At 40.5% G+C, this 71,900-nt stretch overlaps 3 protein-coding genes and 1 long non-coding RNA gene across 8 annotated transcripts; 2 read left to right on the forward strand and 2 right to left on the reverse strand.

The window, feature by feature from the left end:
• The first annotated feature begins 4,549 nt into the window (after window positions 1-4,549).
• rufy3 (RUN and FYVE domain containing 3) lies at window positions 4,550-22,968 on the forward strand. Of its 4 annotated transcripts, none has more exons than XM_034117789.1 (18): window positions 4,843-5,098; window positions 9,734-9,907; window positions 11,544-11,661; window positions 12,440-12,541; window positions 13,128-13,251; window positions 14,099-14,163; window positions 14,834-14,899; window positions 14,977-15,046; window positions 15,132-15,221; window positions 16,141-16,224; window positions 16,715-16,882; window positions 18,511-18,608; window positions 19,619-19,738; window positions 20,690-20,816; window positions 20,904-20,983; window positions 21,074-21,104; window positions 21,345-21,422; window positions 22,277-22,968. In XM_034117789.1, exons 1-18 carry the CDS (start codon window positions 4,843-4,845, stop codon window positions 22,418-22,420), a joined length of 1,995 nt encoding a protein of 664 aa, XP_033973680.1. In that variant the 3' UTR covers window positions 22,421-22,968. The 4 variants fall into 4 exon arrangements, with proteins under 4 accessions (XP_033973682.1, XP_033973680.1, XP_033973681.1 ...); XM_034117790.1 differs by lacking the exon at window positions 4,843-5,098 and adding an exon at window positions 7,315-7,924; XM_034117791.1 differs by lacking the exons at window positions 19,619-19,738; window positions 20,690-20,816; window positions 20,904-20,983; ... (1 more) ...; window positions 21,345-21,422; window positions 22,277-22,968 and adding an exon at window positions 18,773-19,477 and having other exon boundaries at window positions 4,550-5,098.
• A 2,749-nt stretch (window positions 22,969-25,717) lies between these two features.
• Window positions 25,718-32,189, reverse strand: LOC117472536 (G-rich sequence factor 1-like). 2 transcript variants are annotated; one of them, XM_034117794.1, is made up of 10 exons: window positions 31,793-32,189; window positions 31,419-31,563; window positions 29,264-29,419; window positions 28,852-28,986; window positions 27,858-27,996; window positions 27,093-27,226; window positions 26,742-26,812; window positions 26,503-26,638; window positions 26,044-26,089; window positions 25,718-25,846 (listed from the first exon to the last, which is right to left on the reverse strand). In XM_034117794.1, exons 1-10 carry the CDS (start codon window positions 32,000-32,002, stop codon window positions 25,843-25,845), a joined length of 1,176 nt encoding a protein of 391 aa, XP_033973685.1. In that variant the 5' UTR covers window positions 32,003-32,189; the 3' UTR covers window positions 25,718-25,842. The 2 variants fall into 2 exon arrangements, with proteins under 2 accessions (XP_033973685.1, XP_033973684.1); XM_034117793.1 differs by having other exon boundaries at window positions 26,742-26,833.
• A 5,512-nt stretch (window positions 32,190-37,701) lies between these two features.
• Window positions 37,702-40,754, forward strand: LOC117472538. Its single transcript, XR_004554940.1, has 4 exons — window positions 37,702-37,773; window positions 37,864-37,894; window positions 38,135-38,212; window positions 39,067-40,754. It is a non-coding gene; the product is annotated as an uncharacterized LOC117472538 (long non-coding RNA).
• Window positions 40,755-41,383: 629 nt separating this feature from the next.
• grsf1 (G-rich RNA sequence binding factor 1) lies at window positions 41,384-46,504 on the reverse strand. Its single transcript, XM_034118726.1, has 10 exons — window positions 46,050-46,504; window positions 45,676-45,820; window positions 45,195-45,350; window positions 44,783-44,917; window positions 43,493-43,631; window positions 42,728-42,861; window positions 42,410-42,480; window positions 42,171-42,306; window positions 41,711-41,756; window positions 41,384-41,512 (listed from the first exon to the last, which is right to left on the reverse strand). Exons 1-10 carry the CDS (start codon window positions 46,257-46,259, stop codon window positions 41,509-41,511), a joined length of 1,176 nt encoding a protein of 391 aa, XP_033974617.1. The 5' UTR covers window positions 46,260-46,504; the 3' UTR covers window positions 41,384-41,508.
• Window positions 46,505-71,900: the final 25,396 nt, after the last annotated feature.

The raw sequence follows: 71,900 nt of genomic DNA on the forward strand, positions 1-71,900 counted from the left end.
TGTTTTATGTTTTTATCCATAACACAAAATATTGTTAAGGCTAACATCAGTGCCACATGTGAGAAAGGTTTTTGTGTTAAGTGATTGTCCCTCATAAGTGAGTGTATAATGCAAAACAGCTGCACTTTAACAACCCGAAGCATGTCAGCATTTCCCTGTTTTCCACCATGTATGTTATAAGTGTTATTCCTGGAAAAAAAGTTAAGAGAGACGGAAGGACAGAAAAACAGGGCATTTACAGTTTGCTAGCTTAACCTTAAATTACGTTTTATAACATAAGGTATTGGACTTGAATTTCCCTTTATGGAGGATTTGAGAAGCTTGTCGACCCCTTTGTAGTTTGAAATGTGAAAATGTGATACTGCGGTTCTGATCCCTGTTGTCTTTTCACAGGGTTTTATTTTGAGCCAGTCATTTCTTTGATGTAATATTGTTCTCTGAAATTCCTCAAGACACATCATTACATAAATATTGGCAAAATTGCAGCTGAGTCGTCTCCTTTTTTCATCAAAATGTTCCACATCGGCAATAGGTTGTGTCTTTTATTTTATTTAAATTAAGTTTTTGTTTGTTTTTTCTTTTTCAAGGACCAACCTATATTTTACATGTTCTTTTTATCAAAAATTGAAATAGAAAGAGCCCTTTAGTATAGTCTGCAGTTTTATTGGTGCCATCAAAAATGTGTTTTTTTTTCTACCACACTTATTTATTTGTGTATTATTTACTTCTTTATGGATCTAATGTTAACTGAGGACAATAGCTCACCAGTGATGATTTGATGGCTATAATGTTTTGAGTGTTTTCTGTCTGTTTTGAAGAAGCTGTTGATCCACCCCTGCATTGAACATTTACACTAATGTAAACTAAATTCCAATGTTGAATACTGTTTACTGACCCATATGAATGAATTATTCATCAAAAAATGAACTCGGGGAATTTAAAATGTTAAAGCAACAACTTTTGAAGGAACATTGGAGAGATTCTTTGAAAGATAACCATCAATAAACTGTGGAACAAATGTACATGAGTCCAGAAGTTACACAAAGAAAATGGAGATGGATTATGCAAAGACTGGATATAAACATGAATATGACAAGACAAGTGCTGGATTAATGTTCAAACAACGCCTATGAAAACTGAAATCAGAGTTTCAGAAAAGAATAGGGTCTAGAACTCCCTCAAAAAGCATTGTGTAATTGTTTTCGAGGGAATTATAACCAAGTCATGAAAGTACTACTTTCCTGATCAGTTATAAATGTATACATTGTTGAGACAAGAGCGGCATGTTGTGTGTACAGTACATGTGTACATTAGCTATAAGGCATATGTTCTCATACAGATGTGAGGTTTCAGTGTACAGTAAGTAAACATGGCAGAGGCCTGTGAGCAGAGGCTCAGAGGCTGCTGTGACCTGAAACACTGAGGGGGCCAACATTTGACTTATACACTTTAAAAAAGAAATGTGTGGAGAACTTTTTTACAGGCCCAATAGCCACTTTCACATCAAGTACTTTGCGGTACTTAATTCCCGGTACTTAGTCCCCCCGAACTCTTTAGTCCCTGGAACTGTCCTAGTACTGCAGATCGCGTTCACACCGGAATAAGTCCCTGAGGGAGGATTACGCAAATGAAGCCGCTGGCGTCACTTCTTCTTCTGCTGCTTTGGGTTTACTGGCAGGCCGCAAACAACTTCACGGCGTATACTGCCACCCGAAGTCCCCCGGAGTCCCCCGGGGTGGGGGACTGGCTTCAGTAGAAGCTGCTGGGTAGCGTCTTCCGAGTAAATCGCCAGAAGCGCCGACACCTCCTCATCACTCCACCGCTCCCACGTTTTATTTTGTGTTGCCATAAATTAGTCTCTCTCCGTTAGCGCTGGGCTAATGCTAATGCTAATAATGCTAATGTGAGCAAATAAAATGGCGGCTTCACAAAACGTTTTGGAGTTTTACGGGGCATGGTTTGCAATTCGCCCAGCCAATCAGAATTGTGTACCTTTTCCTCCCCAGGAAAGTACCACCTCTCTAATGGCGCATTTCCACTGCAGGGCCTCGCACGGCTTAGTACGGTATAGTTAGGCCTTGGTAGGCCAGGCTCACTTTATGCTGCGTTTCCATTACAGATTAGTAGCTGGGGCAGTAACTATAGCAACGCAGTGTAGGCGGAGCCGTGACGTCATCTTCAATGCGAACCACAGAAAACCAACATCAGCCGTTAGCTGTTAGCACTCATATCTGTTCAGAAACTAGACAAAAGTTAAACAAGTACAAACCACAGACTGTCTGTGTCATGGCGAATACAGTCGCTGGTTTATTTATGTCTGTATAGGCCGTTGTTGTGAGTGTGGACGGTCGGAGCATATACTGCGTTAGCTTAGCCGATCTCCATTCAGAAAACACGCATTTTAAAAGGTTTTTCGCCTGCAATCTTGCTCTGAGGCGGTACCTGCTGTGAGGATGATGATGAGTGTGTTGGTTCCGGCGGCAGCGACTCTGTTCTTACTCTTTTAAAAAACCTGAACATCGATTGTTGTGACATCGTTAGTGAGTGCGGTATATTTGTTGTGTGTGTCCAGTGTAGTCCACTGTCCTCCTTCATCTGCGAGCGCCCGCAAGACGTTCTACGATGTGTTTGCTCCCGCGCTTCCACTATGAGTTCGGTCCAATTCACATTTACGTTGCCTGATTACGCTAATTCATGTTGCTTTTAATTGTATCATTTTTTTTAAAGGGAAACACATGTTTGCTCTTATTTTATTATTGAATTGTTAGTTTTGATAATCAAAAATCAAAATGTTGGAAACTATAATTTTCTCCCAGTCATTTTTGATCAATGAATGGGTGGGCCCAGTGACAGAGTGGGTGGGCCTAGGCCCAGTAGGCCCACCCATAACGCCGATGTGAACGCGATCTACTAGATAGTTCTGGAATTAAAGATTTCCGGGGAACTAAGTTCCGGGAACTATTCCTGGGAAAAGTATTTGGTGTGAAATCGCATATTGTTTCAGGGATAATAATTGTTTATTTAATATTATTTTCAAGTTATGCAAAATAAGCTGCTCATTCATTTTTAAAACATAAGTAAACCGGATTTTATTTTAGTCAGCTGCATTAAATGGATTTCACTTTTATTGTATATAACTGAGTGCTGAGTTCAGTACTTGGAGGCAAATATTGCTTGTTTAACTTAACTTTATTTATTTGATAGCTTAACTTAATAATGACTATTTTTTGCATATTTAGATTATTATTACACAAATAAATGAACTAACTAATAATGTATGATGAATTAGTTTAATTTAACGTATGCAGCAGCATGTAATCCCCACCTTCGTTACAACAAGAGATAAGCACACTATTGAATTCTTATTAGGGCCATTTTGCATAATAAGTACTTTTGTACTGACTTAGAAATGGATCAACAAAGTTATTACAATTCATTCTAATGAAACAAATTTGACTACAATCCATAAAAGAATTGCAGAGACATTTCAGTCAAAACCACAAATCTTAACCTCAATTTGGTGCTAATTGAAAAGAATAACACAAAGTGTAGTACTGCAACCAACAATTATTTTAATTATCAATTAATCTGCAGTTGATTTCCGTCAAAAAGAGGATTAAATAGAGCCTGAAAACAGAGGCATGCAGACCTAACTGAGTCAGTGTTGTAGTTTTCATGTTACTGTTAACCTGTAACAAAAGACAGTGAGACATGATGTGCAGATCTGAACTGCTGGTTTCTGTCCCTTATGGTGCACATTGCTCTTACAGATTATGTAATATGGGCTGTGTTTTGGGTAAATGTGTCTCTGTTGTCTAGACTAGAGTGTGACATTGATTTACTGGGCTTAAATTAAAAGTCTGTCTCATATCATTCTGGTTAACACCGGAGACACTGTGGGGCTATTTCCTACCATTCGAGATAATCTGACAACATCTTAAATGTGATATTCTTGATGACTAAATAAAGTAAGTTATGCATAAAAACTGGAAAAACATTTCCAAAGTCGTAACAGAAAACCAACATGTTTGGCCTTTTATTTGAAATTGGTCTAAAATGTTACAAATGTCTGACCTGGCAGATGCAGCTGGTCCAAAAAAATGTATATTGAGAAAGAAAGCACATGTGTTACAGTCTCTTTTAACTCCTGCCCATATAGGACTACAGTCTATGCTCCTGCCACCTGAGTCATATTTGTAATGTATCTCCTTCTAGTGTCCATTTGGGGTATTACATGAGACAGGAGCGTCTGGTCACAATATATTACCCTGTTTATGTCATTTTAAAACCAAATGTATACATCTGACATCGTTGCTATTATAAATACGCACTCATTCATGACAAAAAGTACCTTGTATCATACAAATTGTTTTCGTTAAGGTAATGTCTGTGTCCTTTTAACACAGAAAACAAGAACTTCATCAGAGAGTCTCAGAAATAGAAGAGGCACAAGAGCTCCGGCCGGTGTCGCAATGAATCGTGGGAGCTTCCAGGCCTTCAGTCATGGGTCTACCGCTAGTGACGTATCTCCCCTTATATGAACAATCTCTGGTCATGTGAACGAATTGCTGGAATGCTGACACAGCGCGCAAACTCTCGCGAAATTAGCAACAGATTTGAACAAAATGCTAACGCAAAGCTATTTCCGGGTCAGGTGGAGGTTGTGAAGGACAGGACGAAAGGCGTTGTGATTCCTAGGGAAAAGGAGTAAACTAACCGGCCTATCGATTGTTTTGCTTTGCTAAACACGGAGGTGCATGGCCACTAATCGCTGCTAGCAGGCTGACCACTGACCGACAGCACACTCCCTGGTCACATGAAGGGGATCTAACCGGAGAGAGGATGGCTGAGCGGGATGTGTCTCCGGGACATCCACCTCTGCAGTCATTTTCAGAGGAAAGTTCTGGGAGACAAAATTCCTCAGATGAGAACGGACACGTTGAAAGTCCAGATGAGACCCTCTCTCCGACTTCGGTGATATACTTCAAAGAGGCGTTGAACTCCTCTAACTTGATATTTGGAAAGGCTGAGTCGCTGTCACCCTCCCCGCTTCGAAAGTATGACTTCAGGATTGAGAGAATCGAGTCAAAGCGCAGAAGTAAGTGTTTACGAACTTTAAAATAGTCCAGCTAGTTAACAGTAGCCTCCGCAATGTACTAGCAATAACAACTGTACCTGCTGTTAGCTTTGCTAGCTTGTGAGGGTTGTTAGCTAACTTTTGACTGTCCCTAAACAAACTACTTACTACCTCCGTTCCGTTTGATTTATAAAACTGATAACAGCTTGTGTTAGGGAGATGATACATAATACAAACTGTCTTGTTAGTTATATTTCATCCTCAAATGTGTTTGCGAAAGGACAGCTTAGTGGTGTATCAATTAGTAAACATAGCTGCTGTAAACTTCATCCGGTTGCATGTGATCCTCTGTGGAACGTCCTGTGCGTCAAAGTCTGTTTTGTCTGACTTGGTTAATTGCTTCTCAACGCCACTGGCTGATATGGTTTACATTTAACGGTGGATTGGTCACACATTAGCTAGCTGTCTGTGATAAATCTCCCACAATTCACCTCAACCAACAACATATTATGCCAGGAACAGAAAACACATCATGATAGACTAACGTCATTTCGTTTAATGTTGCATCATCATAACATTATTGTCTATAGGTGAGACACTCATTTGTAAGGAGGGAAATTATGTGAGCATCCTGTCTGTTTGTGTTGATGACTGTCAGCGTTGTACCATCATATTGCTAAGGCTTCACCATTCAAGAGGATTAGTCGACTAATTGGTTGTTTTAGACTTAGTCGACTGAGATTTTCTTTACTCAATTAGTCATTTTAATGCTGATTGACTAACCTCAAAGGGTTTTATGTGCACATATGTTGTAAACATTATATATAAGTTGGTGATTTTGCATTATTCTTTTAGTTGAAACTCAGTTTTGCACATTTATCAATTAAATTAAATGATAGATTGAATAATAAACTATTACCACTAGTAAAAATGTAGTTGGTCAACTAAGTTTCTCTTAAGTCAAGACTGCCCTAAATATTGCAAAATGAAATACTGCAATATGGATACAACTGGGACTGCTTCTTCTACAGTAAGTCGACTCTAAGAAACAAGAAACAAATCTAAGTCTTTTATTTTTGCCTATTCCTTTGCTGTTTTCTAATGTTGTCCTTTTGGCATTATGTATTGTACTTGGAGTGAGTTTGGTACTTTACTAAGTAATTGGCCAACATACAAAATATATTATTTTATTTTCTGAAAGATCAATTGTTCAGAATAGACAACTTCTTCCTAAACCAGCCAATAACAAAGGAATCCTATACGAGACAATGGAATACGCACCTGCCATTTGCCAAATAAAGTGTTAGGTGAATGCTGTGTAAATTCCAGGTAACTTGTCAGCAAGGATGTGCATGTAAAACATTTTTTTGTTTAAACACAAATGAAAGTACCATTTATTATTGCTTATTTATTCTGTCCAATGACCATTGACGCAGTGGTGTTCCAATTCTAAAGTATTCTGCATAGATTTAAATAGTGGCACACAAAAACATTGAGTGTCCATTTAAAAATGTCAATGACCTGCCATCGTGCCAAGTAAGAAAACAAATCTGATCCTGCTGTTCAGATATTATAAGCCATAAAAATACCTTTTTATACAATAATTTTTAAACATTTATATAATAAGCGGTTTACAACTTTTCCTGGTTCTTTAGGCTGTTCGGCACTCAGAGGTGCTTTGATTTCTTAATTAGTCTGACTAGTAACTGTAAAGAAAAACAGTGACTCCCAAAATGAACATCCCAACAGAATGTTGTAATGTTTTGTTGTCTTGAAATGTGTCATCCGTTTATTTTTCCCATCCTCTCTATAACACAAACATCATCCCCTTAATTTTAACTTTTCATCAATACTTAGCCTTTTAATTAGACCAACCTGCACCTGGCATGTGGAAACTACAGAAATACAAGCCTTTATTTCTGACTTTCTAAGACAGACATCACATGATGAAAAATGTTTCCGTATGATTGGCCTTATATTTGCTCACTGCTTTGGCTGTCCTGCTGCAGCCTGTTCAATAATCATAAGATCAAATAACCTGCCTCTAACCCAGCTCAGGGGACACTGTTGAGTCCTCAATGCTGCATCATTAGACATGGACTACTCTAGGGACCCCCCCCCCCCTTTTTTTTTTACGCATGCACCATCTGCTCACGTGACAATGTGCTGCTGTACCCAGCACTGCTGTCAGCCATCTTGGTCGACACCCACCCAGTGTATTCACTGCGGTGCACAGGCAGTCCAATCACAGTGAACCGGTGCTAGGCTGACCGGAGGAGGGTTGTGATTTTCGACACTGTGCTCTCTTGCATTTTAAATCCCCCAGTCTGTACAAAAGGGCTAACAAGAGGTGGAGGAGGAGGTGGAGGAGGAGAGGGAAGGGCAGCCTCTCTCAACACAGCCGCGTATTCCACTCAGTTGTAAGCAGGAGGGGAGGAGGATGCAGGCATAAAGAGGAGGAAAAGAAAGCAGCACCCTTTCAGACACCTGCTGAGAGCTGCTAGAGGCCTTCCTTGTCTTTGGCCTTTTTCTGCTCCTTGCTTTGATGCTTTCGTCATCCTCTCTCATTTCCTCTTGCCTCTGACCTGTTATTTGCTGGGACTTGTTTTTCGAACAAAAGCACCTTTTTTCCCCCTCGGTGGTGTTGGTTTTGCATCAGCTGAGTCATCATGTCTGATCTGACGCCTCAGAGCGAAACCCCCACTCCCAACAACGACAAGATCACCCAGGCCGCCCGAGAGACCATTTATCTGTGCAACTTTCGCGTGTCTGTGGACGGCGAGTGGCTCTGCCTTCGAGAGCTCAACGACATCTCTCTGACGCCAGATCCAGAGCCGGCCCATGAAGGTAATGTGACAGATTAGCTCACGGTCCTGAGGAGGGCTGCAGGGCACAGTGGGATCTCTGTTTTGGGCGTGGTGGTTGCACAAGGTCCCCAGACGCAACACGTTCAATCCAGTGAACTGTGCTTATGTGTCCCGTTTGAGCTGTGTCACCATGGATTTCAGGGTTTGATGAGAGAGTCTGAGAGCAACACAGCAGGATGACGCCGCCTGTAAATAAGACAGGGCCGGGCGACAAAACAACCAGGAAGTGCCACTTGTTTTGACGTTTGATTAAATTAGATTGCAGCAAATCAAATAGACAGCGATGATGGGTAATATTTGGTGTCTGCTTTCGTTAATCTTACTATAACATACATCAGGAATAGGTTTGCGCCTTGGTGATGTTTTTTACCCTCACTGATACTTAGCAAAACAGGATGCAACTGAATCCAGATATAAACAAGCTGTTATTTTCATTATCGATTAGTCTCTATATCATTATCTTTATTAATCCATTCGTCTATAAAATGGAAGAAAACTGTGAATAATGTCCATCCCAGTTTCTCGCACTCCAAGGTGGTATCTCTTAATGTTAGTCTTGAACCCAAATAATTTAAGTTCAATGTGATATAAAACACGGAAGAAAAGAAATCTCCATATTGGAAAGCTAGAATGTTTTTGCATAAAATCACTGAATATAGAATAGTTGGCGATAACTTTTCTCTTTATCGTCTTATTGCTGCAGCTCTGTTTTGCGTAATTTATGTGGACGTTTTTGCTATGGTTTCATGGTTTAATTGGATTGGAGCAGAGTATGTGCTGCACAGCAAAGGCTTCCTCTTCCTCCTCTCTGGCCACACCTTCTCTCAGCACAGAGCAGGCAGGTCACTGTTTTCCAGAGGAAGGAGGCAGCTCACACTGTTTCTCCAGCTGGTTAGCAAGTCTGACACTGCAGCACTTCAAACTTCTCTACTGTCATGACATGTCAGAGGAAATGTCATAGACAACAGATAGATTTGTTCTGTCCGGCCACTGTAAAACCAAATGTATCAGCACCACTCTCTTATGTTAAAGTCTGATCAATGCGTTTATCAGGGATGCTTGATATTTAATTTTCCATGTGTATCTGAAAATCTAGAACTGCAGAGTCATTTCATTCAAGCTGATCATTTTTATTTATTGCAATATTTCCATGTCTAGTCAATGAGTAAAAGCTTTTCAAATGTAATCTGAGCTATTCAAATGATACTCGTGGTTCATATTTACACCATTTTTGCAATAACATACCAACTTTTATGTGTCCTGAATAACATGGCCCAAATAATGGCAATTCACCACGACAGATGTTTCACGATAAAGTCCCACATAGTCCTATCCTTAGTTTATTATCCGTCATTTTGTCTTGGAAGTCAATACTTTCATGCTATATAACTTAAGTCCAAGCAAATGCAAACTACAGATCAAATATCTGGATGTTTCATTAAATGTAAACAAATGCTAAGGGAGAGCACAACCCTGTATAACTCTTTTACTAAAAGCCTTTTAGTCTCTGGTTATTGTTAGCGCCATTCTCTTTTTCAAAGCTATTCATCGTTTAATGTTTATATTAATAATTGTATTAAGGGTAATGCATCAGGTCAGTTTTAAGTTTCAATCTTTTCCAACTTTCCAGGAAAAGGTCTTTTGTTTTGTCACCATCATGTACTGCCCTATTCACACTACAACACTTCCTGGAAAACATTGGATCTTACTAAATGTACCTCCTGCTGTCTGACCACAGTCTGTGTCATGACTTATGACCTCCTTCTCCCTATTTGTTCTTCTCTGTTAGATCCCAAGGATCCCATTGCGATTGAAAGGCTTAACCTGATGAACATGGCCAAACTGAGCATCAAGGGCCTGATCGAGTCTGCTCTGAACCTCGGACGCACGCTGGACTCCGACTATGCGCCTCTTCAGCAGTTCTTTGTGGTCATGGAGCACTGTCTGAAACATGGCTTGAAAAGTATGTACAGCACACTTCAAACATTGTATGAAAGCAAGAGTCTATAACACACAGAAACACTTTTTCCTCATGTATTAGTTAACATAAAAGCAAGCGTACTGCAATGATTTTTTTTGGAGTCATTTCAATACTTTTGATTGATTATATAGAAGCCATTATTATCGTTGCACAGTTCAATGTGCAACACAGCATTTACTGATGTTTGAAAACAGTGTTATATGGGATGTCAAATGTCAAGAGCTAATGTTGATAAATGTTTGGTAAAAGTGTTACCAAAAAAATATTTTAAAAGTGATATCGATAGTACAGGATTCATATTACTTTTAAAATATTTTGTTGGTTAATACTCCATCTTAATTGTTTTCAACAAAACATTTTAAGAGCTCCAAAACAACTACAATGTGAATAGAAACAGAGCTGAAGTGGACCAGAAAGAGAAAGGTGTCTTCTTTCTAATGAGTTGACATTAGATATACCCAAAAATATTTTGTTTAAAAAAAGACTATATGTGAAAACACCCTTAACGTCTCTTAGTCTGTAAACAAGGTTCTTGAGGAGCATTACAAAGTCTTAAATTAATTAATTAAATTCAAGATAAGGCCTTATTGGTGTTAGAACTCATCTCTGAAAAGTCTAAAAACTGCTAAGACATGGTAGGATTTTTATGAATTGTTTTTACTGATGTTACATTGTAAAATCTCTAAGTAATTGGTAACATAATACTTCTTAAAACCTTTTCTCCTTTTAACCTTAAACATTTTGAAAAAGTGGAAAACATTTGCTTAAGATTGCTCTTAAATATATTTTAAGGTGGCATTCCTCTTAAGCACTGGGGGCCCTCCCAACGGTTTTTTTCGAGACTGTGTCTCAGGGCATCTATATATATCTATATATATAAACATCTATATTGATTTCTGACTTTTCTACATCCAACTCACAGGTTTATCATTACTTTGAGAACAAAGATTATTAATTTAACCCTTTTAGAAGGGAAGATATGGTCATTTGTTCAGGGAATGTCATTTTTGAGCCTGAGACCTGAAAAACAAGCTCAGGGTTGAACAGGTTAAAAAAACGATTTAATTTAATTAAGCTGTATGGAAATGTAAGTTACTGTGTGCCCTCTGTGGTTACTGTATACAATATGTTACATACAAAATGTCTCTTAGTTCACTACCAGAATACATAGAAATATACAATCTGTGTAGTTGTAAAGAAATATTAACAATCTACTTACCTTAATACCTCCTGCATGTATACCCAGCTCCATAGACATAGAGTTTAAGTCTCTTGAAATAACTTTTATCTTCCATATTGTTCGATTTCCCTAAATCAATATTCATTAAAATACTCTTTACTGAACATCTTTTTTCCATCCAATCTACATCTGTATTATCATCATATGAAAATTACTTTATTTAGCAAATATCTATTCAAACCAACCAAATGAGGGATATATAAGTGGTAAGAACGACATTTTTGCTAATTGAATGCTCTGTATTGGGTACATTTGAGTTATCTTTGTCCACTTCAGTTCAAAGATTATTCCAAGTTAGTTTCTGTTGCTGAGTATGATGACTCAGTGACCCAAATTCATCAAAAACAAAGGCTTAACAATCACTGTCTCCCTCCTCAGCCAAGAAGACCTTCCTGGGGCAGAACAAGTCGTTCTGGGGGGCGTTGGAGCTGGTGGAGAAGTTGACCCCCGAGGCAGGAGAAATCACTGCCAGTGTAAAAGACCTGCCTGGCCTCAAGTGAGTTCATTACATCAATTACCTAAAGAGGGCAGACTGATTTGTCATAACTTAAGCTCAGAGTCCTGTTGTGAACCCTGAAATGTTGAGTGCACCAAAGTTTAATGTCTGAAATGTATAGTACGGGATTTGGGGGTTATTGTCGATGCTGAGTCCATTTCTGACATTTTCGGGATATAAAATGGCAGCTATAGCCAGAAAAAAACATAATTGTACTCTCTGTGGGCTGATTCTGATACATTTTGGGTTGATTTAGAAGATTTAGGGGGCTCTGGATCATTTCGATTGGACAGATTGCTTATTTATTTGAAAAATAATGTGTCCACAGTAGAGGCAATCACTTTCAGTTGGTGCTGTAACCAATGGTCGCCAACACTATTCATGGTAGTACAAATATGGCCACGTTCTGGTAAAACTGCAATTGTTTGTCCTGAACATTTCAGAAATGGATTCAGCATCCTCAATAACCCCCAAAACCACACCAAAATTATCCAAATGGGCCAAGCCAGTTTTTTTTACTATTGTCAACATAGGCTACAATGCTAATTAACGCTAATTGTGCTAATTGCCCAACATATTCAAGTTAACATCAGGCAGTTTCTATGTTTCTACTAAACATTTCCGGGTTCACTAAGCTGGCAACTAGACTAATAGACTTTGTTGAAATTATCATGGCGCTTTTTTTCAAAAAACGAACCCTGGTGCCCATTTGAAGCTGCTTGGACAGTTGTTTATTGAAGAGTTTTTTTTAATTGAAGTCTCCTGTGTTTGGTTACAGGACTCCTCTAGGACGAGGGCGTGCCTGGTTGCGATTGGCCTTGATGCAGAAGAAACTCTCTGACTACATGAAGACCATCATCAACAGAAAGGACCTGCTCAGGTGAGGCCCACTGGCACCTGGAATAGCTGTTTAGAAGTAAGGACAAGAAATAAAATAGTTTTCTGTTTTAATCACCTAATGAAAGCAATTTGCACATACCTTCCCTGTTTGTAGTAAATATCAGAGAAGTCTTTGTCTCCCTGCTACTGGTCCAAGCACCAAAAACACTGGATCCTACATTCCCCATAATGCAGCATGAGTAGAGTGGTGTATTGACGTATCTTTGTAGGCCGACCCAGAATGTAGCATCCCAAGGGTTCCCCGACAAAAAGCAATGGGATTTTTCAAGTCAAGGGAACCCGGAAGTGCTAAAATGCTGACTCATTTCCCGGTTTAAGGACTCAGGCCTGCACCACTCTATAGAGTCTTTCATTAGACCCTCAAAAGTGGTACGGGGATGATGCCTTTTTTCTCGGCCTGGAAGATAGCATCGCATTGCTTCCCTCTACATAATTCACAATATTTTCCCATTGGATTTTGAAGTATAGCAGAAAATAAGCTCTGTAACAACCAAACAAATGTAAAACTGCTGGAACATTAAGCAGTTTTCTTGTCAGTGACACTGTTTCTCACTACTACTTTATAGTGAATTTTATGAAGCGAATGCCTTGATGATGGAGGAGGAAGGAGCTGTCATCGCTGGGCTGCTCGTTGGACTAAATGTCATTGATGCTAATCTGTGTATGAAGGGAGAGGACCTGGACTCTCAGGTAACGCCTCCATGTCCACCAATATTCAGAGCTGCTATAACACAGGGACATTTTGACTAGTGGTTACATGAAGGCAGGGACCTAACGTCTAATGTATCTCTCAGATAACAGAAAATACTGCATCGTGTTTGTGTAGGCTAAAAATACTCTGAATAAACATGTCGGCAGCAGTGAGCAAGAACACTTTAGTTTAATCCCTTGCCTTTCACATTTTTGTTATAACTTTGTAGGGTATTTATGTAGGCATTGAATTAACAGTTTTTCTAAGTGTAGATTTCGCCTCAATTCACCAAATGTTAGGATAACATAATGCTTCATTTGCATGTTTAAACATACGAAACAGAACAGTTAAAAATAACTGTAACTTCAATATGTTTTTTACCCTGAAAACATTTGAATTCTTTAAAAGAAAAAATCTCCAAAATGTATTTAAAGGGCTCTGAATCACTTTGTCTCTTCATTTGTCACCATAATAAACCTGCATTCATCCAATGTCAAGACTTCTATTCCAGAAATCATCAAGTAAATGTCTTTAATCTTCATCAGCTGGCAATTTGGGAATAAAGACAGAGTTATTGGGAGGATAGGCAGCTTGCCATCACTTTCCTAAACAAGTGTTACTCCAAGTAGGACAAAGTGAAACCTCTCCACTAACAAAGTTCTTGTTAACTGACTCCTGAAATATTTAGATAACCTGAATGCATCTAAACCAGGACAAAACTGTATGTGGACATGCATCAAAGTGCACACATTAGTAAAGCTCTTCCAGAAGCACTCGTGTTATTAGAGCTGCAGTGTGCTTTCAGTTGTCATTGATCCTCTCCTTCTTACTGAATTACTTCTGCAGGTCGGGGTGATTGATTTTTCAATGTACCTCAAAGATGGAGGACACAGTAGTAAGAGTGCAGAAGGGTGAGTTCTCTTTTCTTACTTCAAAATCAATTCAGCTATCAAAATATGTAGTTGTTTAATTTCTGTAGTATCTATCTATCTATCTAAAGCATTTATTGATTCATATGCCAATTATTTTCCCGATTTTATTATTTGGTCTACAAAATATCCTAAGCGCTTTTCAAATGTCTTAATGTTGTCATTTAATCTTTTACTTTGTCTCACTACATTTTAGGGCTGCTCGATTATGGCAAAAATCATAATCTCGATTATTTGGGTCAATAATTGATATCACGATTATTAAAAACGATTATCCATTTACTTTGAAAACATCCATTTATTGAAAAAAAATGTTTGAACAGTATGTTTTTAACAGTTGATTACCCTGAACTTTAAGTATAATTCAACTGAAAAACCAATAAAAAAAAAAATAATAAAAAAAATAAAAATAAAAATAATCGTTTTATTTCGATTATGTTGTTTTCATAATCGTTGCAAGCCAAAATCGTAATTGCAATTAAAATACGATTAATTGATCAGCCCTACTACATTTGTCTATTTACTTAAATGTTAGGACAGGGAATATCTGAACTTCTTACAACTTAAAAAGCATTTTTTCTTGAACATTTAAAAACACGTTTTTGCATGGTTCAATGAAAACTGACTAAAACAATAATTCCTGCTTCTTCAGTGACGGTCAGATCACAGCGATTCTCGACCAGAAGAATTATGTGGAGGAGCTGAACAGACATTTAAGGTTTGTCAGAGCCCCTCTTCACCTTCTCCAGCAGCGTGTTGAGCTCCAGACTGACGTGATGTTTCCTCTGTTTACAGCGCATCAGTAAATAACCTCCAGGCCAAGGTGGACGCTCTGGAGAAGTCTAACACGAAGCTAACAGAAGAGGTGAGAGTCGTTCACAGCTGAGCTAAAACACAGCGGTTGGTTTGTTGTTGTTTACAGAACGGTTACTTGACTTTTGTCTCTTCAGCTCGCCGTGGCAAATAACAGGATCATCACTTTACAAGAAGACGTGGAGAAAGTGAAGGAGGAGAGCTCATATCAGCTGGAGTCCAGGAAGGTGAGCACATCACACATTTCATTGTTTGGAAAATGGAGACAAAACACTACAGTATGATCATTTTATCCATACTCAATAATGTACACCTCAAATGCAATCCAGAAAAATATGTTTGTAGTAGGGTGACCAGAGACCAGAGGTTTACAATGCGATGATTATTTTAAATGTTAGAATAAAGTAAAACAATACAATAAACAAATAACAGTAGAACTTAAGAGACATTTTAAGGGATAATGTGCCCACTCATTACACAGCCACATACTGAATAAACCAACGATTTGACTCACAATATTCATTTTAAATGATTTTATTGATTGTGAGTATTAACAACCTCTGAATTATTAGAACAGTTAGAATCAAGTATTCAACCAAGCCATGTTTATAGATATACAGTTACTTTTACACAATAAATGATGTGCAGTATGTTTATCAGTTATATAATATGTAGTTTCCAATCCTATGGTATTAAGGTCATTCTTGTTTTCCTAATAAATCTCATGATCCTTCTTTTTAAATGTCATAATTAGTGACAAAGAAATGTAACCCAGATTACTAAAAACGAATTAGGGTTCAAGGATTCCTCTTTTAATACGTTAAAAATATATCTCAATTTTAGCATATATTTAAATACACTTTTATTAGGATTGTATCCATTACTAATTGAGACAAACGAGTGTATATTATTGATTATTACAAGCCCTCTGTATTAAAGAAATATACATGATCTATCCAATATTTGTCACACTGTGGTAGTTGATATAGGAAGTATTTGTTTTTACCATATTGCTCAGCCGCTGTTTTGAATGGTGGTGATTGGTAGCTAAGTTAAATCACTTGTTCTCAAAGGTATCTCAGGGTCGCCTTTAACTGTACATATTTCTGCAATATACATTCACAAAAAATCCTTTGTTTTTTTCAGGCATCAAGAAGCGACTCGGCCCCAGACGGACAGGTGCTGGGTGAAACACGCAAGCAGCTCAAAGAGGAAACTTTGCTTCGATTGGTGCGTTCAGGCTCTTCACAAAGCTTCTCTGTTCATGTTTGGGTGTCTATATTGTTATGACATACTGAGAGAATCTATCAAATGAATAGATATGGATATAAAATATACACTTATGTGCAATTTCGCTTTATTTCTTTAAAATGTATTTACCATTTTTGAATACCTTTCACTTACGTTTTAAAATTCAGCTTTTTACTATTTTCAGTTCACTTACTTGTTTTTGCTTATTTGTTTATATTTCTAAATAACATGTTTACTTTTCTATTTAATATTATAGTCTACTTTTTTTCTTTTTGCCTTTTAACCGCTATCTACCTTTGCTGCTGTAGTGCAGTAAATGTCCCCGCTGCAGGACAAATAAAGGATGTCTCATTCTGATATGCTAAAACACGGCATGTTAACTTAACCTAGATAGGTAGAATCCCTACGCAGAGGAAATATCAGCTTCCTTTTGTGAAGTGTGTGTCTGAAGTTGGATGTGTGTGTGCAGGATGTGGAGAAGGAGCTGGAGGTGCAGATCGGGATGAAGCAGGAGATGGAGCTGTCCATGAAGATGCTTGAGAAAGACGTGTGTGAGAAGCAGGACGCGCTGATGGAGCTGAGACAGCAGCTGGAGGACCTCCGGGTCATCAACCAGCAGCTGAGCCACAAGTCTCAGGTCAGTCTGCTCCCATCCTTACATTTCACATCAACGGAGAAAAGGAAGGGATACTGAGCCGTTTATTGTTGTCTGCTTTACAGGGAAAAACCCCAAAATGTAATTTATCTTATTGTTTTAGAGTTATAGTCTAGTATCTAGTTGCCAGCTCATAGGGTCATATTATGAACCCGGAAATGTTGAGTACACCAAAGTTTTATGATATAAATGTGTAGTAGAGGTAGGGTTGGGAACCGAAACTCTGTTCCAGATGAGAACCGATAAGAAAATGCCGGTTACCGGGTATCCATACAAAATACACAATTTCGGTTCTGCTTAACGGTTCCTAAACGCGGTAGACCCTGTATTCCACCGGGTCCGTCTGCGCCGCGGTGACCCGGTGGAATACAGCCAGGGTAAGGGCGGACTGGCCATCTGTGTGTTCTGGAGAATCACAGAACGGCCGGTCGTCAGCGGGCCGTTGACGGCCGGCTCGGTACGCTGACGGCCGGCACCGCCCTTCATTTTTTTAAACGGCATCATGTAAGTTGCGGCGACAGAGGTCCACAGTTGCCCCGCAGTGAGGCTCCCCCCGCCCTCCCGTAGACAGTTCACGAGCTCAGTCACTTCATAACACCAAAGATGGATCGCGGTAAACGCTCTAAAGTGAGGCTCCACTACACTAAAAAAGAAAAAGACAAGGCACAGTGTAATGCCTGTTAATAGCTTGCCACAGGCATAGCTCAGTTAAAATAAAGCACAGCTATTGTGCAATACATTTGTATTGCATGTATATTTTTATTTGTAAAAATGTCAGTTAAAGCTTAAAAGAATAAAGATATTTTGTTTTATCTAAACGTTTGACCTCTTTCTTTTACAATTTTGGAATCGAAACGGGGAATCGATAAGAACTGGAATCGATAAGCAGAACCGGAATCGGAATCGATACATTTCAAACGATACCCATCCCTAAGTAGGGGTCCTCAGCACATAAAAAACTGCAGAATGCTAACTTTCATTTAACTAGCATAAGTCGAGTTAATTGGCATCAATGGCATTTGATGTAAACAATATATATATATATTTTTTTTTTTTAAATGCTTGGCCGATTTGGACAATTTTTGTAATGGTTTTGGGGGTTATTGAGAATGCTGAGTCAATTTCTAACATTTGTATTTTACACACTATCTTGTCTTTTTATTTTTGCTGTAATTTCATTGTTTACAGTGTTGGTTTTTAATCTGTAAAGCCCACTGAAACAAACGTGTTTTGTGATATTGGGCTATACAAATAAACGTTGATTTGATTTGATAAAGCACTACCCCCACCCAGGTCACAAACTGTTCTCTCCTGCCTTCCGGTCAGAGATACAGGAGTTTTAAAACACGGACGAACAGAAAAACAGTTTTCACCCCTGGCCACCATGCTGTTAAACCAGCAGTCATAAGTGCAATATTATTTAAATTACCCAACTCGTATGTTTTTATATCATGTATTACCTTGTATGATTGTCTCTGTGTTTTTATTGTTTGTCTGTTTTTGTTTCTGCACTGACAGGGTAGCACTACAAAATATCATTGTATATTTTTTGTATAACGACAATAAAGGCTTTTTATTCTAATAAATTGCCGTTTCCTCCTCTTCCTCAGAGTGCAGACGCCGGCTCTAAACAGAAGAGTGAAGCCATCTCTCGCCTGGAGGAGAAGATAAACCAGATGTCAGGCACTGTCAAACAGATGGAGACCAGGTGAGGACAGCTCCTCCAAAGACTGCCTTTTGAATTATTACTACAGTACATTGTTTTTTCTTCACGGAATCACTTATGAAAACATCTTATTGTCCTTTTTTGTCATTCTCCTCCCTCCACTTTCATTAATTTGTTCATTCTCATTATTTATTTGAATCATTTAGTGAGAAGCATTTGGTGAAGCAGGCTAGGAACCTGAACTCAGCAGCGGGGAAGCTGCTGCAGCAGTAGCTCCCCGCTTTCATAAAACTGAATACAAACATACAACCCCTGCCTAATATAGAAATAACCAAACTAGGATGTTATCTCTTTTCTGTACCATGCTCCTTTGTTGTTGAAAATCAAACCATTTTCCCACAAGCTCCTGCAGTGGCTCTCCAGCATCCGCTTCGAGTAGTGTGGACTGAATGGATCTATTTAGCGTCCCTAAATCCTTGTGTTCAGATGTTATCCACATCAGAGTTATACTTCTGTTTGGTAGGCATTTCTTCAAAATACCGCATTGATGCTTTTTTGGCAAAAGACGAGTAGATGGCAGGGTGGTTGGAAGTTCACTGGGAACAGTTTTTAAAGATTTCAAGGATTGAGTGAACAGTTCCTGGTTATTTAGGAGGTAATGGACTTTCAGTAATGTTACTCCAAAGAATAAGAAAATGCCCGACCCACAGAGAATGAAATGATGTTGATGCGCTGGTGTCACATGCTGTCAATTGGTGATCCAAATTCAAGTGTAAAAGGGCCAGGACAAGGGTAGGATGAAAAAAATATGAAAATGGCAAAATTAATGTATTAATTTTGAATTGTATGTGAGCATAACATTGGTGTAAACTGTAGTAATCATTAGGCTAATAAAACAATAAACAAACACAGCCTGCTTCATCTTCTTTGGCTAAGGTTCTTTCAGTCTTCACTTCTTTGTGTTTTTTCATTTATTTCTGTTCCAACCATGTTTCTTTTCGTCAAGTTTTTATTTTACCATAAGTTTGTGTAACACCCCCTCCCCTAACCAGATACAAACAGGCTGAGAGAGAGAGGGCTCTGGCTGTAGAGGCCAACCGGCTCTTCAAACAGGACTTTGGGGACAAAATCGAGAGTCTGCAGGTAGAGGTGGAGCTGCTGAGGAAGCACAGGTACTCTACTCTGTCTTTTTCAGTTATTTATCCTATTTAGATTATATTATGTTTTCTTTTATCTAGATGTATTTTTTCAAAAACACATTTTTTTTAAATTGTATTATTTTATAAAAACTATTGTTTCTATGTTTTATTATAGTTTTTCAATATTTGCTGTTAATTGTCCAATTTTAATTTCTCTTACCTTGTTGTTGTTGTATAAACACCATAGTACATTTTATGCAAAGGTAGAAAAAGTACTCAGATCTTGTATTTAAGTAAAAGTACAATACTCTGTTACAAGTAAAAGTCCTGCATTCAAAATGTTACTCAAGTAAAAGTACAAAAGTATTACCTTCAAAATGTACTTAAAGTACCAAAAGTTAAAGTACTCATCAGTACGTATTGTGCAGATAGGCCCATTTCAGAATCATTTATATATTGTGTTTTGATTATAAGTATTAATGCATTAAAGTGTTATCAAAAAAGCTGGTAAAGGTGCAGCTAGTTGTAATGACTTTGTATACTGCAGGGTAGCTTGTGAATTTACTCCAGGTGGAACTAAAGTCTGATTTAACACTTGATTATATTTCAGATCATTCATCCACATCTGTAAAGTAACTTAAGGTTCAAAGTCAAAGTACCGGTACACAATTTACCTCTGAATTGTAGTGGAGTATAAAGTAACAAAAACTGTAAATACAAGTATCTGAGAATTATACTTAATTACAGTACTTTAGTAAGTTACTTTACACCACTGATTTTATGCAGGGTGAAAAGACTTCTGGGAAATGAACTCAATTCTAATCTATAGTAATGGTAATGTGGGGGTAAATATTAAAATATGTGTTTTTTCTATATAAGGTGACTTTAAAAATGCTGCAAGTGGCCTTAATTTCGTTTTTAGACTCAGATCATTGTTTTCCTGCTCTTCTGTCCTTGTTTATACGTTACACTTGCTGGTTTCAGGGGTTATCTGGAGGTGGAGCTGAGGAAAGAGCGGGAGCGGCGGAGCGAGCATCACCATGGCGACGCTGCGTCCGCACAGCCTGCTGCTCCTCGGAGGGAAAGGAGACTCCCAGAGAACATACCAAAGGTAACGCTCTGATCTCAGATAATTAAAAGTGTTGTTTGACTGTCTCCACTTTGTTATTTATATAATACCTGTGTATTGTCCGAACAGCGTCCCTCAGAAGCTCTGTCAGCCAAAAGGGAGAGCGAGCAGTCAGGAGCAGAGGACAAGAGCAGTCTGAGCTCCAGCCTGTAGGTCCTGTTAACAACTACAGCTTTAGGAAAAACATAAATCATTGAGGAAATGTTATTTTTATTTATTATTTTACCTCCTTTTTTAAGGTCCTCAAGGTCACACCATGAGGATGAGCAGGTAAGGTCTAACATGCACTACGTAACATATTTGATTATCTTACTGTAGTTTATTATCCGTTTATACCTTTTTGATAAGGAAAAAATCATTCCAAGTATTTAAATTAAGTAGTTTGTTACCATACAGATGCACACAAGAACTGTAGTAACAGTCAATCAGCGATTCAATACATAAGAAAACGGCTATAATTAACCATATGAATAATAATAATCAGTCTTATTTTCAACCGATTTCCTGCAGGAAGAGTCCTTAGGGGAGATCAGTCCGCCGTGCATCTGTACGATGTGTGAACAGGAGGACTCCCTTCTGAAGACAAAGGTACGAGAACGGAATATTATTCCTACCTTCGTGTCCCACAATACATTTCACAATATGAAGTGCTGCTATAAATCAAAAGCCCACAGCCTCTGTCTTTACCCTAACATTACTGGAACTGACAACCAATGATACAATTAAATGCAAGGTTTACACAAATGGGATTTGAAGACCAATTATTCTTCATACCAAATTTTAACTTGGTCATGGCACTCCTCCATTATGAACTTTTAATTCAAATTAGCATCAATTCAATTTCACTTTATCAACTAATTTGTATTATATTTACCATATTAGCCTGTGTGGATAATGCATTTGTGTATGTGGCTAATCTCACATAAAGTTTGGTCACATTTTTAAACTGAGCATCTGCAGATTATTTCCTGGATGCCTGTATTGATTTGATTTTATACCATTGACATGTTTGGTGAACCACTCGAGCTCTGAGTGAGACGTACAGTAAATTGATTTCTTAAGATTTAAAAATATTGACATTAAATAGACAGAAAGTTTGGCCGCATTATGAAACTTTCTCAACAGCAGACATGAAAACAGAATTACAAAAGAGCTGTTACTGCTCTGAAGTAAAACATACCTTGTTTTAAATCTTCAGTTGGATCAATGCGGTGCTGCATTTTTGAATACTTAAAAAGTAGTCACTTGCCCAAAAATATCATTAATTATAATTTGAGAAAAATGGTTTGTTTCAACTTTTTGAAATCAGGATATAAATGGAACAGCCAAAGTGCTATAAGAACTATTGAGGTGTGAAATAAATAATACTTTGTGGGGTTCAATCTGCCAGCGTCCTTCACTTCCTGTCCCAGTGTGTTATAACCCTGTTCTCTTGTGTGCAGAAGCAGTGTAAGAACTGCGGCGGGGTTTTCTGTGAGAGCTGTGTGTCCAACGAGCTGCCGTTACCTTCCTCCATCCTCCCAGAGACTGTGTGTACCTCCTGCTTCTCTCTGTTGCTCCAACAATACGCTTCAACACCAACCTGAAACAACTCCGCATTTTACTACAGGACACCATGATCGGACACATGGAAACCGAGGCATTCAATACAAAGCTGGCACTGCAAAAATGCACTTTTTGACTTTGTGTCCTGAGACGTTATGAAAAATCTGATGGCGATCCGAAGGAGGTCTGAACTCTAATGTCCAAACATGTGCCAATTAGAGCTGTTTTTTTGGAGGCAGGTTTTTATTCTTTCAGATACTGTTGTTATCTGTTATTCTTCCTCCGGGAAAACCTGCACTCAAAAAGCTGTCAAATGGCACCTGGATTGAAATGTATAGAAAAAGTCAACTTGAATCATCTCATCTCGTGCATGAAAACTGACTCTGCACAATGTCCACTAAGTGGATGGTTGATTAAGAAGGTCAACTGTTATATTTATATTAAAAGTAATTAGGTTTTAAAATACAAGACTTTTTTGTTGTTTTAGTCACAACTGTTCTCCACCGCTCTAAATCATATAGAGTGGCGAAGTCCCTCCCCTTCCGGTGGACCTCCATGGGACCTTATTTCGGAAAAATTATGTATTGAAGTCAATTGAGAGAGAAAGATTATCTTTCGATCCCGTTTGAATTGTGCCACGAATTACACATATGATGTTTGTCAATTTAAAAGATAATTTTGCAAGTCAAAAAAAAAAAAATGTGTCGTAAAACTGTGAAGTAAGACATTTGTTTGTGTGAAACGCTCAATGAACTACATCTCTGGTCAACAACACACGTCACCAAGATGGCCGTCACTACTGTCTTGTCAACAAAACGATTGACTATCCTCACTATCACCACAATGAAACACGTCCTGAAGAATGTCATGCAAAGCTGCCTGCCTGCCTTCCTTTGATTCTCTCTGAACTGCCTGGTCGTTTTAATGTTTAATGTCTAGCATGAAGTAGAGAAGATCGCCGATGCTAACGTTAGCGTTAGCATTTCTCCCCCGGGCTTAAATGGTGTATTATAGAATGATCACACCGGTGACAGTACTATTCAAAGGGTTCACGAAATATGACTACTACTCTTACTGTTTAACATTTTGGGTTACTTAATGTTACTTCATGTTAAGGCTAATAAAAATGACAAGGCTGTAATGCTAACTAACGTGCTAGCTACGAGCTAGGTAGCTAACTTGATCAAGCCACTCCTGGTCCTTTCATCAGACGGGAAGCAAAAGAACGAGCAAGACCCATTGCTGGTATAATAACAACCTGGTACTAAGCACACAGGCATCTTGTTAAAGTTATCTTATCTTAGCCAGCGCCATATAGATAGATTATATCTATATTGCGCTGATCTTAGGTATCTGAATGGTGGAGGAAAACAATTGTGACATCACTTACGCGACTCTGGGATTTGTAGTCTTTCTAGTTGCGTATTTTTCAGTCTTATATTTCAACAGTTTTACGACAAACTGTGACTTTTTTGACATGGAAATTATTTTTTAAGATTGACAAACATCATATGTGTAATTCATGGCACAATTCAAACGGGATCGAAAGATAAGTTTTCTCTCCCCATTGACTTCAATGCATAATTTTTCCGAAATAAGGTCCCATTACCCGGAAGTAAGTGGGCGTGACTTTGCCACTCTATACAGATCAGTAAAAAATCCAGTGGATTAGATGAAGCATGAAGTTTCACACTTTTGACCAAATACTTTATGAAACATTGTATTTAAAATGTGTCAATATTTGGAGAAAGCTTTATTATCCACTCTAAAATTGAATTTAAAGAAATTCTAATAATACATGTGTCAAGTCTAATGAGTAATTTTAAGACTAGAAAAAATACAAATATTTAAGATGTAGGCTACTGTATCACAATGGCAAATTGCTAGTCTGTGCCGTGTTTCTTATCACAATATCATTATGTGATGGAGACTTCACACTGTGCTGTTCAGACTGTAGAGTGGAGTATGCCGTTTGACATTTTGGGCAGTGTGCTGATTCTGTCTTGCAATGAGTTAATGACAAAATCGTTACAACTACATTCAATATGAAGCTACAGTCAGCAGCAGGTTAGCTTAGCTTAGCACAAAGACTAGAATTGGTATATATATATTTTGTTTTATAGTACGAAAACAGATAAAGTGTAAAAATGATGGTATGGGGGGACTCTTTTTCCTGGGCACAGTAAATTCCTTTAGTGTTGAATGTGTTTTAGTGACTTTTAGAATTACTGGAAGGCAAACCTTTGGACTGAGTCAGATAGTCTTTATGCTCGGCTAAGCTAACATGCTAGTGGCTGTAGCTTCTTCAGGCATAATCGTATTTCCCATGATGCCACACTAAGTTTACAAAGCTGAATATTCTTGGTAAAATATTTATTTACTATTGTGTTCAGTATTAGTTAGGAGTGGCATTAACACATTTTCTTAAAGACCCTGTTCGGCAGTTGAGGTTATTGTTTTCTGGATAATTTACCTTTCTTTTCTGGACATCTAAACATATTACGGCACTTTTAAAAGCATGGCTCTGGCTGTACTGAATAGGGCTTATAGCTGCAACAGCTTTTTTATGTTTTGATTTATCTGAAGAAAAATTAGAAGCTCAGTAAAACAGCTTATTGTTCTTGTTGAAGCTCTTTAACACATGAGATGGAAATGCGTGTTAGATGATCAACAATAAACTTTTATTAAATGTTACTGTTTGAATGGATTATCCAGTCATTTTTATTTTAATCCTTAGGTTTTCCAAGACATTTTCAGTGTGCATGGTGTTCTTTATTGCTTTGAGCTATTTTGTATAGATTTATTTTTAGAATAGATAAAAAGCTCTTAGGTTAAAGTGGATGACTGTTAACAATAAGTTATCTTTGGTTCACAGACACAACTTTGACAAGATGTATCTGCAATTAGTTTTACCATTCAAATCAACCTTTTTATTTCTGATCGAAACACAAATCACTTTAGATGCTAGTTTTTGTAAAGCATAAGCACTTTCTGTAAATTGATTACATAATTGGATGTTATCTCAAAGGTGAATCAACTAGCGCGTGGTGCCTAATATGCCAAGAATCATGCTGCTATTTTCATTGCTTAATACAATGGTGGTGGTCAAATGTGAAATAGGTTATACTATAAGGGGAGGTCCATTTACTTAAATTTGGTTAATTGCTTCATAAGTTTAGCAGATATTGAAACATCAGATTTAGAGTAAAAGTGTCCACAATTTTGCTAATTGTATTGACAAGAATAATTAAATGGTTTGGTTTCACTACACCTTCAAAGCAGATTAGCATGCATCATTATGGAGGAGTTGAAGAAAAACTCAGCTGAATCTCACACGGTTCCAGTTACAAACTTATTTTTATTTTGACACGGAATGTTTCTTGTTTGAAGTCCAAGTAGGGTTGAACATAAATACAATAGTCCTGTGTACTGTATGTGTGTTTTTTGGCATCTGGGACGGCATTCACCTGCAGGAGACGGTACAATATGTCAAACCACATCCAGAGTTGAAAAGTATAGCAGAGATTAAGTAAGGTAAAAGAAGTGAATTCACATTTAAATATTAGAATATCTAATAATAACCTGTCTTTTAGAAATGAAGAAATGCAGCAGATTTTTTAAGTTGGAATTTTAAACTTTGTGGACCTAATTCAGTGTTTCTCACCTTAAATCTTCTGAAGAGTTCAGGAATAACTCCACGTATCTTTGTCCTAAAAATCAAAGAAGGTTCAAATGTTCAGTTAAACCCGCAGTGACACAAACACAACAGTGATTATTATATCATTTTTTTATAATGTAACATAATGTTGTAGCAGACCAGTAAAACTGGGGATTATAGTAAAGATGACATCCAATCACATTTAAGATGCTTCAACCATAACATACATAGAAGATGTTGTTGACTGTTTACTTTATCTAAAATGATAACGTACATTAAAAAATATACGGAACTGTTAAGAATACGAAGGCGTTGTACGAGGATAAATAATAAGTTATGGACATTATTTCCATCATGGTGATGCAGTGACATCTAAAAAAAAAAACTTGCTATAACATCCTGACAAATGAAAGTAAATAACAAACACCATATCTACACCAGCACCAGCTGTCCCTCCGTTCTCACCTATGTAATCTCTGTCTCTGGACATGGCGCTCAAGGCGTCCTGGTGGGTGCTGAAGTAAACTTCGGCCCCTCCATTCGGCCGCCCGTCAGGACCGCGCTTAATGGTGATTTGAGACACAACTAGAGGACTGAAGAACTGCGGGAGAAAAACATACTCAAAAATATCAAATCACATGAGGATTGACCTTTAATAAAACAAGACAACCATCTTCAACTTCTCCGAGTTATTTAGTTTTTACCTTAACAATGTCTTCTGTGGACACCTTGTAAGGAAGTCCTCTCATGTGGATGTGGTGGCCATGAGGGGATCCTGATGGAGCATATGGGGATCCTGATATATATATACATACAGATTAAATCATTTACCACAAAAAATCATTTACCACAAAAAAAGCCAACATACATTTATTATCTTTAATAAGTCACCACTTAAAACAGCTAAAGAGATAATCACTGTTTTAAAAGAAAACATGTATTACCACAGTTTAGGTTGTGTGAATTGTGTTAGTGTAATAGAAAAATACATTGTAAATAAGCTGCTGATTAAGTCCATCTAGTGTTTAAGCTGCCGTGCCGTAAAAGGCCCTCACCTTGTTTGTCCAATGAGTCAGAGGCCTTCTTCCTGTTTGAGGACTGAGTGCCGGTCTGAGGAGAAACTGAACTACTGTTCCCGTCCCAACTGGAGTAGATCTGGTCAGTACTGCTGGGAAACACCTCGATGTATCTGCAAATCAAACAACAGGGGGTGAGCATATCCCTTGTGCCTCACTAGGTTGATTGCCTTTTAGCATTGTGCCGGTGTTAATTAAACATTCTGGCCGAGGTGTGTTTCCCCTCCCTCCCTTTTTCCCTGTATTTTGGATGTTCAATGTCAGATTCCTGTAATAAGTATGTCTCCGTTGAGAACCACAGTTTTTGATCCCTTGTCCATTAAAACATGAAATCCTTCATTTTATTATTACATGGTTTTTCAATCTAAAGCGGTACCTCTCAAATTGTAGTTTCTTACCATTTTCTGCCAGAAACAGTTCTCATGTTTGGGGCAACAGTGTCTTTATTAAACAAACTTGCATTAAAAAGGCTCTAAATTCTGAAAATAAATAAATATTTGGTATTTAGTAGTTAAGAAATGTAACTCAGTGAAGGTGGAAAAATATCATTAATATTAACTATTTCCATGGCAGTTTCTTTAATTACCCTATCCAACACATTGTTGTCCTGAGAGGTACTATTCTTTTTAAACGTTGAGGTTTAACTAGGGTTAAAGGAGTTTTCTGGTATTTGCACAGTAACACCAGCAGCTGTCAGTTGGAAGTGAACAGATTACGGGTGGTGCGAGCGCAGCAGCATCCTACCTTTGTCCAATGAGCTCTCTGTCTTTCTGCAGAGCTTCCTCAACTGCTTCTTTAGAGGAAAATTGCACAAAGGCCTCTCCAGAGTTTTTCCCGCTGTGGTTTTGGATGAAGGTGATCCCACTCCCCACTATTTCCAAACCTGAGGGATGCAAAGACACTGAATGAAATGTTTGGCATTTAAGAAAAATACCTTTTTTCAAATATTGATAATGTTTTCCTTTATCGTTCTACCTTATAACATCACATATGTAACTTAACTAGACTTCACAACGCTCTGGGATTATTAGACATGTTTGGATCAAACAATAAGCAGCCACCACAGGATAAAAACTTTTACAGAAAAAGAAAGCAGGCCCATTTAAGTTTAATCCGTCCGCAAGCACGACGCCATCCGCGATCGATTAACTACCCCTCCTGTACCTGTTCGCTCCCCCTGTTATCAGCTACCACCACAAGTATATTTCAGATCTGTGGGAAACACAGAGTCCAACTTTTTTTGCCCACCCAAAACCCTCTTTTTAAGCTCGTGCTCTGCTCACATAGATAGAAAATAGGGCTGCTCAATTAATCGTATTTTAATCGCAATTACAATTTTGGCTTGCAACGATTATGAAAACAACATAATCGAAATAAAACGATTATTTGTTTTATTTTTATTATTTCTTTTATTGGTTTTTCAGTTGAATTATACTTAAAGTTCAGGGTGATCAACTGTTAAAAACATACTGTTCAAATTTTCAATAAATGGATGTTTTCAAAGTAAATGGATAATCGTTTTTAATAATCGTGATATCAATTATTGACCCAAATAATCAAGATTATGATTTTTGCCATAATCGAGCAGCCCTAATAGAAAATAGATTCGGAGAATGAAACCCTCTCACACAGTGAAATGTGACCTCTGCATTTAACCCATCCTAGTACTAGGAGCAGTGGGCAGCCATTGTACAGCGCACGGGGAATGCCATATCTCCAGAAAATGAGAGAAGTTCACCTGAAAAAAATTGGACAATGTCGTCCTCGGTGCAGGTGTAGGGGAGACCTCTGATACGCACGACTCCGACATCAGATGGAACTTGGACGGCTTTCTTCAGGATTTCTTCAGCTTGGCTGCTATTAGCTTCATACACTGAAAACCCAGCAAGCAGGACATGAGCATCCGTCTGTATATTACATGCGTTAATAAGCCAATTTTTCAAATGAATTCTAGTTTAAAACATTTCGGACAAATCTTACTTGATAAAAAAAAGCCCAATAACTTATTTGCATAACAAGATTGAAATACACACTTCTGATTTCCCCTAACCCCTCTGGACACCCATGACTGCTACATGTTCCTGTTCCAGCATGTCAAAATGTCCCCTCAGCATGTGGTTTTTGACCTGTAAGAATACAATGAGACGAACCTTGCACATATCGCGGGCCGAGGTACTGTCGGTGCTTCTCCAGAGCTTTTCTGACATCGTCTTCGTGCTCCACCTGGATGAAGGCCTCTCCTGACGGCCTCCCGTTCCTATCCACAGTGAGATGGATCCCCTTCTCCCCGTCAAGGATCCTACACTCTAAAACACGGTAAACGTACTTTATTAGTATTTACTATCTCTCACAACCTTCATTTTTAAACATTATCATTCGTTGTATGCCGAGTCGTTTTATGGTTCTCTGTTTTTTTATGTTAGACAATAAGGAGGACAACAGGCGTAATCATTTTATAGCACAGTGAACAATAAGGATTTTAACTTGAGACCCATGTTTATGGTATTGATACGTGATATTAGAGTTATGATCAAAATAAAAGGTCCTGAAAAAAGTGTCCCCACCACTTTCTAACGCGTTCACACCAAGTACTTTGCCGTACTCAGTGCCCCGGCACTTATTACCCCAGGGCACTTAGTACAGATCGCGTTCACACCGGAATAAATTCCCTGAGGGAAGATTACGCAAATGAGCCGCTGACGTCACTTCGTCTTCTTCTGCTTTGGGTTTACTGGCAGGCCGCAAACAACTTCACGGCGTATACTGCCACCCGGAGTCCCCGGAGTTGGGGACTGGCTTCAGTAGAAGCTGCTGGGACTCCCAGCAGCGTCTACTGAAGCCTTCCGAGTAAATCGCCAGAACGCCGACACCTCCTCATCTCCACCGCTCCCATGTTTTATTTTGTGTTGCCATAAGTTAGTCTCTCTGCGTTTGTGCACTGGGCGAATGCTAATGCTAATGCCAGGATAATAAAATGGCGGCTCTACAAAACATTTCAGAGTTGTACCCGGCGTGGTTTGCAATTCGCCCAGCCAATCAGAACTGGGGCACTTTTTCCCCCCAGGAAATTACCATCTCTCAGCAGCCACTAAAAATGTTCCCGAGATTAAGTGCTCTTTTTGGTGTGAACGCGACATAAGGGGTACTAACGGAACTAAACGCGAAAAGTACGGTGAAAAGTACTCCGGTGTGAACGCGGCTATTGAGCTCATTGAGGCATTGCATTGAGGGGCTTCTCAGGAAAGTACCATCTCTCAGCAGGCACTAAAAATGGGGGTAAAAGTTCCCGCTCCATGGGAACGCATACGGCAAAACGCATCGGAGTAACGCAAACGCAACCGCAAAAAACCTTCCGCCCACACGCAATATACACCGGATTGTGTCAAGCTCCACGAGACGGCTCCGTTTACATCCAACCGCTGGAAAAGCTGCAGTACATATGCCGAGCCTGTACGTGGCGCTGTAACTTCCTCCACAAAAGCAGCAACTTCCTCCACAAAAGCAGCGAAGAAGAATGGTTGTCATGGCTGCACTTCTGTTTATTCTCCGCGGTGGGGGCCGAGGGATCCGGGCAGAGTTTTTCGCCGGTCAACGTGTGTTAAAGTTTAAATCTTCCGGACAAAATTATAAAAGTGCCGGTCAAAGGTCTTCTTTGTTATTTATTGAGCTTTAAAACAAATGAATAACGACGATATAATGATATATGATAATAAAATACACAGAGCCTGTCTCTTTTTCCTCTCTTCTCACAGCGTCAGTGTCTGTCTCATGCAGCAGCTGATCCAGTAATGATGACTCGACAGTAAAAATAAACATATTTACAACTAGTTTAGGTAGTTTGAGAGGTAATTAAAATAGCTATTGTTGTTGTTAACGAAACACATCAGCAATGATGCGGGGTACGCGGAGAGGTGGGAAGAGGTGGGGAGAGGCGGGGCTATGAAACGGATGACCGTATAGGCGACCCCACGGCCCCGTTGGACCCCCCAGAGCGCTCCGTTCCCAGATCTATCCACCTTTGGACCCGTTGTCGTTTGCGGGGTCTGTTTCTACGTTTCCGTTACGGCGTCGTCGAGCTTAAAGGGCTATACGCATGAGAAATATGTGGATTCAACCCGTTTTCGTCCCAGTGGAGCCTAGGCCTAAGTGCTCTTTTTGGTGTGAACGCGACATAGGCCTAAGGGGTATCCTACTAACGGAACTAAACGCGAAAAGTACGGTGAAAAGTACTCCGGTGTGAACGCGCCTTTAAAGTGACGCCCTTGTTTGTGACAGTCGTTTTTTTACTTCTCCCAGAATGCTCACCTGAGAAAAACTGCAGGAGGTCCTGCACCGAGCACGACCAGGGGAGCCCTTTGACCACCATGAAATAAACCTCCTTCTTCTCTGGCTCTGGTTCCGGCTGATATGGCGTCAGCGGAGGGTATTCATCTTCCAGCGATTGTCCTGCCTGAAAAAAATATGGAAAAGTCAGTTGCACCTCATCAGCCATATGAAACCAGCAGATAAACTACAATCACTTGAATAGGTATGCTGTGGATTTATCAATCTGAAATGGACCATTCTGCATACCGAGTATAAACGCTAGCATTTCACTTGAGTGGGGTTTATTTTGATGCAGTTTGACTAGAGTAGGACTTTGAATGCAGGAATGCGAATTCCCTGTGTAAGAGACTCACCTTGGTACAGAAGCGGTACTGGCTGGTTCTCACTGCGAGCTGCAGCGGACAGACTGCCCGGGTTGTGGATGTCCATGTCAACTGTGAAGTGAAGCCGGACCCGGCCGACAACACGCTGCTGCTGCGTCTTGTTGTGATGCATGTCGGTAACTTTCTTACTGCGACACACCGCTGCAGTAAACACAACAGAGACTTACTGTTCTGTGACATGTTAGCAGAGCCTATCCGGGTGTCAGGTCAGGGGTTTTAGAATAAAATAAGTAGATGTAACTAACCGTTTTACGTTAGTTTCTATTTTATTTTGACCAGCTAGATTCGCTACCAGTTTAGACTGACTCACGTGGGTTAGTCAAGGGCATATGTTAAGGGATGGAACGGTGCTAACAAGCTAACAGTGAAATCCTTTATACTTCCGGTGAACCTTTCACAATAAACGTTGAATGACCATATCAAATAGCATTCTCATTTTGATCACCTCAAAGAGCGATTGATTTTAAACTCATATGGAGCATTTTATAAATGATCAATATCAAAAGTGACCACCAGGCTCACTGGATTATTATTTGAATTTAGAAACGTCTAAACACTAACTATAATTATAACACAAACGTTACAATAATGGCTATTAAAGTCCCTTCATTTTAATTTGTAGGCTGTATAGGAAAAGCTGATCGTACAAACTTCTGCAAACTTGTCAACCGTCTATTCCCTCAAGTACTTCCGGTCTCTCACTGTGCTCTTGGTAAAGTATCCTGTATGCTGCCACCTACAGGTCAGGATGCCACAAATCCTCATTTAGCGTCAGGAAAAGCTTAACAATTCTTCCAGCTGATTCAGTAACCAATTAGGTTTCCAAGCTACACACACTGCGACCAGATGACCAGGATGAAAACAAAAAAAACACAATCTCTTATTTCTAAAACCAGACATGGCAACAGAATCAGCACGTGCAGAATGCATGTGATGAACTTTCTGGTACTGATGGCGAGATGAAGCCTTATGAAGCTTTGAAGCTTTCCAGCCAATTGGTTCGCAAAAGGGTTCATCTCATGAGGCTTCATCATGGGCTTCATTTGAACACAAACCTGTTGGTCAAAGTGTGTAAAACAGGCAGATTTGACATCTCAACAGTGTGCTCTATCTCATACCGAGTTCCCAATGAGTAAAGCCTTAGAATAACTCTAAACAACGAACATAAAATCATATTTTCATGTTAACAATATTGTATTTATTCCAGTTTAATGATTGTGATTGAAAAGCCTAAGGAGGCTGGTAAACATTGCAAAGAGGGATTTGTATTCCTTAATAATATTCGTAAACTTAAAGGTGGGGTAGGTAAGTTTGAGAAACCGGCTCGAGATACACTTTTTGTTATATTCCATGGAATGCTCTTAACATCCCGATAGCAATGAATATCTTAAGTGCTTTGACAAAAAATCCATAAAAAAATGTCATCTGTGGAAGCCGTAGTACTGTAAAAAGCACGACCAATCATTTTAGCCGGCCCGACTAAAATAACTGGATGGCCTACCTGCCTGTCAACCTTCCATCTGTGCACAAACTTATCTCGTGCCCTCATTGGTCATGTGAGCGTTCGTGTGTGTTGGAGGAGGGGCTCTGTAAGGAAGTGGCAGAATTTTTCCGGCTGTGTATTTTCAAATTCTAGCGATCTCGAGCCGGTTTCTCAAAAATTACCTACCCCACCTTTAACCATGTTGTAGCCTGAGAAAGGCTAAACCATATCAAAGAATACATTTATTAACCACATTATCTAATTTAGCTGTAGCTTTTATAAACAAACAAAAAATACTTATTGACCAGTGGTTAAACCAGGGACCTTGCGGTTGTGAGTCAACTGCTTTCCAGCTGAGCCACAGCCCACACACTGAATCTATCTGAAAAAACTGCATCCTATTTATTCCTGTATTTATTCATGTAGTTATTTGTTCATGTTTTTATTCCTTCATTTATTTATGCTTTTATTTATTTATACTTATGACATGTTCCGACCTCTATATGAGTGAGGGTCTGAGCTCTCTTAATTAATTCCATCGTGTCACCGGGCCCGGATACAGGAGGGGTAATATCGTTCTTATTATACATCCATGGGTAATATGAGCGTTGTCAGGGCCGTCCCTGGCCAACTTGAGGCCCCACGCAAAATTAGATGATGAGGGACGGCCCAGGGGCCTCATTTATAAACGGTGCGTAAGCTCAAAAGATGGCGTACGCCAGTTTCTAAGCAATGTTTGTGATTTATAAAAAACAAACTTGACGGGAAAATGTGCGGTCCTCCACGCAAACTCTGACCCATGCGTACGCACTAAGCACAAAAACGGGAGAGACGAGAAACTGCGACACCGTTGGCAGAAGGAAGAATGGAGAGAAATATGTGAAAATAATACCATAAATAAAATGTTACCTCATGTATCATATATGAAGAATTCATTTGCAAACATTGATTAAAGCCAATCTTAAAATGATTAAACAAACGCCTGTTTGAGACTCCTCAGTGCACACAAAAACGTAACTTGGAGAAATAAATATATACGGATATGTTATTGAAAACCACCTCGAATATGTTGTCTTCTTAATGTTATGACATGTATTCTCATAAATGATGCGGTATGCAGAAGGACAGAATTACGTCTAAACTGAGGCCGTTTGGTATTTCTATAGGTTGTATACGAGCATGGTTTTATATACTATCATGTTTAATCATGTTTGCTAAGACTTGATAAGTTGCTCATCAAACACAGGAGGTATGGAAACTAAGAACACCATATATTTGGTAGATTTGGCAGCTGATATAACTCAACACATTAGTTTTATTTCCTTTAACTGGTGGATATAGAGTTGCTGCGGGGGGGTTGAGACAGGCTGCAGTGGAGACGCTGCGCACAGCTGATCGACAGCTGGAACACAAACCACCAAATACAAAAATAAACATTAATTGACTCCACTCCGCAGGGATCCCCCGATACTTTCTTACAGTTTCTCATCATGGGGGGGTCTCCTGTCCCCGGCACAAACACACTGACACACTGCCTGAGGAAGGTTATGTGTATTTTGTCATTAACCTTTTTCGGACCACTTATTTATTTATTTTGGTGACGATCCGACCTCCATGCTGCTACTGTCTGGTTCAAACTGCATCCACCAAAACAATGTGATTTGTCTCCACCTTCCCAAAAGAACCAAAATCTGACACAGTGTGAGATGTCTTTTTTAGCTGTTCTGTCGTCATTTCCTGCGATTTGAGCTGTTCTGTCGTAATTTCCTGCGATCTTCTTCATGCAGTCAGTCAAAATGAATATTAATACGGGGCGTTTCTTTGATTATGTATAGGCAAATATGGGCGTTACGTGAAGCCCGCAAAAGCTGCGCCGCATTTCGAGTTGATTGTGATTTATAAAGGGAAACCGGCGTAGGACGTGCCGCACGCAAGTCCTACGCCGGTACGCAGTATGAATCGGAAAATGTCTGTGCGCATTTATTTGCTTTGTCCTACGTAAGCGACCTTCCCACGTGAATCCTGCACAAGGCTTTATAAATGAGGCCCCTGAGCGTTGTGGTTCAACCGATCTAAAGCACTTTCTGAAGCAATCACGTGGTATTGAGGGGCAGCGAGGCTTAGTTTGTCATCGGTGACGTCACTGGCCCAAAACGATACAAACCTCGATACAAGCTTAAAAAAAAACTTCCGGGATTACTCGACACATGCTCCGTATAAAAGATGATGAGCAAAAACACTACTGTGCGTTAGCATCAGGGCCGCCCCTCCCTACAGGCCGATCACGCAGACTGCGTGGGGCCTCAACTCGCGGAGCGGGCCTCAGCTTGTGGAGGGTGCTTCATTTTGCGGAGGGTGCTTCATTTTGCAGAGGGAGCCTCATCTGAAGCGCAAATGCGCGCCACGGTTTCGCCTATGCGAGGCTCCACTAGCAACCCCGTCCCCCGTCCCCCCGTCGACGCTCGCGTCACAGAGGGCCTCATCATATAACTTTGCGTGGGGCCACAAGTTGGCCAGGGGCGGCCCTGGTTAGCATAAACCCATCGTGGCAGCCTGCTGCAGGGTGGTGACATCCTGTAAGTGGCGCTGTAGTCTGCCACAAAAGCAGCGAAGAAGACTTCCTGCCCATAGTTACCATGGTTACCCTTCTGTTTATTCGCCGCTGTAGCTTTTTTTCTCCCTCCCCGAGGCAAGCGCTTGCTCCCGCTGCTTTAATTCAATGCAATCCCTCCCCGTCGAGGCAAGCACTGTAATTCTCTCCGGTTAGTCCACCAGCAGATGACAAACACCCACCTCTCCGCCTCTTCCAAGGAACGATGGGACCTTGCGGCAGAGTTTCAGTTTCAGTTACTTTCGCCGGTCAAGATGTCCGTTAAAGTTTAAATCTTCCGGACAAAATTAGAAAAGTGCCGGTCAAAGGTCTTCTTTGTTATTTATTGAGCTTTAAAACAAATGAATAACGACTCTATATAATAAAACACGGAGGACGGAGATCTCTTTTTCTCCCCCTCTTCTGACAGCCCAGCAGCTGATCAGAGCACGGCTCACCTCTCCTGCAGGGGGGCGTGGTCAGCAGAATCAGACCCATAGACAGCAAACAGCACATAGAGCGAAATGAGGCATGGCTAAAATGCATGATCTGTTTGGTATTTTGAAAACAGAAACGTATAAATATACCTTATATAGGTATGGCCCTACAATATATCATTTAAATATAGCATGATAGGTCCACTTTGAGTAAACAGTATGTTTGGGCCGACAGTTTTTAAATTCCTCTAGCTCACACACTGCAGCCATGTCTTCTGCTTTAATTTCCTTACACCTTTTTCTTCAGAAGGTTTCTTTTCTCCATTGCAAAGTCGACAAAGGTCTGGCCAGGTGCTTTCTAGAGCCCATGAAAGAAACACTGTCGTAGGCCTCAGGCCCTAACCCATATGCCTTTAGGATAGCACCTTAAACCTTGTCATACACAAGAGTATCGTAAACAGGATGAGAAGAGCAATCCGTCTGAGCCTCCCAGACTAATTTACACTGTTAAAGTATGGCCCACACATCTTCCAGCCAGCAAAGCAACAGCAATGTGTTCAAACACACTAAAGTAGGACTCAACTTCAATCTTGCGAAAGATTGGAACCAGCAGAATGTTAATACTCACATCAAAGCAGCAGCAGCAGAACGTCACAACGGTTGTGTACCAGAAGAGGTAACATCTAAACTTGTCTGCAGCTCTAGCTGACACATTTGGATAGCTGTGTCTGCCTCCAACTTTTGAATTTCCAGCTCCCTGGACCTGAAACCCTCGCTCCTCCTGCTCCAACTAGAGACGAGCTGACCGCAGCTTGGCATCTAATTTAGAACCAGTATGAGAGGAGTCACTCAACACAATGGAGGTCATATTTGTTACGTTCCTTTATAATCTAGGAGTAAAAGGGAAGTAACAGATAAAACTAGAGAATGCAATTCCTGAAGAAATTGCTAGTGGGAATGCTTTATGCTGAAAAGCTGACGCTAAACTGCTATGCTGAAATGTAATGTGTAAGAAGAAAGTGAAGAATTTAGATTGAAATGATACATGAACACTGGGGGCTTGAATGTGTGATGAGAGAAGAAAAGAAAGTAAAAAGGCTTGGAAAAGCAGCAGAATATTTGAACTGCAAACTTTTGAAATAACTTGATGGTGAATGATCTGTCGCCATGGCAACGGCATTTGATGACACCCCATAATACGCTTAGATGCGTTGATGGCTGCATCGTTACCAAACCTGTGAAGTTTTGGGCCGTTTGGAACATTTTCACTGAAGTTATGAGAAAACCATGTTTCATGGCGAGCATTGTGTTGCCATGGCAACGGCATTTGAAGAAACCGGCATTGTGTATTGTCCGAACAGCGTCCCTCAGAAGCTCTGTCAGCCAGAAGGGAGAGCGAGCAGTCAGGAGCAGAGGACAAGAGCAGTCTGAGCTCCAGCCTGTAGGTCCTGTTAACAACTACAGCTTTAGGAAAAACATAAATCATTGAGGAAATGTTATTTTTATTTATTATTTTACCTCCTTTTTTAAGGTCCTCAAGGTCACACCATGAGGATGAGCAGGTAAGGTCTAACATGCACTACGTAACATATTTGATTATCTTACTGTAGTTTATTATCCGTTTATACCTTTTTGATAAGGAAAAAATCATTCCAAGTATTTAAATTAAGTAGTTTGTTACCATACAGATGCACACAAGAACTGTAGTAACAGTCAATCAGCGATTCAATACATAAGAAAACGGCTATAATTAACCATATGAATAATAATAATCAGTCTTATTTTCAACCGATTTCCTGCAGGAAGAGTCCTTAGGGGAGATCAGTCCGCCGTGCATCTGTACGATGTGTGAACAGGAGGACTCCCTTCTGAAGACAAAGGTACGAGAACGGAATATTATTCCTACCTTCGTGTCCCACAATACATTTCACAATATGAAGTGCTGCTATAAATCAAAAGCCCACAGCCTCTGTCTTTACCCTAACATTACTGGAACTGACAACCAATGATACAATTAAATGCAAGGTTTACACAAATGGGATTTGAAGACCAATTATTCTTCATACCAAATTTTAACTTGGTCATGGCACTCCTCCATTATGAACTTTTAATTCAAATTAGCATCAATTCAATTTCACTTTATCAACTAATTTGTATTATATTTACCATATTAGCCTGTGTGGATAATGCATTTGTGTATGTGGCTAATCTCACATAAAGTTTGGTCACATTTTTAAACTGAGCATCTGCAGATTATTTCCTGGATGCCTGTATTGATTTGATTTTATACCATTGACATGTTTGGTGAACCACTCGAGCTCTGAGTGAGACGTACAGTAAATTGATTTCTTAAGATTTAAAAATATTGACATTAAATAGACAGAAAGTTTGGCCGCATTATGAAACTTTCTCAACAGCAGACATGAAAACAGAATTACAAAAGAGCTGTTACTGCTCTGAAGTAAAACATACCTTGTTTTAAATCTTCAGTTGGATCAATGCGGTGCTGCATTTTTGAATACTTAAAAAGTAGTCACTTGCCCAAAAATATCATTAATTATAATTTGAGAAAAATGGTTTGTTTCAACTTTTTGAAATCAGGATATAAATGGAACAGCCAAAGTGCTATAAGAACTATTGAGGTGTGAAATAAATAATACTTTGTGGGGTTCAATCTGCCAGCGTCCTTCACTTCCTGTCCCAGTGTGTTATAACCCTGTTCTCTTGTGTGCAGAAGCAGTGTAAGAACTGCGGCGGGGTTTTCTGTGAGAGCTGTGTGTCCAACGAGCTGCCGTTACCTTCCTCCATCCTCCCAGAGACTGTGTGTACCTCCTGCTTCTCTCTGTTGCTCCAACAATACGCTTCAACACCAACCTGAAACAACTCCGCATTTTACTACAGGACACCATGATCGGACACATGGAAACCGAGGCATTCAATACAAAGCTGGCACTGCAAAAATGCACTTTTTGACTTTGTGTCCTGAGACGTTATGAAAAATCTGATGGCGATCCGAAGGAGGTCTGAACTCTAATGTCCAAACATGTGCCAATTAGAGCTGTTTTTTTTGGAGGCAGGTTTTTATTCTTTCAGATACTGTTGTTATCTGTTATTCTTCCTCCGGGAAAACCTGCACTCAAAAAGCTGTCAAATGGCACCTGGATTGAAATGTATAGAAAAAGTCAACTTGAATCATCTCATCTCGTGCATGAAAACTGACTCTGCACAATGTCCACTAAGTGGATGGTTGATTAAGAAGGTCAACTGTTATATTTATATTAAAAGTAATTAGGTTTTAAAATACAAGACTTTTTTGTTGTTTTAGTCACAACTGTTCTCCACCGCTCTAAATCATATACAGATCAGTAAAAGATCCAGTGGATTAGATGAAGCATGAAGTTTCACACTTTTGACCAAATACTTTATGAAACATTGTATTTAAAATGTGTCAATATTTGGAGAAAGCTTTATTATCCACTCTAAATTTGAATTTAAAGAAATTCTATTAATACATGTGTCAAGTCTAATGAGTAATTTTAAGACTAGAAAAAATACAAATATTTAAGATGTAGGCTACTGTATCACAATGGCAAATTGCTAGTCTGTGCCGTGTTTCTTATCACAATATCATTATGTGATGGAGACTTCACACTGTGCTGTTCAGACTGTAGAGTGGAGTATGCTGTTTGACATTTTGGGCAGTGTGCTGATTCTGTCTTGCAATGAGTTAATGACAAAATCGTTACAACTACATTCAATATGAAGCTACAGTCAGCAGCAGGTTAGCTTAGCTTAGCACAAAGACTAGAATTGGTATATATATTTTGTTTTATAGTACGAAAACAGATAAAGTGTAAAAATGATGGTATGGGGGGACTCTTTTTTTCCTGGGCACAGTAAATTCCTTTAGTGTTGAATGTGTTTTAGTGACTTTTAGAATTACTGGAAGGCAAACCTTTGGACTGAGTCAGATAGTCTTTATGCTCGGCTAAGCTAACATGCTAGTGGCTGTAGCTTCTTCAGATATAATCGTATTTCCCATGATGCCACACTAAGTTTACAAAGCTGAATATTCTTGGTAAAATATTTATTTACTATTGTGTTCAGTATTAGTTAGGAGTGGCATTAACACATTTTCTTAAAGACCCTGTTCGGCAGTTGAGGTTATTGTTTTCTGGATAATTTACCTTTCTTTTCTGGACATCTAAACATATTACGGCACTTTTAAAAGCATGGCTCTGGCTGTACTGAATAGGGCTTATAGCTGCAACAGCTTTTTTATGTTTTGATTTATATGAAGAAAAATTAGAAGCTCAGTAAAACAGCTTATTGTTCTTGTTGAAGCTCTTTAACACATGAGATGGAAATGCGTGTTAGATGATCAACAATAAACTTTTATTAAATGTTACTGTTTGAATGGATTATCCAGTCATTTTTATTTTAATCCTTAGGTTTTCCAAGACATTTTCAGTGTGCATGGTGTTCTTTATTGCTTTGAGCTATTTTGTATAGATTTATTTTTAGAATAGATAAAAAGCTCTTAGGTTAAGTGGATGACTGTTAACAATAAGTTATCTTTGGTTCACAGACACAACTTTGACAAGATGTATCTGCAATTAGTTTTACCATTCAAATCAACCTTTTTATTTCTGATCGAAACACAAATCACTTTAGATGCTAGTTTTTGTAAAGCATAAGCACTTTCTGTAAATTGATTACATAATTGGATGTTATCTCAAAGGTGAATCAACTAGCGCGTGGTGCCTAATATGCCAACAATCATGCTGCTATTTTCATTGCTTAATACAATGGTGGTGGTCAAATGTGAAATAGGTTATACTATAAGGGGAGGTCCATTTACTTAAATTTGGTTAATTGCTTCATAAGTTTAGCAGATATTGAAACATCAGATTTAGAGTAAAAGTGTCCACAATTTTGCTAATTGTATTGACAAGAATAATTAAATGGTTTGGTTTCACTACACCTTCAAAGCAGATTAGCATGCATCATTATGGAGGAGTTGAAGAAAAACTCAGCTGAATCTCACACGGTTCCAGTTACAAACTTATTTTTATTTTGACACGGAATGTTTCTTGTTTGAAGTCCAAGTAGGGTTGAACATAAATACAATAGTCCTGTGTACTGTATGTGTGTTTTTTGGCATCTGGGACGGCATTCACCTGCAGGAGACGGTACAATATGTCAAACCACATCCAGAGTTGAAAAGTATAGCAGAGATTAAGTAAGGTAAAACAAGTGAATTCACATTTAAATATTAGAATATCTAATAATAACCTGTCTTTTAGAAATGAAGAAATGCAGCAGATTTTTTAAAGTTGGAATTTTAAACTTTGTGGACCTAATTCAGTGTTTCTCACCTTAAATCTTCTGAAGAGTTCAGGAATAACTCCACGTATCTTTGTCCTAAAAATCAAAGAAGGTTCAAATGTTCAGTTAAACCCGCAGTGACACAAACACAACAGTGATTATTATATCATTTTTTTATAATGTAACATAATGTTGTAGCAGACCAGTAAAACTGGGGATTATAGTAAAGATGACATCCAATCACATTTAAGATGCTTCAACCATAACATACATAGAAGATGTTGTTGACTGTTTACTTTATCTAAAATGATAACGTACATTAAAAAATATACGAAACTGTTAAGAATACGAAGGCGTTGTACGAGGATAAATAATAAGTTATGGACATTATTTCCATCATGGTGATGCAGTGACATCTAAAAAAAAAAAACTTGCTATAACATCCTGACAAATGAAAGTAAATAACAAACACCATATCTACACCAGCACCAGCTGTCCCTCCGTTCTCACCTATGTAATCTCTGTCTCTGGACATGGCGCTCAAGGTGTCCTGGTGGGTGCTGAAGTAAACTTCGGCCTCTCCATTCGGCCGCCCGTCAGGACCGCGCTCAATGGTGATTTGAGACACAACTAGAGGACTGAAGAACTGCGAGAGAAAAACATACTCAAAAATATCAAATCACATGAGGATTGACCTTTAATAAAACAAGACAACCATCTTCAACTTCTCCGAGTTATTTAGTTTTTACCTTAACAATGTCTTCTGTGGACACCTTGTAAGGAAGTCCTCTCATGTGGATGTGGTGGCCATGAGGGGATCCTGATGGAGCATATATATATATATATATATATATAAACAGATTAAATCATTTACCACAAAAAAAGCCAACATACATTTATTATCTTTAATAAGTCACCACTTAAAACAGCTAAAGAGATAATCACTGTTTTAAAAGAAAACATGTATTACCACAGTTTAGGTTGTGTGAATTGTGTTAGTGTAATAGAAAAATACATTGTAAATAAGCTGCTGATTAAGTCCATCTAGTGCCGTAAAAGGCCCTCACCTTGTTTGTCCAATGAGTCAGAGGCCTTATTCCTGTTTGAGGACTGAGTGCCGGTCTGAGGAGAAACTGAACTACTGTTCCCGTCCCAACTGGAGTAGATCTGGTCAGTACTGCTGGGAAACACCTCGATGTATCTGCAAATCAAACAACAGGGGGTGAGCATATCCCTTGTGCCTCACTAGGTTGATTGCCTTTTAGCATTGTGCCTGTGTTAATTAAACATTCTGGCGGAGGTGTGTTTCCCCTCCCTCCCTTTTTCCCTGTATTTTGGATGTTCAATGTCAGATTCCTGTAATAAGTATGTCTCCGTTGAGAACCACAGTTTTTGATCCCTTGTCCATTAAAACATGAAATCCTTCATTTTATTATTACATGGTTTTTCAATCTAAAGCGGTACCTCTAAAATTGTAGTTTCTTACCATTTTCTGCCAGAAACAGTTCTCATGTTTGGGGCAACAGTGTCTTTATTAAACAAACTTGCATTTAAAAGGCTCTAGATTCTGAAAATAAATAAATATTTGGTATTTAGTAGTTAAGAAATGTAACTCAGTGAAGGTGGAAAAATATCATTAATATTAACTATTTCCATGGCAGTTTCTTTAATTACCCTATCCAACACATTGTTGTCCTGAGAGGTACTATTCTTTTTAAACGTTGAGGTTTAACTAGGGTTAAAGGAGTTTTCTGGTATTTGCACAGTAACACCAGCGGCTGTCAGTTGGAAGTGAACAGATTACGGGTGGTGCGAGCGCAGCAGCATCCTACCTTTGTCCAATGAGCTCTCTGTCTTTCTGCAGAGCTTCCTCAACTGCTTCTTTAGAGGAAAATTGCACAAAGGCCTCTCCAGAGTTTTTCCCGCTGTGGTTTTGGATGAAGGTGATCCCACTCCCCACTATTTCCAAACCTGAGGGACGCAAAGACACTGAATGAAATGTTTGGCATTTAAGAAAAATACCTTTTTTCAAATATTGATAATGTTTTCCTTTATCGTTCTACCTTATAACATCACATATGTAACTTAACTAGACTTCACAACGCTCTGGGATTATTAGACATGTTTGGATCAAACAATAATAAGCAGCCACCACAGGATAAAAACTTTTACAGAAAAAGAAAGCAGGCCCATTTAAAAGGTGGGGTAGGTACATTTGAGAAACTGGCTCGAGATACACTTTTTGTTATATTCCATGGAATGCTCTTAACATCCCGATAGCAATGAATATCTTAAGTGCTTTGACAAAAAATCCATAAAAAAATGTCATCTGTGCACACACTTATCTCGTGCCCTCATTGGTCATGTGCGCGTTCGTGTGTGTTGGCTCTGTAAGGAAGTGGCAGATTTTCTCTGGTTGTATATTTTCAAATTCTAGCGATCTCGAGCCGGTTTCTCAGACTTACCTACCCTACCTTCAAGCTTAATCTTTTTTTATCCATCCGCGAGCACGACGCCATCCGCGATCGATTAACTACCCCTCCTGTACCTGTTCGCTCCCCCTGTTATCAGCTACCACCACAAGTATATTTCAGATCTGTGGGAAACACAGAGTCCAACTTTTTTTGCCCACCCAAAACCCTCTTTTTAAGCTCGTGCTCTGCTCACATAGATAGAAAATAGGGCTGCTCAATTAATCGTATTTTAATCGCAATTACAATTTTGGCTTGCAACGATTATGAAAACAACATAATCGAAATAAAACGATTATTTGTTTTATTTTTATTATTTCTTTTATTGGTTTTTCAGTTGAATTATACTTAAAGTTCAGGGTGATCAACTGTTAAAAACATACTGTTCAAATTTTCAATAAATGGATGTTTTCAAAGTAAATGGATAATCGTTTTTAATAATCGTGATATCAATTATTGACCCAAATAATCAAGATTATGATTTTTGCCATAATCGAGCAGCCCTAATAGAAAATAGATTCGGAGAATGAAACCCTCTCACACAGTGAAATGTGACCTCTGCATTTAACCCATCCTAGTACTAGGAGCAGTGGGCAGCCATTGTACAGCGCCCGGGGAATGCCATATCTCCAGAAAATGAGAGAAGTTCACCTGAAAAAAATTGGACAATGTCGTCCTCGGTGCAGGTGTAGGGGAGACCTCTGATACGCACGACTCCGACATCAGATGGAACTTGGACGGCTTTCTTCAGGATTTCTTCAGCTTGGCTGCTATTCACTTCATACACTGAAAACCCAGCAAGCAGGACATGAGCATCCGTCTGTATATTACATGCGTTAATAAGCCAATTTTTCAAATGAATTCTAGTTTAAAACATTTCGGACAAATCTTACTTGATAAAAAAAAGCCCAATAACTTATTTGCATAACAAGATTGAAATACACACTTCTGATTTCCCCTAACCCCTCTGGACACCCATGACTGCTACATGTTCCTGTTCCAGCATGTCAAAATGTCCCCTCAGCATTTGGTTTTTGACCTGTAAGAATACAATGATACGAACCTTCCACATATCGCGGGCCGAGGTACTGTCGGTGCTTCTCCAGAGCTTTTCTGACATCGTCTTTGTGCTCCACCTGGATGAAGGCCTCTCCTGACGGCCTCCCGTTCCTATCCACAGTGATATGGATCCCCTTCTCCCCGTCAACGATCCTACACTCTAAAACACGTTAAACGTACTTTATTAGTATTTACTATCTCTCACAACCTTCATTTTTTACCATTATCATTCGTTGTATGCTGAGAGTCGTTTTATGGTTCTCTGTTTTTTTATGTTAGACAATAAGGAGGACAACAGGCGTAATCATTTTATAGCACAGTGAACAATAAGGATTTTAACTTGAGACCCATGTTTATGGTATTGATACGTGATATTAGAGTTATGATCAAAATAAAGGTCCTAAAAAAAGTGTCCCCACCACTTTCTAACAAAGTGACGCCCTTGTTTGTGACAGTCGTTTTTTGACTTCTCCCAGAATGCTCACCTGAGAAAAACTGCAGGAGGTCCTGCACCGAGCACGACCAGGGGAGCCCTCTGACCTCCATGAAGTACACCTCCTTCTTCTCTGGCTCTGGTTCCGGCTGATATGGCGTCAGCGGAGTGTATTCATCTTCCAGCGGTTGTCCTGCCTGAAAAAAATATGGAAAAGTCAGTTGCACATCATCAGCCATATGAAACCAACAGATAAACTACAATCACTTGAAGAGGTATGATGTGGATTTATCAATCTGAAATGGACCATTCTGCATACCGAGTATAAACGCTAGCATTTCACTTGAGTGGGGTTTATTTTGATGCAGTTTGACTAGAGTAGGACTTTGAATGCAGGAATGCTAATTCCCTGTGTAAGAGACTCACCTTGGTACAGAAGCGGTACTGGCTGGTTCTCACTGCGAGCTGCAGCGGACAGACTGCCCGGGTTGTGGATGTCCATGTCGACTGTGAAGTGAAGCCGGACCCGGCCGACAACACGCTGCTGCTGCGTCTTGTTGTGATGCATGTCGGTAACTTTCTTACTGCGACACACCGCTGCAGTAAACACAACAGAGACTTACTGTTCTGTGACATGTTAGCAGAGCCTATCCGGGTGTCAGGTCAGGGGTTTTAGAATAAAATAAGTAGATGTAACTAGCCGTTTTACGTTAGTTTCTATTTTATTTTTGATCAGCTAGATTCGCTACCAGTTTAGACTGACTCACGTGGGTTAGTGGGGTTAGTCAAGGGCATATTTTAAGGGATGGAACGGTGCTGACAAGCTGTCACTACCCGATCTGTCCCCCTGCCCGATCTGTACTGCGCATGTGCGAGATGGTCCGCCATATTGGACAACTACATACGGGGGCCGTGGGTCCTTCTCAGGTCGATTAAATGGAATCCTTGCGTCCCTCACTTGCGTCGTTTCCCTGCGTTTAGTCCCTCCCACCAGGGAAGCATGGAGAGACGCAAGGGAACCACGAGAAGCAGGGAAATGAGTTTTAAGAGCAATGGGACGTCCTTTCCTCCGGAGCGTCACGTGAAGCGACGTCCGTTTGTGATGACGCCGCACAGCTGTTCGTCTGACAGCAGCTCTGTCCCCGTTATTTTCACAAACACCCCCGCCTCTGTTAGTACACATTTACTGACACAAACATTTGTATCATCTGTTGTAGACCCAAATACATTAAATAAAATAAGAACTCATTCTCAAAAAAGATAAACGCCATTCTTAAAATGTATAAACGAACAATAGTTGGATTAATATTGATGAGAGTGCACAATAGAAATAAAATAATTCAGAGAAGAAAAAGAGATATGTTATCTATTAACATTCATTAATCATTGGATTGCACACTTTGTTTGTGTGGATATGTAGCAAATTAACATGTTAAATAGCACTTAATGACTGACTGAATGGAAATGACAATAAATGAAAATGTAAAACGAAAAAGCGATCATGAAAATGTTTCCAATAAATGAATACAATTATTTTTGACCACTTTGTTGTTCAGATATATCACATATTTGTAACTGAATGATGCATTCATTGAAACAAAACACAGTATAAACTGAGGAGTGAGTCCCGTGAGTTTCATGTGTTTTCTTCACTCCGCTGGGAAACTCTGCTCTCATGTCAAGAAGCATCAGATCAGTGCATGCGCTGCATCGTCCAATCAGTGAGCGATACACAGTAAGGGGGCGGGGAGAGTATCTGAGGATTTCACCGGAGGATGGTCTGGTGGTACCTCGGTTATCGCTCCTCCATTATCGCTCCTCGCTCCACGATCCTCGGTCCTCCGGCAGAAATAAGAGCCATGGGACGCTACTCAAGATGGCGCAGACAAATCAACTTCCGGTGATACCGAGGACCGAGGAAATGAAAATAGTCGACCTGAGAAGGACCCCGAGTCTCAATTCAGGGGCTGCACCCTTCGGAGTACGCAGCCTACGCGGTCCACGGAGGACCCAGCCCACGTAGACCGGGGCCCGTTCTCATGTCTTCAAATGTCCCTCCTCGACTCCCCTCCTCGACTCCTATCCTCGAGACTTAGTCCCGCCCACAGGAGATGCGAGCGGAGGAGCCGAGGAGGGGAACCGAGCAGGCGCGCCGGATTCATTTTAAAAGTGGGGGGGCCAAAAAAGTGCGTGTGTATGGCCCAATCCCAAACCACGCCCTACACCCTACCCCTACACACTCCCCCAGTATATGAATACTGCTGAATACACATGCTTGACAGAGATGCTGTATGCGAAACCAATGTGAGTTTGGAAAATTGCACAGTATAAATCTATTTTAGTATACCTCAACAATGTAATTATGATCAGTGGAAATGGCCATGACATGGGCCCTTTAAACTCATGGTCAATGTCCAGTAGAATGTTGATGCCAATTGGTCTGGCATAATTGTCACCTGCAGAATGGCACAACCTTTATTGGATGTCTACATTTTACTCTAACTGTTAAACGTGTGGCTTTAATCCCTTCATGACACAGGCGACAGTCCACGCCCTTGCAGCTGTACTCTCGGTTTCCCTTGAAAGAGCCAAGGAAACGTATAAATGTGGAACCGAGTATGACTGGAGGTAAGCTGGAAACATGAGGAGAATGCTAATACAATTTCCATTTAAAGTGTACAACCCCTGATGCATGTGCATTTATAATATTACATATATGACTTCTTTATACCATCTTGTCTTATCAGTGAGATGGAACTTTGTTCTCATTACCTCACCAAGAACATGAGTGAGGAAGCGCACCAAAGGCTGAAGGACTCCAGTGAAAGATTCCGAAGAGCTTTGGATTCCGAGGAGTTTTTAAATAGGCTTTAACCTCCTGCAGGTCAATCCTGGCTGCTTATATTTTTATTTAAAATCATGTTGATTTTACTGTTGGGATCAATTTAAAAGGTTATATATTTTTTTTTTAAGTAGACCAGCTTGAATAGTGCCCCTCTGATTTTCCACATGATGTTCTGTTCAATACATGTTCATTGCGGAAAACGGTATCAGTGTCTTATTGTATATTCATCACAGTGAATGCAGTGAATGCTGAACTTGCCGGACCATATACTGTAGTTGAAAGTACACAATGAAACACTGGCTTGCTTGTATCAAATCAATACAATTCCCACATGCCCTACCCCGGAACCTGCGGTCTTCAGACTCTGGCCCCCCGCACCAACCTGCGATCCTTCGGGGACAGAGCCTTCAGTATGGCAGCCCCCACTCTCTGGAACGCTCTCCCTGCGGAGATCTGCAACATCCCCACGCTTGACGCCTTCAAAAGGGCCCTCAAGTCTGCCAAGGTCTTTGGCCCCAAATCTATTTGTTTTGTCTGTCTAACTGTTCGTCTGACTGCCTTTTGTTATGTTTGTTTCTACTCCTGTTCTTTTTAAAGCGACCTTGGGTCTCATGAAAGGCGCTATATAAATCCAAGTTATTAATACATCATTGGAACGGTAAGAATCTCAGCTACAACACTGACTAAAGCCTTCCCATCTCCAGTATGCCTACATGACAAGCATTTTTATAATATACAGTAAACATATCTTTGACTTATTGCAAAATTATAAAATGAAATTCACCCCTGCTGTCATTCTGGCTTTGACTGTTCAAATGAGATGTCAACCATCAAAATGGGATAAGGGGTTCCAGAAATATCACTGTGCAAAACACACCGGCCAATTTTGACCGATAATAATATGGGAAGGGGGGTATGACCGAACGCAAGAGAAGAGACAATCATCAAGCCAGATACCAAGGTATTTACAACAGGCAACCACTTCAATTACTTTTCCTTTATGTTATTGTTATTTGGTTTTTATTAGTGCTTTTGTCGTTTTGAAGGAAATTAAAATACTGTATTGAGTTGGTTTCTTCTGTTTTGGAAGCCTTGTATATCTTTTTGGTCTTGTTAGAAATACCCCATGGTAAAACTGTGTTCTAGCAGCAGTTAAAGAAGCTTAGTTTGCTGTCTTAGACTGCCAGATATATTAAGATGGTTTGTTCACAATTTACACATAAAACCTAAATGTTCATCTGTTTATTGTTCTTCTTCCTTTATATTCAAAGCATGTTGATTGTCTATTGGCTATATCTTGACATTATGTTAATTTGATCATACTTGCCATACATTTATTTTAATTGATGCGATTCCTTCAAAGGTTTTGTAATAGACCCCTAGTACTTTTAATTTATAAAGTAATAATAATACATGTGAATGATTGAGCTCATTAGTGGCCTGACTGGCCCTCCTAATTTGTTCCTTAATGACCCCATGATGTGATTATGTATATCTTAAAACCTTTAACAACTATATTTAGATGTTCACAAATATCTACATTTATGTATAAAATACATGTGTAGCAGTTAGACAAACATAATCAATAGATTATCTCATTAATACCTATTTTATATATTAAAAAAAAGTTTACTAAACCACCGTTTGTTGACAAAATGATTTGGGTTGAAAGTTATACTGTTGTGTCTCAAACGGATAGACTAGGTTATTAATTTATTTGCCTAATAGTTGCTTAAAATGCTGCAATAACATTTGCAATTCGTTTTTAATCTGCCATGTACGATCTCAATAATAATAATAAGTGTCGTCAATTCGCTTTTAATCTGCCATGTACGGTAATGTCTCTCAGCCACCGTAGTGTCGTGTCAGGTGGGCGTGTCGTGTAGGGGGCGTGTCGTGTAGGGGGCGTGTCGTGTAGTGTCGTGTACTGGCCGCGGCCGCAGCTAGACCATATAGAGTGGCGAAGTCACGCCCACCTACTTCCGGGTAATGGGACCTTATTTCGGAAAAATTATGCATTGAAGTCAATGGGGAGAGAAAACTTATCTTTCGATCCCGTTTGAATTGTGCCATGAATTACACATATGATGTTTGTCAATCTTAACAAATAATTTCCATGTCAAAAAAGTCACAGTTTGTCGTAAAACTGTTGAAATATAAGACTATGAAAAATACGCAACTAGAAAGACTACAAATCCCAGAGTCGCGTAAGTGATGTCACAATTGTTTTCCTCCACCATTCAGATACCTAAGATCAGCGCAATATAGATATAATCTATCTATATGGCGCTGGCTAAGATAAGATAACTTTAACAAGATGCCTGTGTGCTTAGTACCAAGTTGTTATTATACCAGCAATGGGTCTTGCTCGTTCTTTTGCTTCCCGTCTGATGAAAGGACCAGGAGTGGCTTAATCAAGTTAGCTACCTAGCTAGTAGCTAGCACGTTAGTTAGCATTACAGCCTTGTCATTTTTATTAGCCTTAACATGAAGTAACATTAAGTAACCCAAAATGTTAAACAGTAAGAGTAGTAGTCATATTTCGTGAACCCTTTGAATAGTACTGTCACCGGTGTGATCATTCTATAATACACCATTTAAGCCCGGGGGAGAAATGCTAACGCTAACGTTAGCATCGGCGATCTTCTCTACTTCATGCTATCTGCACAAATGGTTGACATTAAACATTAAAACGACCAGGCAGTTCAGAGAGAATCAAAGGAAGGCAGGCAGGCAGCTTTGCATGACATTCTTCAGGACGTGTTTCATTGTGGTGATAGTGAGGATAGTCAATCGTTTTGTTGACAAGACAGTAGTGACGGCCATCTTGGTGACGTGTGTTGTTGACCAGAGATGTAGTTCATTGAGCGTTTCACACAAACAAATGTGTTACTTCACAGTTTTACGACACATTTTTTTTTTTGACTTGCAAAATTATCTTTTCAATTGACAAACATCATATGTGTAATTCGTGGCACAATTCAAACGGGATCGAAAGATAATCTTTCTCTCTCCATTGACTTCAATACATAATTTTTCCGAAATAAGGTCCCATGGAGGTCCACCGGAAGGGGAGGGACTTCGCCACTCTATTGGACTCAGATGAAAATATTCGTGCTGGCCAAACGCCGGTACTACACTTCCTTTTGGTTGCCAGGCCCGGAAACACTTTTTCCCATTGACTTACATGGGGAAAGAGTGGTCTGTAAATCGTTGGATAATTTTTTTTAAACTAAATAAACTACCCAGTATGAACACTTGTATAGCCCTTATTAAAAACATTCGTTCCTCAAGTTGTAAAAATGTGCTAATAACGTTATTCTGAGAGTTATTTCCCTCTGCATTATGAACGCGCATCTAACCCACGGGACCGCGCCGCCCGGCACATTCATGTTACGTGTTCAGCACTAGTACATGCGTTTATCTTTACCCATGGATGTACAATAAGAACGGACGCATATCGCCTTACTGCCAGCCCACGGAGCTGTAATAATGGATATATTGCACATGTTTGCTGTAATTCATCATTTGTAAAATATTATACTACATGGGCTGTATGATTAAATCTTGTACCGTAAATGTTGTATTAAATAAAGTTAATATTACCGACGTAGATTAACGTCCCTGTAGCTTCTTATTGCACTAAGAAGCTTATTGCATTGTATATATATATACATATATATATATACATATATATATATACATATATACAGTGCAATAATTCTTTCATGCTAAATGAAGCTCTGTTGCTTGGATATCACTAGATCCTGTTACAGCGTAATATAAAAGTACATAACGATTGATGTGTAAATTAGCATAATTACTAGCTAACCGCTAGCTGCTAACTGCCGCCTCGTTAATATCAAATCTATCATAATAACAAACCATTACCATGCTGTCATGAACGTGCGGTGCTGTTACGTGTACGCAAATTGACGTGGTTGATGTGAACGAGCATTTTGGGGGTTATGGTTAAAGTTGCGCATGCGCTATGAGCGCACATACGGGTACTTCTCAGGCATGCCGGGTAATCTGTGACGTTTCGCTCTCAAAAGTTGGGCCATTTTATCATCATGTGCGAATGAGCAACTCTCATAGGAATGAATGAGGCCCCGCCTCCCACGCTGTATCCAGTTCTTATTATACATCCATGGGTGTTTCTCAATCGCGAGTAAAGCTGCTCCAGAGCCACTAGGCTTGTTTGAGACGAGCTGCGGCTCGCCTCGAAAGTAGACGAGAATAGCCGATCGCAGCCAGTGGAGGTCTCAAAAAGCTCGCCTGAAGTCGGACAGATCGGAGTCGGCTTCTTCCTCTTCTTCTTCTTCTCTCGTTTTTTTGGCGGATTGCAAACAACTTTAAGGTGCATACCGCCACCTCCGGAGTCGGCTTGACTCGGTTTGCATTTATAAAGAATGCACAAATGTGTTTAATCGTCAGATATGTACTAAGTAAATACATTTGTTCCTGCTCAAGATTAGATTCAACTTTATTGTTATTGCACAGATTACAGGTACTGAGACAACAAAATGCAGTTTAGCTTCTAACCAGGAGTGCATAAAGCAGTAAAGTGAAAAGTAATGTACACAATCTACAGAATAAAATATAGAATGAATTGAATGATGAAAAAACAGTGAGGGGTATGAATACACTATATGGGGCATTCTACCGAATTTGTGCAAAGTGCAGTCCCACAACAAGAAAAACTATTTAACAAAACAATTAAGTATTCAGACATAGATATTTACTAAGAATATGTTATGTTCTATTAAACACAAGGCATTAAATTAGATAGTGATAAGCTTAATATATACAAAAACATCATTTATAGGGTACTTTCTATTGGGAAGTAGCTGTGCCCAAACCTGACATCTAAATTTCATGTTCTGTAAATAACACTTAAAACATTTTTTTTAATTTTGTTCGATGGTGTATTTAGAAGATCTTTATGATTACATTCAAACAGAAGTCGGAATATTTAGATTTATTGTGGGTTTAATTTTTTAATAAAAAAACTATACTCAAAAAATCATGTCCCCAGTTTTCATGTCACTACCGAAACACAAGGGGTTTTAGTCCAATGGCTGAGCCTGGTTTTTAGCCACACCCCTGCATTTTTGACAAGGCAGTGACACTGCATCCCTGTCCCTCATGGCTGAATGGTAAGTAGCTCGATCCCATACTTTTGATATAAATCTGTTCCAAAATCTGAAAATCGGCGTGTAACCTTAAGAATTGTCACTACCGAACACATATTCTCTTCTATTAAGTCAACTTTTTGGGGGTTTTATGCAAAGTATTAGGTTTTTATGTGTGTAAACCTCTTCAAAAACGTGTATGCTAGCCATGTAGTTGCTAGCATTCTTTAGTTATGCTCAAATTTAGCTAGAATCGTCACTACCGAAACAGTCACTACCGAAACATATGGTTACGTTTCGGTAGTGACATGATTATTTCGGTAGTGACAAAAATGAATGGTAAGCAGGTTATTTTGAAATAAATGTTTTAAAGTTCTCCTATTATAGTATTTTTAAGCATATATTATAGGTCTTGGATATATAAAAAACAAGTCTATTAAGTGTTTTGCTCAAAATACTAAGCAGATTACCCATTCTAGCCTCATCCCCCTCTATTTCAGCCCTGTTACTAAAGTGCTAGCTAGGGCTACTTACCTAAGTAGTGTGACCACAGTTTAGTCTATGATGTAAGTAACTATGTAGGCTAACATTAGCTAGGCTATGTTTTGTGGACTAAAGTTTAAACATGTAGATAATGCTAATTTCTGTCTGAAATTGTTCAGGGAGAGAGAATCATAAGACACCAACATGCCAAAAGGAATTAGAAAAAGTGGATCAGAGAGGCTGAGAGAATACAGACAAAGAGTGAGGGATGACCCACTGAAACACGAAGAATATGTAAGAAAGGAAAGAGAAAGAAATAAAAACCGAAAGGAAGAAGGAAAATTGAAATGTATCAGCGATTTATCGAACAGGGAACAAAGGAAGGTCAGAAAATCATGGAGGAAAAGACAGCAAAAGCACAGGGTGTCTGTGAAACGACAGAGCGAGATGGAGACATTTTGCAGGGCTTCCACACCACCTAGCACTTCTAGTGAGGCTGATCAGACACCAGAGCATAGGCCTGCAGACCAGAAAAGGACGAGAAGTGCAACTAGCACTTCTAGTGAGGCTGATCAGACACCAGAACATAGACCTGCAGACAAGAAAAGGAGAAAGGAAAAAATGTGTAGCTCCAGAAAATTACAGAAGCTAGAGCAGAAGGTCCAAGACATGCAGCGGAGGGAAGCAAAATATAAAAAAAGGTGTTAGAGGTTAAGGTTGAAGTTGACATCAGATGGGTCAAATTGTTCCCCAAGAACAAAAACATGGAACAATGTACAGAAGCACAGAGTTCCTGCTAATATCAGAAAGACCCTTCTTTTTCACAATACACTTCTACACCAAATTAAGAAAAAATACAAGTCTGTCAGCTACAAAGAGAAAAATGCATTAAGAAGAGCTGTCTCAGACAGATTGCTCAGAAAATACAAACTTGTTAATTTGCTAAAAAAAACTGTAGGTATCGGCCACAGAGAGTTAAACAAGACTTTAGACAAGCCACAATCGAGGTTCACCTATCAGAGAAGTAGTAATAAAAAGACCATGGAGATAGTCAAAATGTTCTTAAGTCGAGATGACAATAGTCGGGCATCAGCAGGGAAAAATGAAACGATCACAAGATTCAAAAAGAAGAAACAAAAGAGGTTCCTCTCTGACACAATGCTGAATCTGCATCAGAAGTTGATGCTGGAGATGCCTCATCTGAAGCTGTCCTATTCGCTTTTCTGCAGGAAAAGACCTTTTTGGATTGTTGCCCCAAACATCAACAACAGGGAGACATGTGTCTGTAAACTGCATGACAATAGGCGCGTTCACACCGGAGTACTTTTCCCACAATAGTTCATCAGAACTACGATATATTTCCATTCACACCAAAAAGCCCCAGGAACTAAAGTAGTTCAAATTAGTTCATCTGACCCGCTTTTCAGTCCCTGCTAGAGGGGACTGTTGTGGGAGAAAATAGTTCATACGTCTGATTGGCTGTGCGGAATGCAAACCACGCCCGTTTGACTCTGAATTTTTTTTTGTAAGCGGCCATTGTATTTGCTCGCTTCGGGCAGCGCACCCGAAGAGATTACTTTTGTGAAAGCAGTTATTATAGCAACACTAAATAAATCATCGGAGCGGTGGAGTGATGAGGATGTGTCGGCGCTTCTGGCGATTTACTCGGAGGACGCGAAGCGCCACATTCAGAAGCTTCTACTGAATGCAGTTTCCGTGGCTCAGCAAAGTTAGCAGACCTGGCAAAGTCATGTCGGGACGACTACGAAGGTAAAATAACATACATGCACTGCACTGTTTTAATCTGCACAATACTGGTCTTAGATGTACTTTTATTTGCTCAGTAGATCGAGCTAGCCATGCTAGAACTTGCTATCATAGGTCCAAGCTGGCTAACAACATCTAGCTAGCTAGCTATTCTCAGCCGTAACCGCTATGAACACGTTTTGACTTGTGAATAAGTGTGCAATGTTCTGTAATTTGCTTCACTAACTCATGGCACTAATCGTGTGTTTCAGGCGAGGTGTTTCTCTCAGGATTAGAAACTAGTTTTCCCCTCCGGGATAAAACGATAATATAACGTTAGCAATTAGCATGCTAGCTGGACATAATGCTACCTCTAACAATACATTGTAGTTGCTATAATTTCAAGTAATTTGCAACATTCATTCTACATGTTAATGGTAAAAGCTTAAACAGTTGATTACCTGCATGCCACAAAGACTGATGTTCTAATATTTTTTGCACATTTAAGTAGAAATGTAATTGAAATTCAATTTATTTTTCCTTTTTTTTATTGATTGTTATAATTGTACTCAGCCATGTTATGTTAGATGTCAATCCACTTACACTGTAACTACTCTGGCCTTGAAAGAAGGTTACACATCTAACTGATGTCCACTAATCCCTATAAAACAAAGTTCAAGCATACATTAAGCACAAAACAATAAATAAGGGCACCATGTCCAATGTTGTCTCTGTTGACAACCTACTAGGCGATTAAACTGATCTTGCATCTTGCTTGTTTCTCCTTAGGAAAGCGGGCACGGCATGACAGCTTCCTTGACACCATCATGGCGATGGACTGCCATGCCATGGTCAGCAAGGAGAATGAGGACCTGCGTGCCAAGGAGATGCACGACGAACGGCTGCTGCATTCACACAAGGCCCAGGAATCGGACGACCAGCTGCTCATGGTGATGCAGCGCCATGCTGACTCGGCGGCGCGCCAGGTGGAGGTGTCGGCGCGCCAGGTGGAGCAACAAAATACCTTTCAGGCTGGGCTTCTGGCAGTGCAAAGCGAGCTGATTAAATCCAACAGGCCTTCAATAAAAAAATTAAGAAAAACTTGTCGTCGTTGATAAACTGTTGTTGAGAGGCGTGTGGTGCAGTGGTCTGGTGCGTTGGTGTTCGGATCAGGGGAGCACAGGTTCAAACCCCACTGCAGTCAGCATGTCGTTGTGTCCCTGGGCAAGACACTTCACCCCAAATTGCCTACACCTGGGACAGTTAATTTTGTATTATTGTGATTATATATATATGCCACTGTTATTAATACTGACACTTCACTTTGCACTAAGGTGTGTCTGCTGCTGAGCCTATCTATTGTTATTATATATATATATATATATATATATATATGTTTTGATACTACTGACACTTTATTTGATATTGGTTAGCGTTCAGAAGCCTGACAGCAACAGCATAATATCAATTATGTCAATGTTTTCTTCTGAACCCACCTGGATAATTATTTTCTGTGTACTTTAAATGTACTTTTATGAATGAACAATTGTTATGTCTTCAAAAATAAAATGATTCTATTGACCCCAAAACATTTGTGTTTGTAATATTTCCAACATAAGGCATGTAATGAGTTAAGATTAAGCAATAAGGTTGAGGGAATATGATACAACCTTGAGAACAAAATACTGTGGTCACTACCGAAACAGTGCAGTCACTACCGAAACAGTGCAGTCACTACCGAAACACTGGATGTTTTTGTAAAAAATAAAGTATATTGAGTTATCAACTAAAATGATATGATACTGATTGGTTTAATGTATGTTCAATTTCAACAATCATCAACTCTGGAATCAATATGATCAGTATTATGCATTTTACAAAGAAAGATTGCATTAAGATTTTTATGAATTGTATAAATTGAACTTTGAAATTTGATAAAAAATTCACTTTTATTGATTTAATTGTGAAAACCTTCAAGAAATATTTGTTAAAATACTATTTAGAGAAGGGAAGGTAAAACAATTTTAACAGGTTAATATAATACCTTTTTACTACAGTGTATGTACTATGTTTCGGTAGTGACAATTTTTGGGAGAGGAAGAACATTCCAATACAGTCTGAAAATACGATATAAACATGTACGGTTCTTTTACTAGATATGTGTAATTTAGATATGGGACAAAATATATATGGACAACATTTTGGGAAAAAAACATACAAAATGTCAAAATATTTCCAACTTTACTTTGGTCCAATTCGGTAGAATGGCCCATATATACACAGTAGCCTAGCCTAGTATGAACAGTGTGTTGTATGAATATGCTAAGATATATAAAGTATGACAACGGTAAGCAGTGCAAGTAGCCTATAGTATAAAATATATAGATATTAATTTAATGATGATAAACATTGTGGAACAATGATGACAAATGTGAATGGAAGTGGCAACGTAAAACTGACACAAAACAACAACACACTTTTGCCGAGCCAATGGAGAGTTTCATCACCAGCACGGTGTAAAAACCACCAATGAGCGCTCAGCTCGAGATACCAGCGAGTCGTTTCCCATCAAGCATTTCGCTTCCGCAGCCCGTGGAGAGAAACTGCGCCGCCTCGCCAGGCCTCGCTCTCAAGTCTGCGGGCGTCTTTGTCCCGCGAGATTTCAACGTCTCATGTAGGCGAGCCTCCTGAGCAAGTCGGACAAAATGACTAACCATCATGCAACGCACTAGCAAGACGTTGATCGCAATTGCGCAGGTCTGCGCAGGTCTCGCTTGTCTCAAACAAGCCTACTATTTCCAATATGGTCTAGCTGCGGCCGCGGCAAGTACACGATACGCCCCCTACACGACACGCCCACTACACGACACGCCCACCTGACACGACACTACGGTGGCTGAGAGACATTACCGTACATGGCAGATTAAAAGCAAATTGACGACACTACACGACACGCCCCCTACACGACACGCCCACCTGACACGACACTACGGTGGCTGAGAGATCGTACATGGCAGATTAAAAACGAATTGCAAATGTTATTGTAGCATTTTAAGCAACTATTAGGCAAATAAATTAATAACCTAGTCTATCCGTTTGAGACACAACAGTATAACTTTCAACCCTAATCATTTTGTCAACAAACGGTGGTTTAGTAAACTTTTTTTTAATATATAAAATAGGTATTAATGAGATAATCTATTAATTATGTTTGTCTAACTGCTACACATGTATTTATACATAAATGTAGATATTTGTGAACATCTAAATGTAGTTGTTAAAGGTTTTAAGATATACATAATCACATCATGGGGTCATTAAGGACCAAATTAGGAGGGCCAGTCAAGCCACTAATGAGCTCAATCATTCACATGTATTATTACTTTATAAATTAAAAGTACTAGGGGTCTATTACAAAACCTTTGAAGGAATCGTCATGCATTCTGAATGTTTCTGTACTTTAAAAACATCATGGCTCAAGATCCTGTTCTTGTTCAAGATTATTCATACTCATTTGTGAATTTAACATCCATATTCACTCAAAACTGAAACAACACCAACATTTTTTTTTAAAGCATTGCAGGCCTAAAGCTCCATGTCAGTGACCTATATTTTAATTTCTTCCATCAAACTTTAAAAATGGCAAACAGCATGTTTTTAAAGATTTAATCTTTTAAGAAACAAAATATCAACTTTGAACAGAAGGGTTTAAAAACACGTTTTTAATGCAAATAAACTTGAAACATAAACCTATTTGTCATTTCAAAATTCACTTGTATTGTCTGCGTGAAAGGCACAGTAGGCTATGAGCGAATACATATCAACATTAAAAAAATGACAAAGTCGTACAATATATACCATGTGCTACTGTCTAGGATTAAGTATGATGAGACTTTTCAGCCCGTGACCCCCAAAATAACAGTGCCAGAGACTGGGCGACCCCCGACGGTCGCCAGTGATCTCCAGTGTGCTGGGCAGTGTGGCGGCGGAGGGAGCCGAGGGCACCACCGGAGGAGAGGCGAGCGATGACAGCAGCATCACCGTGGTGCAGCTCCCCGCAACAGACTGAGGGGACTTGTTACACGGAGCCCATCACCGGGGAAGCCTGCGGCGGGAGAAGGCGGTCTGCTCGGCCTGCCCTTGGCTCTGGGGTCCCTCCTTAAACAAATAAATAAAAACCTTTTAAATGAAACATTCATCTTAACAGATAAGATTTGATCATTTATTTTAAACGTCAGGCCTACAGCATGGCCAGAAACCCCATCTAAAAACAGAGGCTCTGTCCTAATTACCTGATTGCATCCACCTGGGTTACTTGGCTCAACCCAGCGCCATATAGAGAGAGAGTTATGACAGCGGAAGTCCAAAATGCTTGATCGTCACGTGGTTCAGGGAGAGTCAATAGTTCCCCGGAAGTTCGTGGCGGGACATATGAATGCATGATTACCGGAGATAGAACTACGATTTTTGGTAATAAGTAGTGAATAAAGGTCTTGATTTGCAATATTTATACAACATACCGATATGTGTATGTATTTACATCAATATGTTTTAAAAAATAAATAGAATCTGCTAATATTTATGGATAATATTAGGAATAGTGTGAACAGCTAGTTTACTTGTTAACATATACATGTTAGGCTGTTGCCTTGGTTAAAGAGCCTGTTGCTGTTGTGTATTGCTTTGAATTATTTAAAACAAATATTATCTTCTTAAACAGGTATGGTAGTCAGGAGCATCACTTCCTAATGTTTATTGATATATTTAGAGGGAGGGGATGACAAGGAATGCTTCAACATTTAGATTAGATTCATTTCTACCATTTTTTTAATTCATGGTGGTTTCAGTAATCCCATGGTACTTGAGGACATAAGTAATCTAAATGACTAATGTAATCTTTATGACTTTCAGAAAGGACAGGAGACCAACAGGTGACTATCAATGGACTAGCAGCAACATGATTATGACGTTAAAAGTGTTGTTTTAGGAACATCCATTGTAAATACATGGAATTCAATAAACATTGAATAGCATGTCATGCAGTTTGTCTGTGCCTTTTCCTCCGTGTTGTCCTGGCATATCGTCTCCACCATGGTTTGCTGTGCTGCCTGGGGATGCTCCAATCGCTCAGAGAAAGGAGTAAGAATCAGAATGTACGGCTTCCCCACTGACACAGAGAGGAGGAAAAAATGGCTAGCTCAAGTCAGCAGTAGCAATTTAACAATCAAAACAGACAGCCGCAACAAAATATGTGAGGTAATCATATTCAAACACTGCATTTGCACTTTTTCACAAAACGAAGACCACACCATTGGGAAGCTTAATGTTTGGTTTAATACAAATAACAGGGAAAGGCTTGAAAAACTCTGAGAGTTGAGACTCAGGGTGCAGGGTGAGGGTCTCAGTGCAGGTATTCAGGCTAGATTGAATCCCCCTCTGGTTCTTGTGCTGAAAGAGGGAGAAACAGACAGGAGAAAGGGTTATACACACCTATATAGCACACCTATTGGATGGGAAATTGCCTTGGGGAGATAAGGTGTGGTCTTTGTTTCCAACTGAAGTTATGGAACTTTATTATTTGTGAGTTTAACAAAGTATGACAAATGGCATCAGTAATGGATGTGATATGAATTTGTATAAAGTTGTCTCACATTCTTGGTCGTATTTTACGTACAGTATGTAATGAGTGTATACATGTCCAGTAAGTCCTCCACCTGTAACATCACTGCCCCTCCACCTGCCATACATTAGGTTACTAATATACACTAACAAGATTACTTATATAATACAGTGATAGAATACATGTTTAGTATGCTTACTTATATACAACAGTAGTATTAAATGTACCTTGTGTTTTCACTCTCACTTTGCCATCATTTCAAAATCAGCTGTGCTGCAACATAATACAGACAGGTAATAATCAACAGAATACACTAAAAACACTCACCCATAAATTACGTTTTTGTTTACTGTTTGGAAGTCTCAAATATGCACTCTAAATTCATATCAATAGCGATGTATCACACAAATAGCTCTCTTCCTTATTATTGTGTAACGTTAACTTTATTATACTAGTTTGTAGGCCTACTCCAAAATGGAGATCGTAATTTCTCCACCTCCACTCATTACAATCACACGTGCCCCAATGTTATATTTAACTAATATTATATTCCTCCACCCCACAAAAAAATCACGTTTAGAAGCCCTTTTTCTCTAATTCCACAACGTTGGATGAAATAACATTAGGAGAACGGATTAATAGCTGTTCATGGTTAACGTGTGTTGCTAACTTTATCCGGTATCCTAGCCTAATCTGTTATCTGTAAACGTTCCCTAAATCTACTGATTTAGGGATAATCCACTAACATCCTTTAATACACATGTTCATTTGACTCAGATGTGCTGATAATATCTGCAATATAAATCTTTAAACGTCTTCTTACCTTTAAAAGTCCATCACGAACGGTCTATTATGCTGCAACTCTACTGTGTTGCTGGCCGCAATAGTTCCCCGGAAGTCAGCGGCAAGCTAACTTTCGGGGAACTTTTGACGGCTCCACGATCCGCCATTGCTGTAAAAAAACTGGTCCATTGGAGTGAACGGAGATGTCGTAACTCTTCTATTATACGGCTCTGGCTCAACCCAATAACTTAATATAAATTTACTTTAAACCACACTTAAAATAATAATATAATTATACATAGTGTAACGGACTGGTTATAATGTTGATGTTTGATGTGTTTGTTGTTCAGAGTTTGTTTGCATTTTACAGAGTGTCAGTGAACGTGCCACTGTTTTGATGGACGGTTCTTGTGACCTGTAGCTGTGGGTTTGGGTGGGAGAGTGTTGTCTGGTTGGTTGGGGCTGGAAGAGGGAGGCTCCTGGAGGGGGAGACGCGGGAAGCGAGAGAAGAGCTAGGGGAATATGTGACGGAGAGTGAGGATATACGACAGAGTTAGTGGATTGTTTGGCGTGGTTATGGCCAACAGTAACCTGTGATCTGTATAATAAACTCCCGGATAAAGGACAAACCAAGCCTCCCTGTGTTCCTGTAGCGAGACGCTACATTTGGTGTCAGAAGTAAAAGTTCAACTCCGGATTAACGACAGCTAACTAGCGGCGTGCTACAGTGATTGCTGCCATACAGCCTACAGTTTCCATCTCGGTGAGAACATGTCGCTGTGGGACTACTCTAAAATTAAACGGGAGGAGGAAGCTGACGAGCGGCAACACTTCGGTGCTACTGAGGGTCGGGGAAGGGGAATGACTATGAGAATGGCCGCTGAGGCTGGCTTTGACCGCCCCGGCTACTTCCCCGATAGAGACGCCACACGCGGGAAAACAGAGACAAAGAGGGCAGGCACGAGTCAACACACTGAGCAGCACAGAGAAGCCCTCCCCTCATCTATGAAAACACCCAGGTATGATGGCAAAGCTAACTGGGAAGCATTCCAGGCACAATTTGAATTGCTAGCCAAGGCTGGCAGGTGGTCTGCTGAAGAAAAGGCCCTCCAGCTCGCAATGTGCCTTACTGGGGATGCTTTAACCAGCCTGCTGCTACTTAACCCTGATGATAGGAGTGACTATGATGCTTTGGTGGGAGCTTTAAAGAGGCGCTTTGGACTATGCTCTGCAGCTAGCCTGCTCCGCTCTGAACTGTGTAGCCGCAAGCGACGGCCTGGGGAGCCGCTGAGGGAGCTCGCCAACGACATTGAGGGGCTGGTTCACCGCACCTATACTCACATGCCTCCTGTTATCCAGAGTGAGTTAGCCCGGGACTACTTCCTCCAGGGCCTACTACCAGCCAACCTGCGTACACAGACTTTGCTCGCCCACCCCAAGTCTCTACAGGAGGCTTTGGAGCTAGCCACAGAGAGAGAGATGCTATGTACTGCTTCATGGAGTGCGGATGACCACACACCGAAGGTGAGCGCCGCATGCGGTATTGAGCTGAATACAGCAGAGCCGGCCTGGGTGGAAAAATTGACACAGCTTGTGCGTGCCACCACACTGAGACAGGAGGAGTCTCAGAGACCCCGCCAGAGGATCTGCTGGGGGTGTGGACAGCCTGGCCATCTGGTTCGAGATTGCCCTCGCAGCACAGCTAACCAGGGAAACGGGGCCGGGTCTGCATAACCGGGACAATGCGGACCCCTGATGATGTGTCCCGTCCCTCTTCAAATGAGGAAACGTCGCAGCGCATTAACCAAGTAGAAGTGTTACAACCAACAGAAGAGGCTGACGGCCAGCCGGAGCGAATCATCAGGCTGAGCCGAACCTGGGTTGAGGACTGCTGGTATGCCCCAGTGACTATTGCGGGAACAGACTGTTTTGCGCTGGTCGACACAGGTTCTTCAGCAACCCTTGTGAAGCCTGAAACAGTGAGAAATAAAACAACTATTTGCCCCACCATAGTGAAATTACAGACAGTTACCGGGGAACGATGTCCGATGGTGGGAGAGACAATTGTGACAATGGGGGTGGGAAAGAAGTCTGTTCGCTGCCCAGTGTGGGTCGCAGACCTGGAAGATTGCATCCTGGGGCTGGATGTTCTTGGGACATTAGACTGTGTCATTGACACAAAGAGGGGTACACTCACTTTTCCAGATGGACAGGTCGTTCAGATGTGTAGGCGGCCACCCCAGACAGGCTGTCGTGTGACCCACACCATTATAACACAGACAACCGAGACAGTGACCGACGCCGTTGCTTGTTGCGACTCCCAGATGACGGCACCTGCACAAACCCCCACCCTGCCGACCCTGGACCCTTGTCTTCACCCAGTCATTGCTGCAGAACCTGTCGCCGATGAGAGAGTTTCGGCAGTGACAGAGGTCTGGCAGAGAAACTCTGATGGACTAACTCCCAATGAGCAGAACCTGCTGCTGCAGCTCTTGCTGGAATTCAAAGACTGTTTTTCACCGACCGATATTGGCCGGACAGATCTCATCGAACACAACATCGACACTGGAGATGCACAGCCCATTAGAATGAGACCACGACGCCTCCCTCTGGCCAGACAAGCTGCAGCGGATAAAGCACTGGGGGAGATGCAACGGGCTGGACTCATCGAACCCTCCAACAGCCCCTGGGCCGCTCCAGTAGTCATGGTTCCTAAGAAAAAGAAGGAGGACTTTCGGTTCTGCGTAGACTTCAGACCGCTCAATAAAGTGACCAAGAAGGACCTGTACCCACTTCCTCGCATCGATGAGGCACTCGATACAGTGGCAGGGTCTTCCTGGTTCTCCTCCCTGGATCTACGCAGCGGATATTGGCAGGTCCCCCTTTGCCCTGAGGCCAGACAGAAGACAGCCTTCATCACCAACGGGGGTTTATGGCAGTTTAAAGTTCTTCCATTCGGCCTCTGTAATGCCCCTGCCACGTTTGAGAGGCTTATGGACCAGGTACTGGCAGACATCCCCCGCCATGAGTGTGTTGTTTACCTGGACGACATCCTCGTCCATGGGAAATCCTTCGAATCAGCTCTCGGGGCCCTCAAACGTGTACTGGTGAGAGTGGCTGGAGCAGGACTGAAATTGCACCCCCAGAAGTGCTGTTTTGTGAAGCGTGAGGTGACTTTTCTCGGTCACAGGCTAACGGAGGGCGGCGTCGGCACCATGGGAGAGAAGGTGCAGGCTGTGAAGGACTGGCCCACCCCCAGCTCTGTGCAGGACCTGAAGAGCTTCCTGGGCCTGTCCTCCTACTACAGGAGGTTTGTGAAAGGGTTCTCCTGCATAGCTACGCCGCTGTTCCGCCTGTTACAGAAAGGAGAGGTGTTTTCATGGACAATGGAGTGTCAAGCAGCATTTGCTTTACTACAGGAAGCCCTAGTGGAGGCACCGATCCTCTTTCCCCCTGACCCCACCCTTCCCTTCATCCTCGACACCGATGCCAGCAACAGTGGAGCAGGAGCCGTGCTGGCCCAGGTGACACCAGAAGGAGAGAGAGTAGTGGCCTACTATAGCAGAACATTTAACAAAGCTGAACGCCGCTACTGTGTCACCAGACGGGAACTGCTTGCTGTGGTCAGCGCCATCCGGCACTTCAGGTACTACCTAGGGGGCCTCCACTTCACAGTCCGGACTGATCACTCTGCCTTACAGTGGCTCATGTCCTTCAAAGAACCAGAAGGTCAGCTGGCACGCTGGATTGAAGAGTTACAAGCATATGACTTCACCATAATTCACAGACCTGGCGTGCAGCACGGCAACGCTGATGCACTCTCCCGCCGCCCCTGCTACAGTGATGACTGCCGCTACTGCGTGAAGAGAGAGACACAGGAGAGGGAATGTCTACAGGCTGAGGTGATATGTGCAGCTGTGGGACCAGTCGGGGCATCAACTGACCATGGACTTTTAGCTGTAGATGCTGCCGACTGGAGGAAGAATCAGGAGGGGGATGTCGACATCAGGCCGGTGACCGCTTGGGTGGCTGCACAACACAAACCCCGGTGGGAACAGATCTCTGAGTTTTCTCGTGCCACAAAAGGGCTATGGTCAATGTTCGAAGCCCTGCGGCTGTGTGATGGAGTGCTGCAGAGGGGGTGGAAGGAACCGGCTACAGGAGAGACACGGTGGCAGGTGGTGGTGCCGAGGACCCTGCGGGAGACGGTACTTCGGTCAGTGCATGGAACTCCAGGATCTGGTCACTTTGGGGTCTCTAAGACTCTCCGCCGCCTGCGACAGAGATTCTACTGGGGCCAACACAGACGAGACGTGGAAGATTACTGTCGCCGCTGCGACAGCTGCACTGCACGTAAGGGCCCTACCGACAGATCTCATGCCCAGCTCCAGCAATTTCCGGTAGGGTGCACAATGGAGAGGATCGGGATCGACGTTCTTGGGCCGTTTCCCCGCACAGAAAAAGGGAACCGCTACATCCTCACAGCCATGGACTACTTCACTAAGTGGCCTGAGGCATACAGCCTACCAAATCAAGAGGCAGAGACTATTGTGGATGCTTTGGTGGAGGGAATGTTTAGCAGATTCGGGGCGCCTGAAGTCATACACACAGACCAGGGCCGGAACTTTGAGTCCCGAGTGTTTAAGGCTATGTGCGAAAAACTGGGGTCCCATAAGACCCGCACCACACCCCTTCACCCACAGAGCGACGGCCTCGTAGAAAGGTTCAACCGCACACTGGCTCAACAGCTTGCCATAGTGACGGCGAAACACCAAAGAGACTGGGACGCCCATGTCCCCCTCGTGCTGATGGCGTACCGGTCTGCGGCCCAAGATTCCACTTCCTGCTCCCCTGCCCTCCTCATGTTAGGAAGGGAGATGCGCACGCCAGGCGAGATGATGATGGGCTTACCCCCCGACGCTCCTGTGGACCCCCCAGGGTTCGAATATGCCAGGAAACTCCAGGAACGGTTACAGTCTGCTCACGACTTTGCCAGGCGCCAGCTACAGAGTGCAGGGGCGAGGCAGAAGAGGAACTACGATGTGCATGCTAGAGGACGGCATTTCAGTGCTAGCGAGTTGGTCTGGGTGTATAACCCACAGAGGAAGAAGGGAAGATGCCCAAAGCTGGACAGCAACTGGGAAGGGCCCTGCAGGGTTCTGGAGAGACTGAGTGAGGTCGTCTACAGGGTCCAACTGCAGAGGAGAGGGAGAATAGTTGCTCTTCACCGGGACAGGTTGGCACCCTATCGGGGTACAGCGACACCACTAGGATCAGTTGGTGAGACACAGCGGGCTAGGGACACTATTCTTTCTTCTTCCCAAACCCCCTCCCATGACCCAGCGACCTTGCCTGGTTCCCCACAACCTGGATTTTTTTTCCCTTGCCCTACTCTGAGCCCCACGGTGGGCCTGTTTCCCCCTGCCGCAGACCAGGCACGGCCGCAGAGAAATCGCAGACCCCCTAACCACCTGAGAGACTTTGTTTATTCCCTCGAGGACGAGGGACTTTGAGGAGGGGGGAAAGTGTAACGGACTGGTTATAATGTTGATGTTTGATGTGTTTGTTGTTCAGAGTTTGTTTGCATTTTACAGAGTGTCAGTGAACGTGCCACTGTTTTGATGGACAGTTCTTGTGACCTGTAGCTGTGGGTTTGGGTGGGAGAGTGTTGTCTGGTTGGTTGGGGCTGGAAGAGGGAGGCTCCTGGAGGGGGAGACGCGGGAAGCGAGAGAAGAGCTAGGGGAATATGTGACGGAGAGTGAGGATATACGACAGAGTTAGTGGATTGTTTGGCGTGGTTATGGCCAACAGTAACCTGTGATCTGTATAATAAACTCCCGGATAAAGGACAAACCAAGCCTCCCTGTGTTCCTGTAGCGAGACGCTACAATATGTAGGCCTACATGTCTACAGTATAGCAACCAATACATGTTTTAAATACATAAACATTCAAATGTGAAAGACACCCCCAATGAATATTTAAAACTTACACAAAATCAGATTCTTGTAAAAATTAGTGTACATGCATTGTTCCATCTGTCAAGCTAAGATACATATTTAGCTCTTAGCTTGACATGCTCGTCCAGTTAGCATGTATGCTAACTGGACACGCTCGCTCAGTTAGCATACATACATATATATATATATATATATATTATTTATGTATTCCATTCCTTTAAATTGAATATTTAAAATACAAATTAGCTAACTAAAGACAATTACACTGTGCTAAACAGCCAAATGGACAAACAACCGAGAACCTAAATAGTATGTTATTATATCTAAAATCACAAGACGTTAATTACCTGTACTTGGTGCGCCATATTGTCTGTTGTCTGTTCTCTGTAAACCTCCCGTCTCATTAAATATCCTTGCGTCAGCGTCTCACGTGTTGGGCGCGCTCTCTGACCATATTTGGAAGTACAACTTCCTACAACTTCCTACAGGTTCAACCTCCACTGGTCGCAGCCGCAGCTGGACCCTTCTCACTAGGCTTGTTTGAGACAAGTGAGACCTGCGCAGACCTGCGCAATTGCGATCAACGTCTTGCTAGTGCGTTGCATGATGGTTAGTCATTTTGTCCGACTTGCTCAGGAGGCTCGCCTACATGAGACGTTGAAATCTCGCGGGACAAAGACGCCCGCAGACTTGAGAGCGAGGCGCGGCGAGGCGGCGCAGTTTCTCTCCACGGGCTGCGGAAGCGAAATGCTTGATGGGAAACGACTCGCTGGTATCTCGAGCTGAGCGCTCATTGGTGGTTTTTACCCCGTGCTGGTGATGAAACTCTCCATTGGCTCGGCAAAAGTGTGTCAGTTTTACGTCGCCACTTCCATTCACATTTTTCATCATTGTTCCACAATGTTTATCATCATTAAATTAATATCTATATATTTTATACTATACTTGCACTGCTTACCGTTGTCATACTTTATATATCTTAGCATATTCATACAACACACTGTTCTAGGCTAGGCTACTGTGTATATAGTGTATTCATACCCCTCACTGTTTTTTCATCATTCAATTCATTCTATATTTTATTCTGTAGATTGTGTACATTACTTTTCACTTTACTGCTTTATGCACTCCTGGTTAGAAGCTAAACTGCATTTTGTTGTCTCAGTACCTGTAATCTGTGCAATAACAATAAAGTTGAATCTAATCTTGAGCAGGAACAAATGTATTTATTTAGTACATATCTGACATTAACAATTAAACACATTTGTGCATTCTTTATAAATGCAAACCGAGTCAAGCCGACTCCGGAGGTGGCGGTATGCACCTTAAAGTTGTTTGCAATCCGCCAAAAAACCGAGAGAAGAAGAAGAAGAGGAAGAAGCCGACTCCGAGCTGTCCGACTTCAGGCGAGCTTTTTGAGACCTCCCCTGGCTGCGATCGGCTATTCTCGTCTACTTTCGAGGCGAGCCGCAGCTCGTCTCAAACAAGCCTCTTATTTCAAGCATACTACGTCATCGAGTGCCGCCGAAGTACTGTTCCAATCTCCAGCATACTTGGAAATACTCCGTTTGGAGAAATATCGAGGCTGCACATGAGTAGACTCCGCGGTCTTAAAATCCCCACAATGCTTTGCGCACGGACCAATTTCCCCAAATCTGTGACGGAAAATGTAAGGCGGGGCCTCTCATATGACGCACACCTGCACACTTGCTAGCCTGTTCCACTCTTTGTTTTCCGAATGCCAGGAAGTATTCTTGCCTCGCTTCTGAAGCAAGATGTTCGGCAGACATGTGCTACCAAGCAAGTGTACTCGCGATTGAGAAACACCTACGGCAACTCTACTAGGACACTTGACACAGTGGCCGTGTCTCAATTCAGGGGCTGCACCCTTCGGAGTACGCAGCCTACGCGGTCCACGGAGGACCCAGCCCATAGACCGGGTAGGTTGGACCGAGCGGCCTACGAAATGAGACGGTCTAGCCTACGGAGCGATTCGTATTTACGTCACGTGATACGCGCTGTTCGGTTGCGTTGCTCCAGCAGCTTGCTAGCAAATTAGCTTACAAGCTAACTCAGCTGAAAAGGATCCAGAAACTTTACTTTTACTTTTACATTTTTTGGAGATCACCGTCGGCGATGAATTAAAGAGGACCATGGCCAGGTAAATAAGATGAAGCTGTTCCTTTAGCCCCCAGTAATGTTACATTAGTAAGTTAACAAGTAAATTATATATAGCTGATTTAATTTAATCATATTATTTCATATTTAAAATAAGTCTTAATTTTTCTGTACTAATAAAACAATATGTTTTTTAAATGAACAAAAGTATGTTGTATAGATTGATTGATTGATTCTTAACTATATTAGTGTTCTAATCTTAATAGCTGTGATCATAACAGTTTATATTCTCCTTCTTCCCCTAAACCTGCCCAGATGATGTCCCACTGACCCCAGGTCAGCACCTCCAGGTCCAGCAGCACCGTGACCCCCCCCCCCATCTGCTGAAATACACAATTAAACATTTTCTATGACCTATTTTTTGTATTAATAAAATTAAACTGAAGACAGTTTTATGACCTATTATTCCACTGCTTATGTACACATGTTGGAAATAATGGTTAAAACCTCAGTAAATGAAATAAACAATGTGTTTAACAATTACAATTTAATATTGTATTTTCATCTTATCACAAAGTAGAGGTAAGAATATATCCATCCTCTCTCTGCAGCTTCATGTCTTCTATTATTATAACTTTCATCATTGAGACAGAGGAAATCAATCATGTTATTTACATCATCAGCAGTAAAACATATCAGCAAAAGTGTGTTTATGGAGTTGTTTATTTGTATTATATGTGCAGCAAGTATATAGAAGCAGTTGTTTGGGGAATCAGACAGACTCAAGCTATAATCGTTACATATCTATTAAAAGAAAGGACACATACAAAATCAAATTCTGAAACTAAGACACAAGTCTGTAGGACGGCAGTAAGCAGAGGTCTGGGTGGAGGATGTTCCTGATCGCCGTTTTGCTTTCTTCAGCACCACGGGGTGTCCAGGTGGATGGCAGCTCTGTCCTGATGATCCGCTGTGCACTTTTCAGATTAGGGGTCCTTCTCCAGCAGATCCATTTTTCCAGAATTGTACTAATTACAGAGAAAAACAAGAGAAAAAGAAAAGAGTGAATTAATCATATTAAACACAGGGTTGCAGAAGTATTATTGCAAAAATTTAACTCTAAGCATTTCAGACAAACAATCCCTAAAGGATCATTTAAAATTATGTACTGTTCTGGCTTTTAAAAAACTAAAGAGATGAAATGACAGTCACACGTGCATCCCTTTGACAGCACGGCACAAACTAACATCAAGCAAAAGGCTGCTGTCTATTTGTGATTGTGTTATTATTATGGGATTAGGATACATTAAATACACTTTAACCTAAATAAAAGATGGTCAAATCTGGTGCAAATATTTAAAATAGGCTTTTCTTTTAGCCCTACCTCAAAGCAGCATGAGCTGAACACAAAGGTTGTAATGTTGTCCCAAAGTTTAATAAACAGTAAAACATTGCAACATGTCAGAGAAATAAATAAAGCTAACAGCAGCTACACGTCAGGGTAGCATTTTATAAATCCCACCGTACTGTAGGCTATACCGGTCTAAATGTTTTCACTTTGGTCTATTTATGTAATATAAAGTATAACT

This window comes from Trematomus bernacchii, unplaced genomic scaffold (genome assembly GCF_902827165.1).
Source record: "Trematomus bernacchii unplaced genomic scaffold, fTreBer1.1, whole genome shotgun sequence".
Taxonomy (NCBI): domain Eukaryota; kingdom Metazoa; phylum Chordata; class Actinopteri; order Perciformes; family Nototheniidae; genus Trematomus; species Trematomus bernacchii.

Bases quoted from the DNA above. Each gene is read 5' to 3' on its own strand.
- rufy3 (XM_034117789.1), top strand. From the start codon at position 4,843: ATGGCTGAGCGGGATGTGTCTCCGGGACATCCACCTCTGCAGTCATTT. The intron at 16,225-16,714 runs GTGCGTTCAGGC...GTGTGTGTGCAG, and splicing joins AGGAAACTTTGCTTCGATTG to GATGTGGAGAAGGAGCTGGA. The intron at 21,105-21,344 runs GTAAGGTCTAAC...GATTTCCTGCAG, and splicing joins CACACCATGAGGATGAGCAG to GAAGAGTCCTTAGGGGAGAT.
- LOC117472536 (XM_034117793.1), bottom strand. From the start codon at position 32,002: ATGTCACAGAACAGTAAGTCTCTGTTGTGTTTACTGCAGCGGTGTGTC. The intron at 31,564-31,792 runs GTGAGTCTCTTA...TATTTTTTTCAG, and splicing joins AGTACCGCTTCTGTACCAAG to GCAGGACAATCGCTGGAAGA. The intron at 28,987-29,263 runs GTTCGTCTCATT...CTGGGTTTTCAG, and splicing joins CGGCCCGCGATATGTGCAAG to TGTATGAAGCTAATAGCAGC.
- grsf1 (XM_034118726.1), bottom strand. From the start codon at position 46,259: ATGTCACAGAACAGTAAGTCTCTGTTGTGTTTACTGCAGCGGTGTGTC. The intron at 43,632-44,782 runs GTGAACTTCTCT...TGCGTCCCTCAG, and splicing joins CATTGTCCAATTTTTTTCAG to GTTTGGAAATAGTGGGGAGT. The intron at 42,481-42,727 runs GTGAGGGCCTTT...ATGCTCCATCAG, and splicing joins TGACTCATTGGACAAACAAG to GATCCCCTCATGGCCACCAC.